Source organism: Phyllostomus hastatus, unplaced genomic scaffold (assembly GCF_019186645.2).
Source record: "Phyllostomus hastatus isolate PE091 unplaced genomic scaffold, TTU_PhHast_1.1 phas_contig_81, whole genome shotgun sequence".
Lineage (NCBI taxonomy): Eukaryota > Metazoa > Chordata > Mammalia > Chiroptera > Phyllostomidae > Phyllostomus > Phyllostomus hastatus.
Window position 1 is genome coordinate 2,050,675 of NW_025333962.1, and position 72,089 is coordinate 2,122,763.

General features: G+C 40.0%; 1 protein-coding gene across 1 annotated transcript; it reads left to right on the forward strand.

The window, feature by feature from the left end:
• The first annotated feature begins 6,640 nt into the window (after positions 1 to 6,640).
• On the forward strand, positions 6,641 to 40,741 carry PRSS38 (serine protease 38). The gene is made up of 5 exons (XM_045850519.1): positions 6,641 to 6,984; positions 7,126 to 7,347; positions 8,006 to 8,277; positions 39,888 to 40,030; positions 40,487 to 40,741. Exons 1-5 carry the CDS (start codon positions 6,641 to 6,643, stop codon positions 40,739 to 40,741), a joined length of 1,236 nt encoding a protein of 411 aa, XP_045706475.1.
• Positions 40,742 to 72,089: the final 31,348 nt, after the last annotated feature.

The window sequence follows — 72,089 nt, forward strand, 5'->3', positions numbered from 1 at the left end:
GTGAGGCGGCGGACTGTGGAGGGGCTTGGTGTGCAAGATGGCTTGTAGAACCAGGTGGTCCCACATTCACGTGCAGATAAACCAGGAGAAACTGGGCAGCAAGACAGATTGCACAACCCAGGGTCCCAGAGTGGGGAAATAAAGCCTCATACACCAATTGAAAACAACTGTGGTGGTTGAGGTGCCAGGAGATACTCCCAGCCTCACAGGAGAGTTCGTTGGAGAGACCCACAGGGTCCTAGAACATACACAAGCCCACCCAAACGGGAATCAGCACTAGAAGGGCCCAGTTTGCTTGGGGAAAGTGGTGGAAGGTACTGAAATGCGACAGAGAGCAGAGCAAGCACCATTGTTCCTTCTCGGACCCCTGCCCCACATACAGCATCACAACCCAGCAACTGGGTTTCCCCGCCCTGGTGAACACCTAAGACTCCACCCTTCATACATAACAGGCATGTCAATACAAAAAAAAATGGCCCAAACAAAAGAACAGATCAAAGCTCCACGGCAAATACAACTAAGTGACCAAGAGATAGCCAACCTATCAGATGCACAGTTCAAAGCACTGGTGATCAGGATGCTCATAGAATTGGTTGAATTTGGTCGCAAATTAGATGAAAAAATGAAGGCTATGCTACGTGAAAATAAGGAAACTGAACAGGGAACCAACAGTGATGGGAAGGAAACTGGGACTCAAATCAATGGTGTAGACCAGAAAAAAGAAAGAAACAACCAAACAGAAAAGAATGGAGAAATAAGAATTCAAAAAAAATGAGGAGAGGCTTAGGAATCTCCAGGACATCTTTAAATGTTCCAACATCCGAATTATAGGGGTACCAGAAGGAGAAGAGGAAGAGCAACAAGTGAGAAAGTTATCTGAACAAACAATAAAGGAGAACTTCCCCGATCTGACAAAGGAAATAGACTTCCAGGAAGTCCAGGAAGTTCAGAGAGTCTCAAAGAAGTTGGACCCAAAGAGGAACACACCAAGGAATATCATAATTACATTAGCCAAGGTAAAAATGAAGGAGAGAATCCTAGAAGCAGGAAGAGATAAGGAGACAGTAACCTACAAAGGAGTTCCCATCAGACTGTCAGCTGATTTCTCAAAAGAGACCTTACAGTCAAGGAGGGGTTGGAAAGAAGTATTCCAAGTCATGAAAGGCAAGGACCTACATCCCAGATTGCTCTATCCAGTAAAGCTATCATTTAGAATGGAAGGGCAGATAAAGTGCTTCCCAGATAAGATCTTCAAGTTACAGGAGTTCCTCATCACCAAGCCCCTATTATATGAAATGTTAAAGGGACTTATCTAAGAAAAAGAAGATAAAAAAAAACATATACAGTAAAATGACAGCAAACTCACAATTATTAACAACCACACCAAAACCAAAACAAAAACAAACTAAGCAAACAACTAGAACAGGAACAGAACCACAGAAATAGAGATCACATGGAGGGTTATCAACAGGGGAGTGGGAGGAGGAGAGAGGGGGAAAAGATACAGAGAATAAGTAGCATAGATGGAAGGTGGAAAATAGACAGGGGGAGGGTAAGAATAGTATGTGAAATGGAGAAGCCAAAGAACTTATATGTATGACACATGGACATGAACTAAAGGGGGGGACTGTGGGTGGGAGGGAGTGTGCAGGTTGGAGGGGAGTGAAAGGGGGAAAATGGGAAAACTGTAATAGCATAATCAATGAAATATATTTAAAAAAGTAAAAAATTATAAACATCTTACAACTCAATAGCAAAAAGAGAATCAATGTGAAAGAATCAATCTTATCACAAATTGAAAGAAAATCCAGTAAAGCGGTATACAAAAACAAAGAAACAATAGCCTTCATACATGTATATAAAGCAATAATCAGAAGCCACCAATATCAGAAATGAAGGAGGGTCATTACTACAGGCATATAAAGGACAAAAAGGTAATATTTACTAATAACTTTATGCCCATAAATTCAACAACTCAAGTGAAAAGGATAATATTCTTGAAAGACACAAAGTACTGAAACTCAGTAAAGAAGAAACGAATTACCTGGGCAGTCCTGTATGTATTACAGAAGTCAAATTCGTAGTTAAAAACCTTTTAGAAAATAACATCTGAGGCCAAGTTGGTTTTACTGGCCATCCTATGGATGAATCTCAAATGTGTTATGCTAAGTAGAGGCAACCAGACTCTAAAGATGATATAAATGATGTTCTAGAAAAGGCAAAACTACGTGGATGGAAAAGTAGATTCATTATTTCAGGGGGCTGGGGGTAGGAGGGTTTGACTATAAGAGGGCACAGGGGACTGGGGACAGTGATACTCTTCTATTGCTTGACTGTGCTGGTGGTATAGCTGTCAAAACTTGTATAATTAGATTAATTTTACTGTGTGTAAGTTACACCTTAACAGAAAAGGTTTTGATGGCTGGATGGCATATCTAGAAATAGTAATTGACCTAACAGAATTGAGTGAGCTATAAAGAAAGCTGAAAACCTCAGGATCTATAGCATAGACTTCTCAAAAAGAACCAGTATGTCTAGATCTGACAATGGGAGGGAATGCTAACCCTAGGAGTCTTTGGGGCAGGAACTATTTGATCGCAATTACTATAGCCCTAAGTCTTCTCCCCACACCATACTTCTGGACTAGTCTACCTTCCTATTGCAGAAATCTGGAGTTTCATTTTCTGCAAAGAGTGAAACAAGTGATCCCTCGTGGGGAGTCCCAGACACAGTTTAAGGCCTGGGTGCCAACATTGGATGGTTAGGAGATGGTGAACATACTTAATGCAAAATGTTTAGGCATAGACACCTTCCACTTAAGCTGCTAGAGCACTGCAGTGAGACCCCAGATGTGCAGGAAAGGTCTTTTGATCATCTGTGATGCTGACACGCCCAAGAGAGGTGTCACAGAGATACTGATATCAGCAGCTCCAATGACTCACCCACTTCTCTCACTAGGGAGCTCCAAGTAAATAAGCAATGTCCACAGCGCAGAGCTTCCAATTCCTTTTTATTCTAACAGTTGTGATTTCCAACAGAAGACAAAGGAATGTCAGATCTCAAGAAGGGCCTCTAACATGAAAAATAAATACCAGCTCAATTAAGAGGAAAAATGGCAGTTTCTGAGAAACAAACTCAGCTGGGAAAAGAAAAAATTTAAAGCTACAAAGTACTTCCAGTTTTTTAAGATTTAAGACAAGAACAATGAATACATTCCATCTTACTACTGCCACTAATCACACCACCACAAGTCACCTACTGAAAGATTCTGAAAGGTGAACAAAAGAAGGTAGACTAGCTTTGGGACTTCTGGACCAGAAGATCCCAGTGGGGAGTTCTTGGGGTGTTTCTTCTCCCCGTGGCTCCAACTCAGGATTACAGAAGTCTGCAACCTGGAAATGCCAACAGATTCAACGCCCCCCCGACCCACCCACACACACACACTGGCCAGAAGAAAAGCCAAAGTCCAGGAAAGGGTGGCCCAACCTGAAAGAAACCTGCTCTGTTCTTGAGGCAAACACGAGGAAAGCTGCATCCCTCTGTCCTCTGAAAGGCACTGAAGAGATGGTGGAAGGCAAGCCCTTCCCCTGCAGCAAGGTGGCCCCAGTCAAGCCTGCAGGCCAAGATATCTCAACCTCAGCTTTACTGACATTTGGGGCTGGAAAAGTTTTTTCTCTTGAATATGTCCTGTGCACTATAGAATGCTTAGCAACAGCCCCCTGCAGAACTTTATAAACAAAACTGCCATTGGAACCACAGTCCACTACAGTGAGCCAGGATATGCATTCTGAACTTAACAGGTTGACTGCCTGCTAAAATAGACTTAAGTGGAAACCACAGCATCATGAAATTATACTCAAAATGCATATGATATAGTCCACAACTATTTGTCACATTGATAACTAGAAAAACCTCAACTGCAATAAGAAAAGGCAATCAACAGAATTATTGGACAAAGATTTTAAAGCAGCCATCATAAAAATTCTCCATTGAGCAATTATGAACACACTTTAAACATATCAAAGTGCAAGTAACAATGAACAAAGAGAAATTATTAGCATTACAGATGTTCCTCTACTTATGATGATGTTACATCCCAATAAACCCATCATAAGTTGAAAATCTCATAAATCAAAAATGCATTTAATACAACTAACCTACCAAACATCATTGCTTAGCCTAGCCCAGTGATTTTCAATCAGTATGCTACATGAATTTTTAAAATATGCAATACCTGGATTGTCAAATTAAAAAATGGCAATAGCCAACACAATGATAGCTGTTTGGTGTGAATGAATCAAAATTATGCCTATTTTTTTAATCAAATAAGCAAAACATATTTTTTAGTGGGATGCAAAATTTGAGTAATTAGTGTGTGTGTTGTGAATTTAAAATCACTGGTCTAACCTAACTTGAACATACTCAACACTTACATTAGCCTACAATTGGGCAAAATCACCTAACACAAAGGCTCTTTTATATTAAAGTATTGAATATCTCATGCATTTATTGAATACTGTACTGAAAGAGAAAAGAAGAATGGTTTTATGGGTATCACTTTTACACTGTTGTAAAGTCAAATAAATCCTTGTCAAATCATTGTAAGTCAGGGAACATCTGTAAAAGACAAGGGATGAATATCAAGAAATATAAGGTACAGAGATTTCCCAATACCCTCTGGTCCCACACATGTATAGCCTCCCCCATTATTGACCTCTGTATCTTATTAATTTTGCTGTGAACCCAAAACTCCTATAAAAAATAAAATATATTTAAATAAATACGTGAGTGTGTGTGTGTGTGTGTGTGTGTGTGTAATCTGTCCAGAAGGTATCCAGCCACATATATAAAAAATAGAGACATTTACTGAAGAAGATACAATGTACAAAAAGCATTGTACATAGGACAATGATGCCTCAGCCACCTTCAAAGCTGGCACCTTGGGACCTCAAACAGTTCTCCCAATCACCATCAGCTGCCTCCTCATATTTTCCTGAAATTTATCCATGGTCTGAAATCTCTTCCCTTTCAAAGGCGATTTTAGTTTTGGGAAAACCTAGAAGTCTCAGGGTGTCCAATCTGGGCTGTGGAGGGGCTGAATCACCCAGTTGATTTGATGTTTCACAAAAAAAATTCTACAGGAGATGTGATGCATGAGCAGGCACATTGTTATGATGAAGTTGCCAATCACCATTTGTCCATAGCTGTGGCCTTACGAATCATCGCAGTAGTTTCCATGTAGGAACATTCAAAATTAACCCAAAGTTTGATTCAGATTCATTGCTCTATTCAGTCATTTTAAATGTTATGGCCACACAGTACACATGCTCACTCAATGGCATCTACTGCTCCCACTACTAGTATAGTGAAGTCATTATTGTTCATGTATGTGCATTCCTGTCCACTCTCCTTGGCTGCCAGGTTACATCAGTGTTGTACAATCCATAACAATGGCTGGTTTTCTTCTAGACAGTCCTTGTGGGGAACCCGAAAAACCAGGATTATCTCCTGTAGTGCAGACTCCTTTGTAGTACAGGCTTCCCCTGCTTGAGTGTCTTAGGAACCTATCTATACCAGTGTACCAGCTGGTGTTGTGAGAGGCTGTGTTTGACTTGAGTTAAATTTTTTTAAGACTCTTTCAATGTGTTTGCACATTTCCTGATGGGGGATTTACGAGCACACCTACCCACACCATGCTCAGCAGTTTTTGACCGAACACCACACAACTCACCCTGTGCCCCACCCTCCCTATTAACCCAGTCTCACCCCAAGTGACTTTTTTATTTGTTTGTTTCCCAGGATGCAAAAACTCCTCAAAGGGAAACATTTCGCCAATGTAGAAGAGGTGAAACAAAAAACAGCAGAAGCACTAAAAGGCATCAAAATCAATGAATTCAAAAACGTTCTGAGCAGTGGAAAAACATCTTGATAGGTGTATTGCATCAGATGGAGAGTACTTTGAAGGTGACTAAAGTTTAAACATGTAATAATAAATACATACTTTTTTATAAATAAATTCCATTTTTTGAGGGGTCCCCCCTCATATGAAACACCCAGAGGCAGGCAAACTATTTCTGTAAAACTCATGAACCAAGAAAGGTTTTTACATTTTTTTAATGATTGGGGAAAAACAAAAGAATATTTTATGAAATACAAAAATCAAATGAAATTCAAATTTTGGTGTCTGTAAATGAGGTCTTAATCAGAACACAGTCCTGTTCATTTGTGTACCTACTGTCACAAAAGAAAGAGCTCTGAAGTTTTCACAGGGTTCAGTGGTATCATGTACTTTCCTTTGATGATCGTATAACTTGCTTTGTTCAATGTCGCATTAGCACATACAATCAACATGAGCAATTGCGCTTGCACATTTCTGTTATACAGCAACATATGACCAAACCCGGTCTTGCTGGCTGCATGTTGGAAGACACTGTGGGAAGTTATCCCTATTGTATCAGCCAAGAGCTAGCCAGCTCACCAGAGCGAAACCATTGGAGAACACAGACCACAGCCTTTTCGGCACGTGTTCCTAGGTCACTAGAGACCCCTGACCACTGTTCTAGTGGGTGCCCTAACACATAAAGACTAAAGGGCAGGGGAACACGTGCGGGCAGTTCCAGCTTGTGCGGGCGGTTCCTGCATGTGCGCATGCGGACGCATCCGTGTGGTCAGGTGCTTGCGCGTGCGCCAGCCCTTACGCCTCTCCTGCTCAAGCTCTGGCGCCAACAGGCGTCAAGTGCCGGTAGCCATTGCGAGAGCAGTGGCTCCGCCCTTGTACCGGGTCCTCTACCGCATGGCTTCCCTGCTCTTCTGCTCTTATGCTGGGCCTGAACCTTCGCACACAGTCTCCACCCTCCTCTTGCAGCTGCTGCTGCAACTACTTCTACCCTCCTCTTGGGACGCAGCCACGTTGCGCAGGCCCCCTAACGGCGAGGGTCTCACCTTGAGCCGTGACATGGGTAGGCAGTGGTTGAGGGCAGTATGGTGCTTCCCTCCTCCACCCCACCACATCAGAGGCCCTTTCCCTCACCCTCTCTTACCACCTCGCCACCCCGCTCTCCTACACTCCTCTCTCCTCTGCTCCCTGACACCCCCCTCCCCCCCTCCCCCCTCCACTTGCCTTAGCGGAGGCCGGCCAGCCCCCGCGGAGCTGCCCCTCATGCACACCACTCTGCTCCACGCAGCCTGTGGCCAGCGTTATGTGCAGGGAAAGGTCCTGGGCGGTATGGACGCCCCGGAGAAAAAGTGGCCATGGCAGGTCAGCGTGCACTACAGGGGCTTCCACATCTGCGGTGGGTCCATCATCGATGAGTACTGGGTCCTGTCGGCAGCCCACTGCTTCGGCAGGTGAGTGAGTGGTGCCAGGGCTGTTCCAGGGAGGCCCAGTGCGGGAGGCTTGCTCTGGAGACACATGGAGCAAGACTTCTTAGCTTTAGAGAGAGACTGGGGCCCACAAAGCTCAGCGCGCTGTAGCTCCTGCCTGCCCCGGGCAGTGGAGGGATCCTCAGGGCCGTCTGCGTCTTTAGACGGGTGTGGAACCAAGTCACAGGATGAGAGGGGAGGTGAGGAGACCCATCAGAGGATTAAGAGGTAAGGAGACCCATCAGAGGAGGGGAGACTCACTACAGGATGACAAGCTAGGAGACAAATGTGGTGGGCGCAGGCGGGGAGTGGTACAACGGGATGAGAGCTGAGCAGAGGCCTCTAAACAGTCCTCTGTACACCTGACAAGCTCACCATCCTGGGCTGCTGGTGGCCAGTAGGTCCTGATGTTTTCCCCCACCACCCATGGGCCCAGGTCAGGACTTCGTTGGGGGCAACTCTGCAGACAACCAAGTCCCCACTGTCTTGCAAGGAATTGCTTTTCCCCATCCTGGCTGAGAGCTGGGACACCAGGCTGCCTGCCTCCAGAGCTCCAGACCTGCCTGTGTCTGTGAGCTAATGGTGGCGCTTCCCTAGGTTCAAGGTACTTGAGCCACAGTGCCTTTGTTCTCTGTCCCCACAGGAACAGGGATATGGAGGCCTATGATATGTATGTGGGCCTTGTGGACCTCATGGTTGCAAGCAGTCACACCCAGTGGTTTGAGGTGAATAAGGTGATCCTGCATGACACATATGAAGCACACCACCCTATCGGAGGTGACGTTGCTCTAGTGCAACTGAAAACTCGCATTGTGTTTTCTGATGCTGTACTCCCCATCTGCATTGCCACCCCAGACGTGAGCCTTCAGAACCTTACCTGCTGGGCTACAGGATGGGGATTCATCTCCCAAAAAGGTAAGAGAACAAAGTGCAGCATCAGTACCTGCTCTATGGCACTACAGGAAAGAAAGTGTTTTGTCAGTTACAGGGTTGCAGGCACCTGGGGACTGGAATTCCGATCTGTTAATCACTATTTTTTTTTCTGCCAGTGTGGAGTTTTTTTTATCCTTGGCTGGCTTTGTTGCATACAGAGAAGTAGTCACTTCTGCTTTGAGTGTGGAAATAATATTTAGTATATCAAAACCACTAGTTTCACATTAAAGTTTCTTAAGATTGTAAACTTCCCTGGCTGGTGTAGCTCAGTGGATTGAGCGCGGGCTGCCAACCAAAACATCGCAGGTTCGATTCCCAGCCAGGGTACATGCCTGGGTTGCAGGTCATAACCCCCAGCAACCACACATTGATGTTTCTCTCTCTTTCTCTCTCTATCTCCCTCCCTTCCCTCTCTAAAAATAAATAAATAAAATCTTTAAAAATATATATCATAAAAAAGATTGTAAACTTAACTTAGAAGTAACCTTTTCAGCTTATTAAAACTATTAGTTATTCTCATTTTCTGCATAAAAGTTTTGTTTTTCTTTCTAGGTTTGTACCTGGGTACTTCAGAATTTTTATGCCTAAGTAAAAGATTCTTTTATTTTTTGTTTTTTAAAAAATATTTATTTATTTATTTATAATTTTAATTGTATTTTTTCCATTACCATTTACCCACCTTATATACTCCTCCTCGCCCTGCAATCACCACACTGTTTGTTGTCCATATCCATGAGTCTTTTTTCCTTTTTGCTCCATCTCTTTACTCCTTAAATCCCCCCGCCAAAGCTGTCAGCGTGCTCTCTATGAGTCTGTGTCTATTTTGCTTGTTATCAATCAACAAACAACAAGTACTGGTGAGGATGTGGAGAAAGGGGAATCCTTGTGCATTGTTGGTGGGAATGCAGATTGGTGCAGCCACTGTGGAAAGCAGTATGGAGGTACCTCCAAAAACTAAAAACGGAACTGCCTTGTGACCCAGTGATTCCACTTCTGGGAATTAATCCAAATAAACCAGAACACTAATTTGAAAGAACATAAGCACCCCTGTGTTCATTGCAGCATTATTTATAATCGCCAAGATATGGAAGCAGCCCAAGTGTCCATCAGTAGATGAGTAGATAAAACAACTATGGGATATTTACACAATGGTATACTACTCTGCTGTAAAGAAGAAAATTTTACCCTTTGTGACAGCATGGTTGGACCTGGAAAGATACTTTTAAATTGCATTTGCTAATCAGTCATAGCAATTGATTTTTGTACATTGACCTTCTTTCCAGCCACCTTATCGAACTAATTTTTAATAGCTTGTGAATTGATTATTTGACTATTCTAAATATTTTAAAATCATGTTTTTCTTCAAATAAGATTGTTTCATCACTTCCTTTACTATATTTTATCTCATTTCTTTTTCTTATTGCATTGGTTGGCAACTCCAGTAGAAATTACATTAGATCTCTTTTTATTTTATTTCATTTTCATGGAAACATTCCTAATGGTTTACTATTAAGTTTGTGGTTTGGTCCAGAGATTTTAGATTGGTATCTCATTCCAGGTTAAGAAAGTTAAAAATCTTGTTTACTTAATTTTAGAAAATGTTATTGAAGGTAAGCTGCTACAAGTTAAAATTTAGGCTGGTAAATGTAATCCCCATGGTAACCACAAAAAGTAGCTACAGAATATATACAAAAGGATAATTTAAGGGAATTTAAACACTTCACTACAAAAAAAATCAACTAAACACAATGTAAGACAGAATGCCGGAAATGGGGGACAAACAAATTGTATAGCTGCTGTGGAAAATAGTATGGAAATTCATACAAAATTAAAAATAGAATCATCTCTTGACCCAGTAGTTCCACTTCTGGGCATATACCTAAAATATTTGAAAGCAGGGTCTTGAAGCAGTTATTTGCACAACCATGCACATAGCAGCATTATTCACAATAGCAAACCAAGCACCCACTGACCAGTGATGGATTATCAAAATATGGCATACACATACAATGGAATATTATTTAGCCTACAAAAGGGAAGAAATTCTAACATGGATGAACCTTGAGGACATTGTGTTAAGTACAATAAGCCAGTCACAAAAAGTCATATACTGTATGAGTCCACTTATATGATATCCTTAGGGTGTATTATTCTAAATAAGTTTAAATTGTTCTCTACTAAAAAGGACAATTTAAAGTTTATATTTAGAGATTTTCTACCTATAATGGTAAGATGGATCTAGAATTTTGATAGCTGACCTTGACTTTTTTGACATCTGACTTTGCACAATGAGTTGTCTGCTCTGGAGTAGTTCCTTTGAAGTGGAAGTTAGCTGCTCCTTAACGGTATAATATGATTTACCCATAAACCACTGTGACCCTGGTACTTCTTGTGGGTATAAATTATTACTACTATCTTTAATTTATATTATTGTTACTGGTTTATTCCATTTAAAAATTTATTCTTAGGCCAATTTTTATGAATTACATTTTTCTAGAAAGTTATCCATTTCAGTCCAGGTTTTTAATGTAATGGTATTATATAATAATGTAATTCCTACATTCTCCTCTTATTTGTTTTTCCTATTCTCTTTTTTGCTGTCAAAATTTATCTATTCCATTGTCTTTTCAAAAACTACCTGCCAGAGATTTTATTTGTGTTCAAGTTACAGTGGTGGGTGGTATTTCATGGATTGGTTGCTTTGCTGTTTGGTCAGCTAGCCTCCTCTTCATTTTTCTACATTAAACCTTGAGTTTGCTGAGCCAGCCTTTTCTAACTTTTTGAATTGAAAGTTTGGGTGATATACCTTCAGTCTTTTATACTTGTTCTATGAATGAATAAGATTATCGATTGTCCTGGCCCAAGGACTCCTTTGTTCATTTAACATATTACAGATGTATTTGAACAGCCTTTTGACACTTCCAAAATTTTTTTCTACTTTCTTCCTCCTACAAATTATCTCACATCTTCAATATTATGTTTAATATTACCATGCATGCTTTCATACATTTTGTCTTAGAAATGACCCATTAACTTCTGGTAAAGATGGCAGTGTAGATAAACACGGCTTGCTCGCTCATACAACCACATCAAAATTACAACTAAAATATAGAACAACCATCACACAGAACTGTCAAAATCAAGTTGAATGAAAGTATCACAACTATGGAATTTAGGAAACCACATCCATTCAAACTGGTAGGAGGAGTGGAGATGTGGAACTGGCTGTCCCGCATCCATGGGTGGTGGCTAAAAATTCGGGAGGGATACCTTGGGAGCAAGGAGTCCCAGACCCACCATCCTAGGGTTCCAGTGCCAGGAAGATAAGTCCCCATAAGTTCTGGCTACAAAAACCAGCAGGGATTGAGTTGGTGGAAGAAACTTATAGAGTCCCAAGCAGTTCCTCTTGAACCCACACACGGACTTACTCACACTTACTCCCTCTGAGCTTCAGCACTGGGAGAGCAGCTTGAAATGCACCAGTGGCATACAGGGAGGAACAGAAGTATCTGGCAGCAAGGCAGGAGTTGGAGGACAGCTTTCTCCCACACAGAAAGTCAGGCAGAGTCCACTGTCCCTTTTCTGAGCCCTCCCCCAACACAGAGCCAGAAGGCAAGTGCCATATATGAGACTCCATCAATCTAGCTAACACTGTTTGCCCTGCCCTGGTGATCCCCTGAGACTCTATCCCATCCAATTTATGGGCCCACCCAAACTGTTAACTCTGACTTTTCCATATGAATAGCTGGTCTTGCCTCATTGTGCACAACTTCTCTAAACCCTATCAAAGAAGCAACAGCCAGCTTCAGTGAACACCCAGCCCCTCCACCACTTGCTTAGTGGCCCCAGGCCCAGCACTAGTGGCTGCCAGCCTAGATTAACAGCTTGGCTTCACCTGGGAATCTCCAACCCCAGCACAAGTAGCTGCCATCACAGATTGCTTTATAGCGCTTTCAGGGTGGCCCTGGGCAGAACACAGGAGGGGTTGACCTTGGCCAGTGCCACCTGGGAAACTTCAGAGCCTGTGTACCCAGTGAACAGTTAAAGACCATGTAGGAGCACCATCACCCTGCCCCTGCACAGCTTATCCTCCGCAGAGGGCAGAAGTTGGTCATCAGTGATCACAGCTACTCCTCGTAGCTGACTGGCTTGGTTAAATCCATCCCATTGACCTTTCAACAGCAATCAAAGCTCAACTACAAGAAGAGGGTGTACTCAGCCAACATTGAGGGCGCACCTCAAGTACCCACCTTGGGTGATAGGGGAGGCTGTGCTACTGGACCCTACAAGACACCTGCTACATTAGGCCACACTACCAAGTGTGGGTCGTAGCAGCTCTACCTAATACATAGAACAAGCACAGGGAGGCTGCTAAAATGAGAAGACAAACATGGCTCAAATGAAAGGACAGATCAAAACTCCAGAAAAAGAACTAAACAAAACGGAGAGAAGCAATCTATCAGATGCAGAGTTCAAAACACTGCTTATAAGGATGTTCAAGGAGGTTAGGATTTCAACAACCTTAAAAAGATCCAGTCAAAAACAAAGGATACACTCATTGAAATAGAACAATTTAGAGGGGAAACAACAGTAGAGTGGATGAAGCTGAGAATCAAATCAGTTATTTGGAACATAATGAAGCAAAAAACAACCAATCAGAACAAGAAGAAAAAAGAATCCAACCCCCCCGCCCCCCGCCAAGAATAGCATAAACAGCCTCTGGGACAACTTCAAGAGGCCCAACATTCACATCATAGGGGTGCCAGGAGAAGAGAAAGAGCAAGAAATTGGAAATCTATTTGGCAAAAATAGTGAAAGAAAACTACCTTAATTTTGTAAAGGAAATAGACATGTAAGTCTAGGAAGCATAGAGAGTCCCAAACAAGATGGATACAAAGAGAAACACACCAAGATACATCATAATTAAAATGCCAAAGGTTAGAGATAAAGAGAGAATCTTAAAAGCAGCAAGAGAAAAGAAGTTAGTTACCTGAAAAGGAGTTCCCATAGACTGTCAGTTGATTTCTCAAAAGAAACTTTGCAGGTTAGAAGGGATTGGCAAGGAATATTCAAAGTCATGAAAAGCAGGGACCTACAGCCAAGATTCTGCCCAGAAAAGCTATAATTTAGAATTAAAGGGCAGATAAAGAGCTTCCCAGACAAGAAAAGCTAAAGGGGTTCATCAACACCAAACCATTATTATATGAAATGTTAAAGGGACTTAAGAAAAGAATATCAAAACTATGAACAATAAAATGGCAATGAATATATACCTGTCAGCAACTGAGTGTAAAAATCAAACTCAGCAAACAGGATCAGAGAGAGAATAATGGATACAGAGAGCATTTTGATGGTTGCTAGATGGGAGGGGAGTGTGTAGCAGCATGGGTGAGGAGGTGAGGGGATTAAGAAGTACAAATAGGCAGTTACAGAATAGCCATGGGGATATAAAGTACAGTGCAGGAAATGGAGTAGCCAAAGAACTTATATGCATGACCCATGGATATGAACAATGGTGTGGGGATTGCCTGGGGGAGTGGGGGTGCTGGGTGGAGGGGGCAAAGGGGAAAAATTGGGACAACTATAATAGCATAATCAGTAAAATATAATTTAAAATGAAATGACCCATTAAAATATTGTTTTGCATATAAAGTTATTTAAGTCATATTATGCTTTTTCCTCTCAGAATTATGTTTCTGAGATTAATATCTGTAGTTCTAGTTAATGCTTCTTAAATGCTATCTGAATGGTTCACTGTGTGAATACGTTAGGATTTATCCAACATTATTGAGGGAGGTTGTGTTGGTTTCTTTTTTGCCATTATACATTATGCTGCAGTGAACTTTAATAAATGTTTCTCCTTATTTCCATCTGTGAGGGTACCTTTAATGCATTGACTCTCTATGGGCAGACAATAGACAGGATAATTAACAGTTGAGTGGGACATTTCTGGGTTTTTAGATCGTTTAGTACCCCAGGTCCCCGCCATCAAATTCCAGTCATTGTCACAACCCAAATATATCATCATGCATTCGAAAACACACCCTGACATTCCTTTCTTACCTTCAAGGTTCTGAGGGATATTTCTGCATAGATTACATATCTAGGAGTAGAATATTTAGATTGTACAAAACTGGCATATATGAATTTAGTAAATTTTAAAATTGTTATTCAGTGTTCACTAATTTGTATTACTAACTTGTACCACCAATTTATAATCCCATCAACAGGTATGAGTATTCCCATTAACACTATAAACACTTGGTGTTAGCATACTGTTAAATTTGACCATTTGATGTATATAAAATGATTTTAATTTGTAGGTCCACAGTTACTAGAACATTTTGGCATCTTTTCATGTATTTATTGGCCATTTGGGACTCTAGTTCAGTGAATTTACTATTTATATTCTTTATTATTTGATAGTTAGTATTTCTTGTCATTTTCTGATCATTCTAGTTAGGGTAAAGGCTAAACTGTTATAACAAAGAAACCCAAGTACACTGGCTTGACCAGGATGAAGGTTTATTTCTTATGAAACTGTTGAAAAGAAGGCTCAGCTATCCATGGCCAGCTTTTCAATTTCTGTTTTAAAAAGCTGAGACTTTTTATTGTGGGGATTAGATTTTGATCTGGATATAGATACATACTTTGCCATTTTAACCATTTTAAGTGTATAACTCAGTGGCATTAATTTCATTTGTAATCTTGTACAACCATCATCACCTGTCATTAATATGTTTTCATCATTCAGACAGAAACTCTGTAGTCATTAGGCAATAACATTCCTCTTTCCCCCAGCCCCATTATTCTTCTTTACATTGATGTGAATTTGCCTGTTCTAGATATTTCATCTAAGTCGAATCAAAATTGTCACTTTGTGTCTGGCTTATTTTAATTGGCATAATGTTTTCAGACTTCAATGATGTTGTAGCATGTATCCTTTCAATGGCTAAATATTACAATATAGATGCATCATATTTTGTTTATACACTCATTCATTGAGGGACACTTCAATTCTGCCAATTGCTGAGTTTTGATTAGAGAGTTTAACCCATTTCATTTAAAGTAATTACTTATGGGAAGAACTACCATTTTGCCATTTGTTTTCTTTTTTAAATTTTAGTATCTTTTATTGATTATGCTATTACATTGGTCCTATATTTTTCTCCCCCTTATTCCCCTCTGCCCTGTACCCAGCCTCCCACCATCATTCCTCTACCTTAGTTCATGTCCATGGGTTGTACATATAAGTTCTTTGGCTTCTCCACTTCCTATACTATTCTTACCCTACCCCTGTCTATTTTGTACCTACCATTTATGCTTCTTATTCCCTGTACCGTGTCCCCCATTCTCCCCCTTCCCACTCCCTGCTGATGACCCCCCATGTGATCTCTATTTCTGTGAATCTGTTCCTGTTCTAGTTGTTTGCTTCATTTTTGGTTTTGGTTTTGGGTGTTTTTAGGTTCAGCTATTGATAGTTGTGGGTTTGTTGTCATTTTAATGTTCATATTTCTGATCTTCTATTTCTTAGTCCCTTTAACATTTCATATATTAAGGGCTTGGCGATGATGAACTCCTTTAACTTGATCTTATCTGGGAAGCACTTTGTCTGCCCTTCCATTCTAAATAATAGCTTTGCTGGATAGAGTAATCTTGTATGTAGGTCCTTGTCTTTCACGGCTTCAAATACTTCTTTCTAGCCCTTTCTTGCCTGCAAGGTCTCTTTTGAGAAATCAGCTGACAGTCTGATGGGAACTCCATGGTAGGTAACTGTCTCCTTTTCTCTTGCTGCTTTTAAGATTCTCTCCTTATCTTTAATCTTGGGGAATGTACTTATGATGTGCCTTGGTGTGTGCTTCCTTGGGTCCAAATTCTTTGGGACTCTCTGAGCTTCCTGGACTTCCTGGAAGTCTGTTTCCTTTGCCAGATTAAGGAAGTTCTTTATTATGTTTTTAAATAAGTTTTCAGCTTCTTGTTCTTCCTCTTTTCCTTCTGGCGCCCCTATGATTTGGATGTTGGAATGTTTAAAGTTGTCCTGGAGGTTCCTAAGCCTCTCCTCACTTTTTTGAATTTTGTTTCTTCATTCTATTCTGGTTGGAGGTTTATTTCTTCCTTCTGCTCCAAACCATCAATTTGAGTCTGGTTTCCTTGCCTTCACTGTTGGTTTCCTGTACACTTTCCTTTATTCCACTTTTCATAGCCTTCACTTTTTTCTTCATTTTGCAACCAAACTCAGTCATTTCTGTGAGCATCAAGATTACCAGTGTTTTGAACTGTGCATTGATAGATTGGCTATCTCTTCCTCACTTAGTTGTATTTTTTTCTGGAGCTTTGATCTGTTGTTTCATTTGGGCTGGGTTTTTTTTTTTTTGTCTTGGCATGCCTGTAACATAATAAGGGGTGGCACTTTAAGTATTCAACAGGGTAAGGCAACTCACGTTGTTACATTGTGGTACTGTTTGTGGGAGAGGCATCCCAGAGGGAATAGTGCCACTTGCTCAGCTCTCGGCAGGCTTTCAGTCACTTCCTCCACTACTCACAAGCAAAACCGGCCCTTCTGGTGCTGATTCCTGGGTGGGTGGGCTTGTGTATGTTTCTGTGACCCTGTAGGTCTCTCCAGTGATCTCTCCTGTGAAGCGGGAGTTTCTCCTGCCACCTCAACCTTCACGGGTTTTTTCAGTCAGAGGTTTTGAGGCTTTTTTTTCCTGCTCTGGAACCCTGGGTTTCAAGATCTGTCTTATTCCCCAGTTGTTCCTCCTGGTTTATCTGCATGCAGATGTGGGACTACCTGCTCCACCAGCTGCCACCTTGCTGCAAGTCCTCTCCCCAACCCCCAGCTGCCCGTCTCCTGCCCTTCATACCAGTCTGGATGAATATTTCTTCTTTAACTCCTTGATTGTTGGACTTCCGTACAGTTCAATTTTCTGGCAGTTCTGGTTGGTTTTTTTTTGTTTTTAAATTTGTTGTTGTCCTTCTTTTGGTTGTGCAAGGAAGCAAAGTGTATCTACCTATGCCTCCATCTTGGCTAGAAGTCTGTTTTCTGTATAATGTAATGTTTTGTGCTTTATTTCCTTCAATATGGGTTTCTTTTGTGTTCACTTAACTTTTTGTAATAATCTGTTATAATCCCCTTCACAATTTCTATTTTTCATTTCATTTTATTATTTATTTACTCTTAGAAAGAGGGAGTGGGAGGGAGAAAGATAGGAAGATAAACATTGATTAGTTGCTTCTTGCACATCCCCAACCAGTGATCTGGCCCACAACCCAGGCATGTGCTCTGACCAGGAATAGAACTGGCGACCTTTCAGTTTTCAGGTCAGTGCCAAAACCACTCAGCCACGCCAGTCAGGGCCTCTTCACAATTTCTTATGCATATATTTTAGATATTTTCTTCGTTGTAACCATGGGGATAACATTTAACATCCAACATTTATGACAATCTAGTCTGATTTGGTACCAGCTGAACTTTAATAGTGTACAAAAACTACAAAGCACATTTTTGTACATTGTGTGTTCTAAACCTATATGTAGAATTGTTTTATGCATTTTCTTTTAAATTTTGTAGAAAATAAAAGCTGGAATTACAAGCCAAAAAGACAAATGAAGATTTATATATTTGCTCATGTATTTACTTTACCAGAGTTCTTTATTTCTTCATACATCTCTCAGTTACTATCTTATGTACTTCCATCTTAACCTGAAGAACATCCTTTAGCATTTTTCTAAGCTCTTTCTTATCTTAAAATATCTAATTTTTCTTTTTGAAGAGCAATGTTGCCATATATAGAATTCTCAGTGGACAGTGTTTTTTTGTGTTTTGTGTTTTTTTTGTTTTGTTTTGTTTTTTGAGAATCAGCTATTGATCTTAATGAGGATATCTTATAAATGACAAATCACTTTTTGCTGCTTTCAAAATTCTCTGTTTGCCTTCAGTTTTTGACAGTTTGATTATAATGAGGCTCATTGAGGACTCTTGTCTGAGTTTCTTCTACTGGAAGTTTGTTGAACTTCTTGGATTAGTAAATTTATGTCTTTCACCAAATTGGGAAGTTTGGGGCCATTATTTCTTGAAATAATTTTTCTGACACTTTCTCCTTTCTCTTCTCCTTCTAGGACTCCCATAATATTTGTGGTGGCTCATTTGATGCTTTTCCACATGTCTCATATGCTCTACTCACTTTTTCTTTTTCCCTTTCAGTTTCTTAGTTTTCTTGTAATATCAGTTGTCCTATCTTCCAGTTGACTGATTCTGTCTTCTGCCTGCTAAGACATGCTGTCGGCCCTTCTAGTGCAGTTTCACTTCAATTATAAGACTTTTCAGTGCCATATTTTCTATTGGGTTAATTTTGATTACTTATGTTTATTGATAGCCTTATTTTGTTCATGTATCATTTTCCAGATTTACTTTGTCCATGTTTTTATTCAGCTCTTGGAGAATATTTAAGACAGTTGTAAAATCCTCAGGGACAGTTTTTACCAATTTATTTTTGTTCCCTTGAATAAGACATACTTCTCTACTTTTTATGTGACAGAATTTTTGTTGTTGATAACTAGCATTCTGAGTTTCATGCCCTTGAATATATGAGTATTGTGTGTGGTTGGGTTTTGAGTATTATAGTGTTTTAACTCTGGAAATCCAATTCTCTTCCTCCTTGTGGTTTTTTTTTTAATTTAACTGTTGAAAGCTCTAGTAGTGTGTTTAATCACTTTCCCTAACTCTTTTTGCAAAGGTTCTGTTTCTTGTCATATATGATCACTGAAGTAATTGAGCTAAAACACCATAGGTGTTTTTTTAAATGACAGAAGCTAAAAGCAAACAAAACAAGCAAATGTCTTCTCCTAGTCTTTGCAGATGGGTTCTGTGCCATAGCACTTCTTCAGCCCAAGGTAAAACCTTAGGGCCTTTCTCATGTCTTTTCTGAGTATTTGTCTTAGTTTGGACACATATATGACCTTCTCAATTCCCCCAGTACAGGGGTACTTTTGAATATCCTAATTTCCCTAAGAAATTCTCCTGCTTTTCTCCTGGGCCTTAGGCAGTCCATGGTGTGGTTTGACAGTAACCTTTTGCCCTGGACTTCTGTGCCTGGCCAGCTTGGCTTGCAGAGTTTTTGAGAAGTACCCACTGTTTTTCCAGCCTACGTTCCAAAGTAGGCAAAACAGAGATGAGAGCCTGTGTCTTTCAGGTAGCCCTTAGACTAATGAAAGCAGGAAGGCAGTCATTTCCAAACAATGTCTGCTTTGTGCCTTCTGGAAGAGGGTCCCATACTGAGAACATGGGCTTCCCCTTTCAAACCTGCCACTTCACTAGGGAGGAAAGGGCAGGTCAAAATGCCATGAAGCTTTCCTGCAAGCTTTAGGATGCCTTTTTCTTGAGGTAATGTTTGCTTGACTCCTGGGAACCTTTGACTGGTTTTTCAGAGTTCTGAGAAAGTTGATTTTGATACTTTCTACTGGTTTATCAATGTTTCTGTGGGGAACAAAAGCTTGAGGCTGCCTACTGCTGTTTTGCTTACCTGCTGAGAGTTTGATAGGGAAGATAATGAATATAAGTGAATTGTGGAATATTGCTATACTACAAACATTGGGTCTTCTAATCCATGAGCATTGAATAGGTCTCCATTTATTAGATCATGCTAATCTCAGTAATATTTTAAAGTGTTTGATTGCATAGATTTTGTAAATCTTTTGTTAGATATATTTCTAAATATTTTATTCTTTTTAACCTACCAAGAATGAAATTGTTCTAATAATTTCCTTTTTAATTTTTCATTGTTAGTATATTGAAATACACTTGATTTTGTATATTTGTCTCATATTCTGCAACCTAGTTTTAATAGATTTTTCATATTTTCATAGGTTCATTATTATTTTCTTCATACAATATTATGTTGTCTGAACAAAGATAGTTTTACTTCTCACTTTCCAGTCTGATTTGCTTTCTCTTTCTTGCCTCATTGTACTGACTGTAACCTCTGGTGCAATGTCAAATAAACATGGTAAAACTGAGTATCTGCCTTGTTTCCAATCTGAAGGGGAAAACATTTAGTCTTGCATATTAAAACTGATGTTAGGTGTGGGATTTTTGTAGATTCTCTTTAATAGATTGAGTAAGGTTCCTTTTATTACTGGTTTATTGAATTTTTATCATGAGTAGGTGTCAGACTTTTCTCCTGTGCTTGTTATGTATGTATGAGATGTCTGTGTGGCTCTTTTGACTTCTATTTTATTAATAAGATATATTACATTTATTGATTTTGAGATGCTAAAAGAATCTTGCATTTCTATGATGAATTCTTCTTGGTCTTTGCATATAATCCTTTTATAGGTTGCTGGGATAAGTTTGCTAATAATTCTGTAAACATTTTTTTGATTTCTATTTATGAGACATATTGGCTGAATTTTTCTTGTGATTTTGTCTGGCTTTGGTACCAGGGTAATACTGGATTTTATAGTATAGTATTATTTCTTCCTTAAATATTTGATAGAATTAACTAGTGAAGCCATCTGCACCTAGGCTTTCCTTTGTGGAAGAATATATATCTACTTATTGCTTCAATATTTATTAATTTTTTGTTCTTATACAAGTGTATTCAAATTTCATTTCTTCTTGAATATGGGTAAGGTGTCAAATTTAATGACACACACTTGTTCATAATATTTTCTTATAATCCTTTCAATTTCTAAAAAGTCAGTAGTAATGTCTCCTCTTTCTCCTGGTTTTGGTAATTAGTTTCACACCTATCCCCCGCTCGCCGTCATTGTAACTAACAGTTTATTAATGTGGAGCTTCTTTTCAAAGAACTAACTTTTGCTTATTGATTTTCCAGTTTAGGTTTTATATTTCATTGATTCCCATTTTTATATTTATTATTTCTTTCTTTCTAAAGGATTGCATTGAGTTTAGTTGCTTTTTTCTACTTCCATAAGCTGGGAAATTAGAGGTTTTTGGTACCTTTTTCTTTCAGTATCAGCATTTAAAGATATAAATTACCCTCTAAGCACAGCTCTGAATGTATCCCACAAGTTTTGGTATGTTGTGTTTTTGCATTCATTCAGTTAAAGATGCTGTCTTACTCCTTTTCTGATTTCCTCTTTAAAGTGTAGTGTTTAATTCTTAAGTATCTAGTGAAATGTAAAATATATTTCTATTGTGAATTTCAACTTTAAGTGTGCTCAGAGAATATACTAGGTATGATTTCACACTTTTTAACATATTGAGGTGTGTTTTATGGCCTATTATATAATCTATCCTGGAGAATGTTTCATGTGTGTTTGAAAAAATGTGTCTTGCTGTCATTGGTATAGAATTTTTTAATAAATCCCGGGTTATGTTTGCTGATAATGTTTTCAGGTCTTCTATATTCTTACCGATTTTCCATGTCACTTAGAGGGGAGTATTGAAATCTATAGCTATGATTGGTGAATTGTCTATTTCTTTTCAGTTCTGTCAGGTTTGGTTCATGTGTATTCAGACTCTGACTGGGTGCATATACATTCATAATTATGTCTTATGTTGTTTTTGGCTCTTTTATCTTTATGGAATACCTGCTTTTATCCCTAATAATATCATTTGTTTTAATGTCTGCTTTCTCTGATATTGGTCTATCCACAGTATCTAATTGGCACTCTTACAGTTACTATCTGCATGGCATGTCTTTTTCTACCTTTTTACTTTCTATCTGTATGTGTCTTTAAATCTAATATGTGTCTTTTGCACACAGTATGTAGATGGGTCTCCTTTTTCATTCCAGCTGTCTTTTCATTCAGTTCATCTTATGACTGAAATGTTAGTTCATTTATATTTAATGTAATTAATATGGTTGGATTCATAAATGTCAGTTTCCTAAATGTTTTCTATATATCTCATGTATTTTTTATCCTCTACTTTTTTCTTTCCTGTTTTATTTTGTGTTAATAAGCAAATGTTTCTTAGCATATCATTTAAATTATCTTTAGTTTTAAATTATATTTTAAAGGGTATTTTCTGAGTGTTTGCCCTAGTGATTACTTAGGTTATCACAATCCACTCAGATTAATACTATCTTAATTTTGATAAAATATAGGAGCTTTGTTTTATATAGTTCCATTCTCCCTTTGCACTAATATTGTATATATGCTTCATCTACATGTAATCAAAACTAAAAAAAAATTATAACTATAGCTTTATAAAATTTAGTTTTTTAAATAAATTAAGAGATGAGAAAAAATATATCAAAATTATTTCTAGTACTCTTCATTTTTCCTGTGTATTACAGTTAGCATCTTATGTCATTTCATTTCAGCATGGAGGACTTATACTATTTCATAAAAGATAATGTGTTAATGTTTTCTCAGTTTTGATTTATCTGGGAATGTCTTTATTTTTCTTTTTAGAAGGGTAGTTTTGTTGACTATAGAATTCTTCTCTGAACAGTTTTTTTTTTTCTTTCAGCACATGGAATCTGCTGCACAGTAGATTCTTTCTACTAAGATTCTTTCTACAAAGTAGAATCTTTCAGCACATTCTACTGCCTCTGGCTTTCATTGTTTCTTGTGGGATGTCAGCTGCTTACCTATGTAACTGTTTTTTTTCTCTTTTATTTTTTAAGTGTATTTTATTGGTCATACTGTTACAGTTGTCCCAATTTCTTTATCTGCTTTACTGCCCTCCACCCTGTACCCACCCACCCTCCAGCATCCCCCCACCCTTACTTCATGTCCATGGGTTGTACATACAAGTTCTTTGGCTTTTCTATTTCCTATACTATCCTTAACCTCCCCCTATATTTTGTGCCTAACAATTATGCTTCTTACTCCTTGTACCTTTTCCCCCCATTCTCTTCCACCCCTCCCCCACTGATAACCCTCCATGTGATCTCCATTTGTGTGGTTCTGCCTCTGTTCTAGTTGTTTGCTTAGTTTTTGTTTTTGTTTTTTAGGTTCAGTTGTTGATAGTTAAAAATTTGTTGTCATTTTAATGTTCATAGTTTTTCATCATCTTCTATTTCTTAGATAAGTCCCTTTAACATTTCATAAAATAAGGGCTTAGTGATGATGAACTCCTATTAGCTTTACCTTATCTGGAAAGCACTTTATCTGCCCTTCTATTCTAAATGATAGCTTTGCTGGATAGAATAACCTTGGATGTAGGTCCTTGCCTTTCATGACTTGAAATGCTTCGTTCCATCCCCTTCTTGACTGTGTGATTTCTTTTGAGAAATCAGCTGATAGCCTTATGGGCACTCCTTTGTAGGTAACTGTCTCCTTATCTCTTGTTGCTCTTAAGATTCATTCATCTTTAATTGGGTAACTTAATTATGATGTGTCTTGGTGTGTTTCCTCTTGGCTCCAACTTCTTTGGGACTCTCTGAGCTTCCTGGACTTTCTGGAAGTCTTATTTCCTTTACTAGATTGTGGAAGTTCTCTTTTATTATTTTTTCAAATAAGTTTTCAATTTCATGCTCTTCTCCTTTTGGCACCTGTATGATTTGGATGTTGCAGTATTTAAAGTTGTCCCAGAAGTTCCTCAGCCTCTTTTCATTTTTTTTTAATTCTTATTTCTTCATTCTGGTCTGCTTGAATGTTTATTTTTTCCTTCTGGTCCAAACGGTTGATTTGAGACCCTTCACTGTTGGTGGCCTGTATATTTTCCTTTATTTTCACTTTGTATAACCTTCATTTCTTACTTCATTTTGTGACCAAACTCAGTCATTTTTGTGAGCATCCTGATTACCAGTGTTTTGAACTCTGCATCTGATAGGTTGTGTATCTCTGTGTCACTTAGTTCTTTTTCTGGAGTTTTTTTAAAATATATTTTATTGATTATGCTATTACAGTTATCCCATTAACCCCCCTTCATTCCCCTCCACCCTGCACACCCTCTCCCACCCACATTCTACCCCTTTAGTTCATGTCCATGTGTCATAAGTTCTGTAGCTTCTACATTTCCCATACTATTCTTGCCCTCCCCCTGTCTATTTTCTACCTACCATCTATGCTACTTATTCTATGTACCTTTTCCCCCTCTCTCCTCCTCCCACTCCCCTGTTGCTAACCCTCCATGTGACCTCCATTTCTGTGGTTCTGTTCCTGTTCTAGTTGATTGCATAGTTTGTTTTTGTTTTGGTGTGGTTGTTAATAATTGTGACTTTGCTGTCATTTTATTATACATGTTTTTTATCTTCTTTTTCTTAGATAAGTCCCTTTAACATTTCATATAATAAGGGCATGGTGATGATGAACTCCTTTAACTTGACCTTATCTGAGAAGCACTTTATCTGCCCTTCCATTCTAAATGATAGCTTTGCTGGATAGAGCAATCTTGGATATAGGTCCTTGCCTTTCATGACTTGGAGTACTTCTTTCCAGCCCCTTCTTGACTGTAAGGTCTCTTTTGAGAAATCACCTGACAATCTGATGGGAACTCCTTTGTAGGTTACTGTCTCCTTATCTCTTGCTGCTTCTAGGATTCTCTCCTTCATTTTTACCTTGGCTAATGTAATTATGATGTGCCTTGGTGTTTTCCTTTTTGGGTCCAACTTCTTTGGGACTTCTTCCTGGAAGTCTATTTCCTTTGCCAGATCGGGGAAGTTCTCCTTTATTATTTGTTCAAATAACTTTCTCACTTGTTGCTCTTCCTCTTCTCCTTCTGGTACCCCTATAATTCGGATGCTGGAACATTTAAAGATGTCCTGGAGGTTCCTAAGCCTCTCCTCATTTTTTTAAATTCTTATTTCTCCATTCTTTTCTGTTTGGTTGTTTCTTTCTTCCTTTTGGTCCACTCCATTGATTTCAGTCCCAGTTTTCTTCCAAGCACTATTGGTTCCTGGTGCATTTTCCTTCATTTCACTTAGCATAGCCTTCAATTTTCATCTAATTTGTGACCAAAATCAACCAATTCTGTGAGCATCCTGATCACCAGTGGTTTGAACTGTGCACCTGATAGGTTGGCTATCTCTGGGTCACTTAAAAGTACTGCTTGTGAGGTTTACATTTGTTCTTCTGTTTGAGCCATCTTTTTTTTTTCTTTCCTTTGGTCTGGTTGGGCCTGTTACGTGTGAGGGGCAGAGCCTTAGGTGTTCACCAGGGTGGGGCAACCCACTTCACTGGATTGTGGCACTGTATGTGGGGGTGGAGGCCCAGAGGGAATAATGGTGCTTGCTCTGCTCTCTGTCAGATTTCAGTCCCTTCTGCTGTTTCCCCTGAGCAAACTGGGCCTCTCTGGTGCCATTTCCAGTGTGGGTGGGTGTGTGCACCCCATGGGACTTTCCAACAACCTCTCCTGTGAGGCTGGGAGTCTCTCCCTGCGCCTTAACCCCCACAGGTGTTTTCAGTGGGTATTTTGAGGCTTATTTTCCCGACACTGGGATCCTGGGTTTTACGCAGTGCCTTGTTTCACAAGCACCACCTCACTGGGTCTGCCAGTTGCCACTCCTTGGCCGGGGTCTGCCAGCTGCTGCTTGCATGCCCAGGGTCTGCTTGCTGTGGTTTTGTGTGCCTCAGATGCCTTACATGCCCGGTCCCAACGCTCTGTGCTCTCTGTGCAGCAGCCCGCTCGCAGCTGCCTGACTTCGTCCCTCCTACCGGTCTTGATGAACACGTCTATTTTAACTTCTTGGTTGTCTGACTGCCATACAGTTCAATTTTCTGTCAGTTCTGGTTATTATCCTGCTTCTAAATTGTTGTTGTCCCTATCTTGGTTGTGTAAGGAGGCACAGTGTGTCTACCTATGCCTCCATCTTGGCTGGAAGTCCATTCTCTGGAGTTTTGATATATTCTTTCATTTGAGCTGTATTTCTTTGTCACTATGCCCCTGTTACATTGTAACGGGTGGAGCCTTAGGTTTTTGTCAAGACTGGGTAATCCTCTTCGCTGCATTGTGGCACTGTCTGTGGGGCAGCCATCAGAGAGGGAACAATGCCACTTGCTGGGCTCTCGCCCTACTTTCAGTCACCTCCCTTGCTTCCCACAAACTGATTGTGCCCTTTCAGGTGCTGATTCCCAGGTGATTGGGTTTATTTCCAGGACCCCATGGTCCTCTCCAATAGACTCTCCTGTGAGGCTGGGACTTTCTCCTGCCACTGCAACCCTCACAGAGTTTTACAGCCAGAGGTTTTGAGTCTTTAGTTTCCCATGAGGAAACTCTGGATTTTGTGGTCTGTCTCACTCCCCAGTTGTTCCTCCCAGCTTATCCATGAGTGAATGTGGGACCCTTTAGTCAGCCAGCACCCATCTCATTGGCATGGTCTGATGCCTTGCCATGTGTCTTATCCACCCCCTACCTGTCTGGATGAATGTTTCTTTAACTCCTTCATTGTTGGACTTCCATGCAGTTTGATTTTCTGGAAGTTCTGGTTGTTTTTTGTTTTTAAATTGATTGTTATCCTTCTTTTGGTTGTTCAAGGAAGTGAAGCGTTTCTGCCTACACGCCCATCTTGGCCAAAACTTCTTTTTATCTTTTATAGTTTTCTGGATTTTTCTTTGTATTTGGCTTCAACAGTTTAGTCATGATTTGTCTAGGTGTGCATCTCTTTGTGTTTGTCCTTTCTGAGCATCAGTGAGCTCCTTAGATATAAAGATTCTTTTTCCTCAAATTCAAGAAGATGTGAATCACAATTCCTTCCATTTTTTCTTGTCTCTTCACTCTTCTCTCCCCTCCTGTTTCTGGGAGTCCTGCTAGTATATGTATGTTGGTGTGCTTCATGTTGTCAAAAGGCATAGGCTGTTATCTTTTCTTCATTTTTTTTGCTTAGTCATTAAACTTGATAACTTATATTAATCTGTCTCTAATTTTACTGATTCTGTTTTCTGCTGTCTCATGTCTTCTGTTGATCTAACCTGTTGAATTTTTAGTGTTGGTTACTGTACTTTTCAAGTCTATGATTTTTATTTTATTTTTTTATTTATTGTTTTTCTACTGAGATTCCCTGTATAGTTGACTCAATATATGACATTTTTATTTAACTTACATGTGGTTTAAAAATAATTTTTTGAGCTTTATAACAGTTGTATTGAAGTCTTTATCAACCCTTGGGTTCAGTTTTGGTAATTTGTTTTTATAAATGTTTCCATTTCATGTGAGTTATCTAATTTGTTGACATAGAATTATTTGTAGAATTCTTTGGTAATCCTTTTCATTTCTGTTAGGTTGGTCATGATATTCCCTTTACATTTCTGATTTTTGTCTTTATTTTTGCCTTTTCATTTTTTATAGTGTTTATCTAAAAGTTTATTAATTCTTTTTATCTATTCTAATAACTAACACTTGTTTCATTGGTTCTACTTTTTTCAGTTATGTAATTCATTTTTTCTGCTCTAATGGATTCTTTCATTTTTCTTGGTAGCTTTGGATTTACTTTACTCTTCCTTATTCCTTAAATCATAAAGTAATTTTTTGAGATCTTTCCTCTTTATTAAATGTAGACATTTACAAGCTATAAATTCTCCTCTGAGTGCCATTTTCACTGCATTCCATAAGTTTTGGTAATGTATTTTTGTTTTAATTCATCAGAATATTTTCCAATATAATTTGTTATTTCTATTGATTATTTAGAAGTTGTAGCATATTCTTTGAAATAAGGAAAATAACTCTAACTGAAAGAAGCATAAAGTTGGGAGTAAGTGGATTGGGTCAACATGTGCATGTTCCCAAATGAGCATGTCATCTATAAACTAACAGTAGAATGGTTGAGGTTGTAGGAAAGCAACAAGATAGAATTCAAATACTGGGAAACAGTAATGTATAAAATGAAAGGGACATAAAACATGTAAATCAGGGTTTTTTAAAAGTTTAAGAGGGAAGATTAAAATTAGATATTTAACTTACCGAACAGTAGAGAGTAAATAAGTAATATAAAATATCAGTCTCTTGGGAATGCAGAAAGGCAGGAAAATAGTTTTTAAAAGCAGTAAATAGTAAAAAATAATAATTTAGAAATAAATCTGTACCTGGGTCTTCTGGCTCTGGTGAAGTGAGGATGTCAGCAAATCCTTTGCCAAATAAACAAGTATAAAATGGGACAGAATAGTTTAAAAAATGTTTTAGGGCTCCAAAGATCAATTGAATGCAAAGAAAATTAGAAAAATGTTTATTTATGAAAAATTGGTAGAACTTTGGTCAGTAATGGCAGAAGTCTTGACCTCTTCACTGAGGCTTCACCACCCTGACCCCCTATCCCTTGTTCTGTCAAACTGGTGAGTTTACTGTGGTTGGGCTGGCTGGGGAGACAGCCAGCCTCTCCACCTGAGGGAGAGAACTTGATTTGGAGAAGATGCTAAAACCCACACTTGGTACCGTAAGTTAAAGTATCAAACTCTGTAAGAAATGAGTGAGGAAAACATAGCACTGTTTGTCTGAGGTTGTGGTTCTGGGTGGGGTTAACAATGGCCCTAACAAATTTTATGGGCACACTGGAAATAAGAGAGCTATAGAAGAATTGGATGAATCTTCCATTCATCTTAGCTCTGACTGGGAAACTGTATGTATACACATGGAAGACAGAGTGGGCTGAGTGAAAATAAAAGCTGAAGCAGATATGGGAATCGTATAGACTCAAAATGTGCCCATCAGCCCCTATGTATGGTGTGCTGACAGGCAGAAGCCTTAGCAGTTTAGGTGTTTGAGCACAATTTCTGCCCAAATTGTTGGGTAACCAGGGAGCTATTAAGAATAGGGTAACCCTCAGGGAGCCAGAATGAAAAATAAATACAATAATTAAGAAAAAAACATGAAAGATAAATATCATGTGATCTCACTTACATGTGGAATCTAATGAACAAAATAAACCGACAAAGTAGAAACAGACCTGAACACATGGAACAGACTGACAGCTGTCAGACAGGAGGGGAGTGGGGAGACTGGATGAAAGAAGGTGAAGAGATTAGCCAAAGATCATACATGGGTGACCCATAGACATGGACAATAGTGTGGTGATGGCTGGAGGGAAAGGAGGGTAAGGACAGAGGGGCAAAGGGGAAATGGGGACAACTGTTAATAGTGTAAACAAATAGTATAGTAATAACAAATAATGTAGTATAGTATACTGTAACAATATTATAACAAATAGTATAACAATAGTATAGTACTATAACAAATAGTAAACAAATAGTATAAAAATAAAGTTAAAAAACAAATTAAGAAAACAGCACAGACATCAGGAGCTGCATACTACAGGAGAGTTCTGCAGATTAATTCCTAACAAACTACTAAAAATGAAATGAATCAAAACTTTCAGGAAAAAAATCAGAATCCAAAATTATTACAATGTATTATTTTAAAATTTATTACAGTTAACATTCAATATTATAGTAGTTTCATGCTTACAGCATAGTGGTTAGACACAACCTATGAGGTGATCTCACAGATAGTCTAGTACCCACCTGGCCCCAACATTGTTATTATAGTATTACTGACTATACTCCCTAAGCTGTTCTTTACATCCTCCTGACTATTCTGTAACTACCAATTTGTACTTCTCAATTCCTTGATCTTTTGCATCCAGTCCCCCAACCCCCCTCCCATCCGGCAACCATGAATTTGTTCTCTGTATCCATGAGTCTGTTTATTTATTTTGTTTTTTAGATTCCACATATAAGTGAAATTATATGGTATTTCTTTCTCTGGTTGACTTATTTCACTTAGAATAATACCCTTTAGGTCCATCCATATTGTCACAAATGGTAACATTTCATTCTTTTTATGGCTGGGTAGTATTGCATTGTATACAGGTAACACTTCTTCTTTACCCAGTCATCTGTTGATGGGCACTTAGGTTGCTTCCATATTTTGGTTATTGTGAATAAGTTGCAATAAACATAGGGGTGTATATATCTTCTCAATTTAGTGTTTCGGATTTCTTTGGATAAATATCCAGAAGTGAAATTACTGGGTCATATGGTAGTTCCATTTTTAATTGTTTTCATGAACCCCATACCATTATTGACAGTGGCTGCATCAATATTTGATCCCACCAACAGTGCACAAGGGTTTCCCTTTCTCCACATCCTCTCCAATACTTGTTATTTGTTGATTTATTGATGACAGACATTTTGCCAGATGTGAGATGGTATCTCAGTGTGGGTTTAATTTGCATCTCTCTGATGACTATTGACTTTCAGCTTATTTTCATATTTCTATTGGCCATCTATCTGTGTGTCCTCTGTGGAGTAATATCCATTCAGGTCCTCTGCCCATTTTTTAATCAAATTGTTTAGGGATTTTGGTGTTAAGTTGTCTGAGTTCTTTATGTATTTTGCATATTAACCCCTAACAGATGTACCATTGGTCAACATCGTCTTCCATTTTTCACTTTGTTGATAGTTTTCTGTGCTGTGCAAAAACTTTTTAGTTTGGTGTAATCCCATTTGTTTATTTCTTTTGTTTTCTGTCCCAAGAAATCAAAAACAATATTACTAAGGTTGTCAAAGAGTTTACTGCTTATGTTTCCTTCAAGGAGTTTTATGGCTTCAGTTCTTACATTTAAGTCTTTAATCCATTTTGAGTTTATTCTTGTATATGGTGTTAAGGAGGTGGTCTAGTCTTATTGTTTTGCATGTTATGTTCAGTTTTCTCAATACCATTTATTGAATAGGCTATATTTACCTGGTTTTATGTTCTCATTTTCATTTGTCTCAAAGTATCTTTTGGTTTCCTTTTTGATTGTTAACACATTCATTGTTCAGTACCATGCTGATTAGCCTCCATGTGTTTATGTGTTTTTCATTTTTCTTCTTTTTAAAAAAAATGTTTTAAAGATTTTATTTATTTTTATTTTTAGAGATAGGGGGAGGGAGGGAGGAAGAGAGGGAGAGACACATCAATGTGTGGTTGCCTCTTGTGCACCCCTTACTGGGGACCTGGCCCACAACTCAGTTGTGTGCCCTGACTGGGATTAGAACCAGTGACCCTTTGGTTCACAGGTCGGGACTCAGTCCACTGAGCCACACCAGCCAGGGCTCATTTTTCTTCTAATTGACTTCTACTTCCATACTATTGTGATCAGAGAAGATGTTTGATTGCAATCTTCTTAAATTTGTTGAGACTTGTTTTGTAACATAACGTGCTCTATCCTGGTAAATGTTCCATGTACACTTGAAAACAATGTATATTCTGTTGTTTATGGGTTAAATGTCCTAAAAATACTAATTAAATTCATCTGGTCTATGTGTCACATAAGGCCACTATTGACTTTTTGATTTCTTTGTCTAGGTGATCTATTCATTCATGTCAATGTGGTGTTCAAGTCCCCTACTATTACAGTATTAACTGTAAATCTCTGTCTTTATGTCAGTCAGTATTTGCTTTATATATTTAGGTGTTCCTCCATTGGGTGTGTAAATGTTTACAAAGGCTATATCTTCTTGTTGGATTGATCTCTTTATCATTATGGAATGTCCTTCTTTATCTCTTGTTAAAGCCTTTGTTTTAAAGTCTATTTTGTCTGATATAAGTATTGCCACCCCAGCTTTTTAAAAATTTCTATTCGTATAAAATATCTTTCCCCATTACTTTCAGTCTGCATGTGTCTTTCAATCTGAAGTGGGTCTCTTGTAGGCAGCATTTTTTGGGTCTTGTTATATTAACCAGTCAGCCATCCTGTGTCTTGATTAGAGTATTTAATCCATTTACATTTAAAGTGATTATTGGTGTGTATGCAGTCATTGCCATTGTGTTAGTCATATTTATGATCTTTTTTTCCTCTTCTTAAAGGTGTCCTGTTAATATTTCTTGTAATACTTGTTTGGTAGTGATGAACTCCTTTAACTTTTTCTTGCCTGGGGAGCTCTTTATCTCTCTTTTGATTCTAAATGACAGCCTTGTTAGGTAGAGTAGTCTTGATTGTATTCCTTGTTTTTCATCACTGAATATTTTATGCCAGTCCCTTCTGGCCTGAAAAGTTTTTGTTAAGAAATCAGCAGATTTCCAGGAGTTCCCTTGTATGTAACCAATTGCTTTACTTGCTGCTATTAAAATTTTGTCTTTAACCTTTGGCATTTTAATTATGATGTGTCTTGGTCTGGACCTCTTTGGGTTTATTTTGTTTGGGACTCTGCACTTTCTGGACCTGTGCATCTACTTCCTTCACCAGGTTGGGGATGTTTTTCAGTCATTATTTATTCAAATAGATTCTTTATCCCTTCTTCTCTCTCTTCTCCTTGTAGTACCTTTAGGATGTGAATATTGTTATACCTGATGTTGTTTCAGAGTTCCCTTAAGATATAATTTTATTGTTTTTTTCTTTTTGTTGTTCTGATTGGGTGTTTTTTACTACCTCATACTTTAAATTACTGGTTTGATCTTCTACTGTATATAATCTGCTGTTTATTTTACCTAATACAGTCTTCATTTCTGTTACTATATTCTTCATTTCTGACTGGTTCTTTTTTATGTTTCTATGTCCTTGTATGTTTACCATTGCTTTGTTGAAGTTCCCTCACTTACTAAGTTCATCTCTTCTTCCCTTGTGTTCACTGAGCATTCTCATAACCAGTATTTTGAACTCTGTATCTGGTAGATTGCTTCCTTCCATTTTATTTAGTTCTTTTCTGGAGTTTTTTTTCATTTTTTGTCCCCTCATTTTGGCTGCCTCTCTGTGTCTGCTTCTATATATTAGGCAAATCTGCTACATCTCCCAGTTTTGGCAAAGTGGTTGTACATAGTAGGTGTCCTATGGAGCCCAGTAGTGCAGTCTTCCTGGTCACCTGAGCCAGGTTACCTAAAAGTGTCCCCTAAGTGGATTGTGTGTACTCTCTTCTTGTATTTGAGCTTTGATTGCTATAGCAGAGGCCTATCAGTCAGTGGGGTTGACCTTCAGGCTGACTGGCTGTGAGAACTGGCCGTGAGGACTGGCCATGACCACAGTGCTGCAAAGGTAGGGCTGACCCCATGGAGCAAAATTTATTCCAGTGGAACTCTAGTGCCTGCCAAGACCATGTGGGTGTGCTGTTTATAAAGTTAATCAGATGATGCTCCGTTGTGGTCTGAAGCTGGCTACTGGGTGTGTTGGTTTTGGGGCCTCTTGGGAGGGGTTCTAGAGAAGTCCAAGTTCAGTCACTGCCTGTGCCCAGCACATGGGTGCCTGGTAGGAGATGTGAAGTGATTTGCAGCTTTAGCTGCCTACACAGGCCTAAAGGCACAAGGGAGAGGCTATGCTTCAAGCAGAGGCTGGCTGTTACAATTGTGAGTCTTGGGGCTGCTCAGCAAGAGACACAGGGCACTCGGAGACCAGACATCACCAGCCTAGGGCCTGCGGATCTTTGAGAATTTTTAGAAATGTCTGCAGCCTGGGCTGAGGCTGGTTGCCTGTGAGGAACAGCTACCTCACAGGCAACCAGCCTGTGAGGCTTGGTTGGTGCATAAGCTGGGTGAGGGGAGTCTTGGGAAGTCAGCAGAACAGGGGAAACAGTCAGGCTAATGAAGATTCAGATTTGGTAGCTGCTTGTACCAGGAGGCTGTGTAGGAAGAGGACTCTTCACAGAACCAATGGCAGTTTCCATTCCAGCCCTTACCCTGAAGCCACACAATTCAGTTCCTCCCTGTATGTCTCTGTTCTCTTTTGAGCTGCAATCCCTTTGCTGGAGCCCAAGGTGAGTTTTTGTGAGCTAGCGAGTCTGTGCAGAGGTCCTTGAAGAGGACACCTGGGTTTCCAGCAGCCCTCCATCTCATCTGGACAGAATCCCCACTGATTTTCACAGCCAGTTGTGGTGACTCCTCTTCCTGGTACTGATAGTCTGGACTGGGGAGCCCAGGGTGGGGCTGCAATGTTTGGTCCTGAGGGGGGAACCTCCATAGCTGAGATACCCCTCCCTATCCTCAACCACCACACATGGGTGTGGGGCAGCCCATTTCACATATCTACCCCTCTTATCACTCCCAGCATGGCTTCTTATTGATATCCTCAGATGTAGGGTTTCTGTTCAGCTAGTCCTCAGGTGGTTCTCATGGGGTGTTTTTTCTATAATTCAGTTGTAATTTTGTTTGGTTGTGGTGGGGGGTGAGCATAGCATTTACCTCCTCCACCATCTCGACCAAAATTTGAGTGGCTTCACTGGTATTCCATATTGTACCAGACCCTAGACAGATATATTAGACAATAAGAAGAAATAAAAGGTTTCCAAACTGGCATGAAGTAGATCTACGTCTTCACAGATGACAGGATCCTATATATAGAAAATCACAGTGGGTCTTCCAAAAAACTGTGGACAGTAATAAATTTAGCAAAGTTACAGGGCACAAAAATAAGTTGTGTTTCTATATACCTGACAATGAAAAAGTACATTAAGAAAACAGCACCATATCATCCAAAAGGAAAATTACCTATGGATCAGTTTATCCAAGGAGGTGAACAACTTGTATTCCAAAACCACAAAACATTGCTGAGAGGAATTTAAAAGACCTAAATAAGTGTAAAGACAGCTCATGTTCCTGGATTGGATGACTTCATGTTGTTAAGACATCAACACTACCCAAAGTGATTGAGATTGCATTTCATAGAGATTGCTTTAAGTGATATTTAATGCTATCTCTATCAAAATTCCAAAATTTTGTAGAAATGGGAAAGCTGATTCTCAAAATCTTATGCAATTGGAAGGGGCCCTGAATAGCCATAACGGTATTGAAAGAGAAGATCAAAATTAGAGTTTTCACACTTCTTGATTTCAAATTTTACTACAAAGCTACAAGGAGAACAGTGTGGTGCTGGCATGAGGACAGACACATAGACCAATGAAATAGAATGGGGGTCCAGAAATAAACTAGTACATCTATGGCCAGTTGATTTCTGACAAGTGTTCCTAGCTCACTCAGTGGGAAAAGAATAGCTTGTTTAGCAAATGGTGGTAGGACAACTATTTCCACATGCACAAGAGTGAAGCTAACCCTTACCTCACACCATATATACAATTTTAATTGGATCAACAACCTAAATATGAGTTAAAACTATAACATTCTTAGAATACACATGGGGTACCTTTGGAATTTGCAGTGGATTCTTAGATGTGGTTCACCTTAAACTTCATGTTTATGAAATCACACAGCATCGGTTCCTTTGTGTCTGCCTTCCTTTCCTCACCTACTATATTTGGGATTCATCCAAGTTGTTCATGTGGTAGTTTATCTTGTTTTTCTGTCACCTAGTGTTCCATTTTATAAACATGGCCAAATTTCTTCTCTCTATATTCCTGTAGATGGATAGCTGGGTTATCTCCAGTGTTTAGGTAATATGAGTAAATTGGCAACAGATAATATGGTGCAAGTCTTTTGGTGAACACACACTTGTGTATCTTGGGCATATACTTAGAAGTAGAATATGTTGGCTATAGGGTGGGAGTAAATTTAACTTTGTTAGAAAATCCAAACAGCTTTCTAAACTGACTGTGTATTGTACATTCCCAGTGTCAGTGTATGAGACCTCTGACTGGCCCACATCCTTGCCCAGTCTGACAGCATCAGTCTTTTTCACTGTAGCTGTACTGATTATTGTGTAGTGACAGCTTCTTGAGGTTTTATTATTTGTAGGAGTTCTTTAGATATTCTGGATACATGTACTTTACTAGATACACAGATATTCTCTGCTAGACTATGGCTTTCTAAATTTAATATATCTTTTATTGGAAAAAGGTTTTTTGACACTTCAATTTATTATGTTTTTTCCCTTTATATGTAGGACCTTTTGTGTCATGTTTATGATGATCCGCCTCTTATAAGGCCATGAAGATAAGTCTTTTCATTTATTCTAGAAACATTATGAATTAAATTTTTACATTTATCTATAGGATCAATCACAGTTAATTTTTGGCATGTGATGTGAGAGAAAGATTAAGAACTACTTTTTTCCACATCAATACCCACTTGCTCCAGTACCAGTCACCTAGAAGCCCTTCTTTCCCCACTGAATTGTATTAGCACCTTTGTCAAACTCTGTGTGACCATGTGTGGGGGATACTACAAGCTTCTCACTCTGCCTTGGGGGCCTCCGTAGAACACAGCTGTGTGATGAGTCTGATGGGACACATCATCCACATGACTCTCTTCTTTAGGAACACACAGCACTCGGGGTCCTTGGCATTTCCATATGAATTTTAGACTCAGCTCTCCAGTTTCTACAATAAACCTGCCAAGATTTCAGATAACTGTTTTCCGAGGCTCTTGGCTATAAGCCAGGGGTGTCAAACTCATTTTCACCGGGGGCCACATCAGCCTCATGGTTGCCTTCAAAGGGCTGAAAGTAATTTTAGCACTGTGTAAATGTAACTACTCCTTAACAGTTAAGTGAGAACTCAGCACTGCTGCCAGGTAGAAACATGGTGATGGGCCAGATAAAACAAGGTGGAGGGCTGTGTTTGCCACCTGTGCTCTAAGACGTCCAGCACTTCTTTGCTACTTCTAAAAAGAGCCTTGAAAAATGCCACATTGAACATCTTTCGCAGCCTCTCCTGGAGGCCAAGAAACCTTTTGACATTTTGAACATCTCATACCTTTTAGCCCAATCAGGCAGCACTGTAACTAACTAGTCTTCAGTGATTTCCTGAGCTGCCCAAGCCGTACCACCATTCTTTTGGAGATCTGCACCTCTGAGTTCAGTCCCAGCCTCTCTGGGCACATCAGTGTGCTATGGGATGGCCTACTTAGGATTTTTAGAGTCCTTTTTTCCAGCATAGAACATCTACTAGGCAAAATCTTAATTCTTCAAGCTTTCAATGAAAGTGCTGACAGCCAAGCTCTTGACTGAGACCAAAGCAGTTTCATTTCCAACCCAGAGGACGCAACCTGTGGGCCCAGTCATACCCATGGTTTTCTGTGTTGCTGGCAATCTTGGGATGGCTTTTACATTTTCACATAGCCCATATAAAACTGTAAGAAGAAGAATATTTCATCAAATATGAAAATTGTATAAACTCCAAAGTTCCATGTCCATAAGTACATTTGCATTTGAACACAAGCATGCTCATTCATGTGAGTGCTGTCTGGCTGCACCGTGCTCCAGTGACCGAGTTTAACACCCTTACAGAGGTGGTCTGGCCTACAAAGCCTATGGTCATGGGTAGCCTGTGACAGGCAAGTTGGAGCACTGGACTCAGGCATCATTTGCTGTTGAGAATGTTTAAAACATGCAATAGCTGACTGTTTAGTCAGGGGCACTGACTTCTTTTCCCTTCAATTGTCAGATAAAAACATGACGACAGCCAACACAGCAATAGCCATTCAGTGTGAATGAACCAAAATTATACCTGTGTTTTTTGTCAGATTGGCAAAAAGTATATATTTTTTGTGTTGCAGGATTTTAATGATTAGTTTATGTGTGCCATGATATGAGAAAGGTTGAAGTCGGCACTCTAGCAGGCTTTGCCCATTTTTGAATCAAGTTGGTCTTTTTATTGTTGAATAGTTCTTCATATATTCTGGATATGAACTCCTGATCAGATATTAGCTGCAAATATTTTCTGCCATTATGTGTAGGGGGGTTGCCTTTATACCTACTAAATAGTGTCTTTTCCCATACATCTGGAATTTTTCGTGAAGTCCAGTTTGTCTTGTCTTCTTTTGTTGCCTGTGCCTTTGATGTCCTAATGAGGAGATCACCGCCAAGCCCAATGTTACTAAGCTTTTATCCTATCTATCTTTTAAAATCTATAGATACTTAACTTATGGCCTAACATACAGTTTGCCTGGGAAATGCCCCCATGCACATGAGATAACATAAGCGCTATTGTCCTTGGGTGGAGTGCTCTGCATGTATCCGCAGTACTGGCCAGTTAGCTGTGTTACTTAGGTCTCTGCCTCCTTCCTTGCCTTTGGTCTGCTTGTTCTTTCCATCACTGGGGTGAGGGGTATCAAAGTCTCCAGCTGTTAGTACGGAACTGACTACTTTCCCTTTGAGTGCCACTAGGTGAGTAAATGTCACACCACCCTGGCCACAGAGCCCTGTGCCTGTGGCAGCAATGGGAGCAGGCTGACCTCTGGTGTCACTGCTGTAGTTCTTGAGTCCAGAAGCTTTTCAGGAATATGAGCCTGATTTCTGCCCTTTCTCCAGAGGGATGCACCTGTCAAGGCCCTGGGTGCAAGAGTGTAATGATTTCCCCTCTGGTGGAAGGCTTCTGCTCTGTGTGGAAGAAGGGAAGCAAGCTGTGTTTTCTGGGTCCTCCAGTGGCAGCTGTCTGTCTCCTGAACACCTGCACCAAGGAACCCTCTCTCTGGTCCTTGCCCTGCACCCTATATTTCTCACGAGCTCCCACTGGATACCCAGGGAAAACCTACCCTGTGCGTAAACCTTTCTCCCCTGGTTTCCCATTTCCTGAGCTGGCACACTGCCAGCATTGAAAAACTCATGGAAATGATAGCCGACTTCTTCCCATCTATGTCTGTGCCTCATGGCTGCCTCTGTGCCCTGCCACAGGTGGAGCGGTGTGTTCTGCATTCATCATTGTGGCCCTCTGTCTGCCCACATCTGTGTGGCCTCAGTGTCCATGTGAACACAACAGGATGTTTCCCCCACCTCAACACTGTCTTCCCATAAGACTCTTCACTCTTGACTCATTGGAAGTCAGCCTCCTATCCCGACAGAGCCCCAGGCACTGGGCAGTCCCACCTGGCCACTGTCTGCTGTCACCATGGAAGCATGCCCTGTGCATGGGGCTTCTGGCCCAGCAGTGGACCACGGTCCACCGGGGTGCTGTATGCCACGCCCCCCCAGGGCTGTTTCTCTCTGGAGCACCCTCCTCCTGACATCTCTCCACCTTGTAGATTCCAGCTGCCTTGCCCCTTGCATGTCCCAGCCCAGAAAGTGCTCCCGGCAGGAGGAGTGCCCTTGGAGGCCTTGCCCGCCCCCCCCACCGCAACCCCAGCATTCTCAGTGGCATCGTGGAAGGCCTCAGGGACACTGGTAGCTGGCTGGATAGTTTCAAAGTAGTTTCCTAACCGCCCTTTCTTGGATGGCCTCTCCCAACCCTGCACCCCAAGTCTTCGGACTCTCTGTTGCTCTGCATTCCTATGTGCACCAGCCAGAGCCTGTGTCTTGTTCCCTGGTGTTAATTGACTACCTCACCAGCACAGCCAGAAGCCACCACAGACATTGCTGACATTCCATTTACTGTCTCTTCCCTGCAGGGTACATATGCATCAGCCCTCTTGGTCCCCTGGTCACAGGGTCCCAAGCCTATGAGAGTGTCTCCTTCCTGTCAGACTAGGGCCTTAGGACCCCCTCACACAGTGGTCAGGGAAGCTCATGGTTCCTGGGGCCAATTACTGTATCCATCAGCATAGAGGGGATACAGGGGTGACAGCCCACAAAACTTGAGGGTTCCTTTCTTGTGCACATACTGTCAGCCCCACAGTCACCCAGGGACAGAGCTGATGAAGCTGTTTGCACTCAAGCTACAGCAGTGGGAAGGGGATGGGCTCTTACATTTCTCTTAGAAAGTTCCATGTGGCGTTTCCAGTTCCACGTCATTGACCAAAACCTGAGACCCGGTGCAGGGAAGGGAAGCATGTGACGGCAGGAGCGAGAAAAGCCACTGGTGGAGCACACTGGGTTGGGGGTGGGGCTGGGTATGTCCTGAGGAACAGGACTGGGAGGCCCTGTCCCTGAAGCTGTGCTGCTTTCTGACAGGTGACTCCTCAGACCACCTGCAGGAGGTACAGGTGCCTCTGATCCCGTTGATCCTGTGCCAACTGCTCTATGGACAACCATCACTAATTCAGCCAGACATGATGTGTGCCGGGGACCTCATGAACATGAAGACTGTGTGTGAGGTGCATCCCACTGCAGGGACAGGCCCCAAGCCCATGGCTTTCAACTGTTAATCTGCTTGGAGCCATTGGGAACACTTGTTCTGAGTGGGTGGTCCCTGAAGGCCTGGCCCTTTCGGGGCTTGGAGCATATCACCATGTAGCCACGGGCTGGGTAGAACCATAAGGTGGCCTAGGTGTACATGGGACACAGGCTCAGTCAGTGCCCAGTGCCCTGTGGACCCCAGTGCTGACCAGAGCAACCCAGGGCTATGCACCCACCTGGGGACCTTGCCTGCCACCTGTCGTCCTGGAGCACCTGCTCTGTCTCTCACAGCAGGACATGGCACTGGCAAGGTGTGGCTGTGGAGTGAAGGGGCTCTGGCCCTGGTTCTGCAGCGTTGGGCTCTGGGCCATCCTCCTGCAGGAGGCAGCAGGTGCCAGTCACCAGGTTCACAGGAAATCCCTCTTTCCTTCCAGGGTGACTCTGGGGGCCCACTCGTCTGTGAACTCAACCGTATCTGGGTGCAAATTGGAATAGTGAGCTGGGGCCGTGGCTGCTTGTTCCCCATGTATCCTACAGTATATGCCCGAGTCTCCCATTTCTCAACATGGATCCACCATCAGATAGCACATACACCCCCACCTCTTCAGCCATTCTCCATACTCTCCTGCACTTTGGGGACCTCTGTCAGTGTCCTTGTGGCCATGATGGCCTTCCTGCCAATGTTGTGAGTACAAGGCCCCTACCCTGGCTTCCTCATGCTGCATGCCACTGTCTCTACCCAGCTCAGCCCCTCAGGTCTCTGGATACCTGAGTGAGATGAGGGCTGCCAGCCAGGCCAATTCTGGGTCAGGGAGGGGCTGAGCAAGGGCCATACCTGAGAGGCAGACCTAGTTACCACAGAAGGGCCAGGTGCCCAGGGAGAGCAAGGTGCCTTGGCTGAGTGCTGTGGCACCTAAGGTTCAGTGAGATATTAAATATTTAAAATGCGAGCATCCTAGAAGTCCTGTGTCTTTGTTTCCACCTGGAATGCTGGCTCCCTCATGCAGACAGAGCGGCACTGTCAGGATGCCAGGTGGCAGGGAAGATGAGAAGTACAAAGCAGGCGCAGTGTCTCTGGAAAGAAAGGATGGCCACACTGACACATGCCTGGGTCTTGAGTCCAGCTCCCAGGGAAAGGCACCATTTTAAATATAACTATTGGTGTCACAGTATGTTAAATACTTAAAATTCCAGTTTGAAAATTGGAAATGTGAGCTGAGAGCAAGCACATTGAAGGAGCTGAGTAAAAGCAGGAATCAGTTAACCAAATACCAGAAAACACTAAGACTGACATTTTAAAAATCAACAAGTAGGAAAAGAAATCACTAACCATATTTTTTAGACCATAAGATGCACCTAGGTTTTAGAGGAGAAAAATAGGGAAAAAATTTGAAGCAAAAAATGTGGTAAAATATTTAATAACATAAATAACAATATTTTACCAATGTAAATGTAAATGGAACTCAACAGCAGCATTAACAACCATTATTCCTCCCAAATTTGGGGGGGGGGTGCATCTTATAGCCTGAAAATGTGGTAATCAAGATATAAAATGAGACCGAAAATACCTAAAACAAGAAATAGCAGGAGGGAAATAGCCATTAAACACAAATTTTAAAAAATCATAAGAGATATTGTACAACTCTACAAAAAAGAATTTGAAGTGAAAAGTATCACTTTGTAGGAAAAATATAATTTGCTGCTGCTAACCCTAGTAAAGCTAGAAGGTTTAACTAGACCAAATTTCGTGGAAGAAATGGAGAAATTTAAGAAAGAGCTTCCCTGTCCCAGTAAAAGGTCTTGGCTGAGGTGGTTTCCCTGGGAATCACACCAAACCTCCCACTGCAGGGTCATCCAGTGCTGTCCCACTGCTCCAACGTGGACGGGGAGGAGCATGAGCATCCAGATGTGCCTTGGCAGCACATGGCTATAAGGACATAAATCTGATCACACAGAAAGAGAAGGCTGAGACAGTCCAACTTATGAATTCAAAGACCCTAGTGAGAGTTTCGCAAACAGAACCCAACTTTATTTTTTAAATAGTACATTGTAATCAGGTAGGATTTATCCCAGTGATGCAAGGATGATTAAATATTAGGAAACTGACTGATATAGTTCACCAAATCTTTGCTTTGTTAAAGATAGTAATATTAATGAAGTCTTTTAAGAAATTCAAAACTCATTTCCAATTTAAAAAAAGAGATAGAAGTCAATGGGTATTGAGATATATGTACTGCAGCCTGAAAGCTAGCTTTTCCTAGTGGGTAACACTGAGTTTATTCCTGCTAACATCAGGTTCAAGTCAGGCTGCCTCTTTCTGTCCTGCTCCTTCCCACAGGAGATAAGCCACTACAGCTTTACAAGAGAACCATCCAGGGAAATGGAAATCAGCCATTGAAACTGTCTTGTAAACAACACTTAGAGCATATCCAGAATCCCCAAGAGAAAAATGTGAAACTGCCACAAATAGTAAGAAAATTGAGTAGTCACAAAATAAAACATGACACAATCACTCTATTCCAGTTAAAAGGCATACATCTGAAGAGAAGACACCAATTATAATAGCAACAAAAAAGATAAGGTACCTATGGCCTTAAAAAGAGATGTGAAAATATAGGAAATTTTTAAAATATTCATGGGGAAAAAAGCATTGAGTGAATGATAAGAGAGCTTATATTCTTGAATAGATCAGGTCAAAATGTGTTTTGTTTCCCTGGATCTAGATAAATTGATTTCAAAGTTTATATCAAAACACAAGAAAACCCAGGAGTAAAACTAAATGTGGTGGGAAATAATCCAACAGAGATTCAAAACTCCCATAAAGATTCTATAATTGCAACAGGCCACAAGGACTGGACAAGTTGTGTCTGTGCAGACACAGCAGTAGGTAAAACCCTAGAACTTGGCCCAAGTACATATGGAAAGTTTGTGGACAATAACTGTATCCATTTAAATCAGTAGTGTAGACCTGGCCTGTCGGTTCAGTTGGTTAGAGCCTGCTCCTGAAACAGCAAGGTTGTGGGTTCATCCTGGTCCAGGGCATGCAAGAAGCAACTAATGAACACATCAGTAAGCATAACAACAAAACTGTGTCTCTCTTTGCGGTTCTCATCAGTCAATCAATCAATAAATCAGAAGTGCAATTTAGCATGGTCAAACAGAGTTAGACCCAGAAGCAGTATTCACTGTGACTAAAACTTTATTGAACCCCATTCAGTACTGCAAAACATGACTGAAGTCACCCACGCACGGAGCTGTGACCAGCAGTAGCACATCTGGAGTGAAGGCCCTGGAGTGGTGTGCTGGCACAAGCAGGTGCTTTAAACAGCAATCAGACCAACTTTAATGCATTTGGTGTCTTCACCCTTCCTTCCCAGCCTGGTTCAGCCAGCTAAGGGGAAGTCAGTGTGGCATGTGTCTTCCTTCCTCACTCATGTTGCGGTGATGCATCCTCAGCCAGCAGGTGAAGAACTGCTGGGTGTGCAGGGCACAGAGCACAAAGCCAAGAGGCGCGGGGCAACATGGGGTGCCACCACCTTGAGCCAGGGGCAAGTCCGCAGGCGAGGGTTTTGTCCTCAATTTGCAGGTCAAGACGGGGCCCTCTGCTACCAGCAGCACTGCGGGCCATGCCGCGTGTGCTCATGAGTGTCCTTGCGGGGATGGAGTCACGTGGCAGACTGCACAGGCAGAAGAGTGTCAGAGTGCTGACCGTCTGGACCGGTCGCGCCATGAAAACCTGCGGCCTTCCTAGCCCAGCTAGCTGCCCAGCTCCGCCCCGTGGGTCTGCCAGCTCCTGCGGACACACCTTGCAGAATTTCTGCACGGACAGCCAGCCGATTCGGGGAAAGACTAGTGAAGTAGACCCACACCGGGTAGTGAGACTGGAGCAGCAGTTCATGGAAGGAAGCAGCGACTTGGAGCACATGTGAACTGTTCCAGTGGGTGCCTTGACGTCAGGTTCATCTGTACATTTTTTCAGTTTTACTGATCACACTAAAATTCAGATAATATTGATAACAGCCAGGGAGTAGCCTCCTCAAACAACCAATACAAAGAAGCCAAAAATGTAAACTGGGAAAAAAAACTTCGAAGAGACAAAACCTGTCATTATATCACAATGGAAACTAACCCTCTGTTGGTAAAGCCATGGGGAAAATCAGGGCAGTTTGTCAGGAGAACGACAGAGAGGTGCAAATGACAGCAGAAGGGCTGAGGCAGGTGTGAGGTCAGGACACTCCATGGAGGAGACCAAGGGCCACCAGGAATGTATGCAGGTTGCCCCGATGGTGTTGTCCACCTTTGTGAGTTTATGCTCTTCCACTGTGACTGTTAACTGTGAACGAGTTTATCAGATGCAATTCCAGTAATTATCTGGAGAATCAAACAGAACGTTCCTTGAGAAGCTTCTCCAAAAGATGTTTAAAAATTGTTTAAGTACTCAAACTTTAAGATGCCTTGGTTGCATTCTCCAAAATTAAAGTTTTTCACTTACTGTTTTGTTTAAACTATTTTTATGGTGGTAAATATATATAACAAAATTTACCATTCCAATCATTTTGAAGTATACACTTAGTTCTGTGGCGTTAAGTACATTCACATTGCTATGCAGCTGTCGCTGCTATTCCAGAGCATTTTCTTCTTCCCAAGCTGAAACTCTGTGCCTACTAAACATTCAGTCATGTTCCCTCCTCCCTCAGGCCCCTGTATTCCACCTCCTGTCTCTATGAATCTGATTCCTCTACAAGCCTCATAGAAGGGGATAATGCAACATTCATCCTATGGTGACTGGCATATTTTACTCAGCATGATTTGAAAGTTCATCCGTGTTGTATCAGAATGTACTTCTTTTTTCAGAGTGAATAATGTTTTATTATATGCACATGCTCATTTCATTATTCATTTACCCATTGATGGATTTGTGAGTTGTTTCCACCTTTTGTCAGTTGTGGATATGCTACTGTGTACATTTGTGTAAAGTATATGCTTCATCGTACCTCCTTTCAATTCTTTTACATCTCTACCCAGAAGTAGAATTACTGGACAAATGGGAATTCTGTATTTAATTTTTGAAAAAACACCAAACTGTTTTGATGCAGCTGCACCAATTTATATTCTCAACAGCAAAGCACATGGGGTCCAGTTTCTCTATATCATTACCAACATTTGCCTGGTTATTCTTGTTTTATTTATTTATTTTTTATTGTTGTTCATGTACAGTCATCTCCATTTTCCTGCCACCACTTCCTCCTGCACCTTCCCACCTCAGTCCTTTCCCCGCTTTGGCTTTGTCGGTGAGTTCTTTATATATGCTCCTTGATGACCCTTTCCTTTCTTTCCCCCATTACTCCCCTCCCCACTCCCCTCTGGTTACTGTCAGTTTGTTCTTTTATTTCAATGTCTCTGGTTATATTTTACTTTCTTATTTGTTTTGTTGATTAGGTTCCACTTAAAGGTGAGACCATATGGTATTTGTTTTTCACTTTCTGGCTTATTTCACTTAGTAAATGCTCTCCAGCTCCATCCATGCCGTCACAAAGGGTAGGAGCTCCTTCTTTCTTTCTACTCTGTTGTATGCCATCTTGTAAGTGTACCACAGTTTTTTAATGCAGTCATTTACTGATGGGCACCTAAGTTGCTTCCAGAGCTTGGCTATTGTAAATTGTGCTGCTATGAACATTGGGGTGCAAAGGTTCTTTTGAATTGGTGATTCAGGATGTTGTTGTAATGTGTGTATTTTGATTTGAATTTTCTTAATGATTACCAATGTCGAACATCTTTGTGTGTGCTTATTTGAACATTTCTTTAGAGAAATATCTATTCAAATCCCTTGCCCATTTTTTATTTTTATATGATTTTTTATTTCAGAGTTATAGAGGCTCATTATATATTCTGGATATTAATCCATTATCAGATATGTGATTTGTAAATATTTTCTCCTATTTTATGGCTTGCCTTTTAATCATTTTTTGTTATTTTTTATTGTGGTAAAAAACATACAAAATGAAACATTCATAACCATTTTTAGTGCACGTTTCAGTGGCATTAAATATAGTCATATTGTTGTGCAACCATCACCACCGTTCGTCTCTAGAACTCTTTCATTTTTGAAAAACTGAAAATCAATACCAATTAAACAATAATTCCCAGTCCTCTTTTTCCCCAGTCTAGCAATCTCCATTCTACTTTCTGTGTCTATAATTTGACTGCTCTAGGCTCATTTAGGTGAAATCATTCAGTATTTGTCCTTTTGTGTCTGGCTTATTTCCCCAAACATGATGTCCTCAAGGTTCATCCATGTTGCAGCACGTGTCAGAATTTTCTTCCTTTTAAAGGCTAACATTCCATTGTATGGACAAACCACATTTGGTATATTCATTCGTCCACTGATGAACATTTGGGTTACTTCCACAGACCCTTGGTGATTGTAAATATTACTGCGATGAATGTGGGTATGACAATATCTTTTTTGAGACCCTACTTTAAAATCTTTTTGGTACATATCCATGGATTGCTAGTTCATTTGGCAGCTCTATTTTTGGTTATTTGAGGAGCCACTATACTGTTTTCACAGCAGCTACACCATTTTACCTGCCTTCCAAGAGTGCATACAGGTTCCAGTTTCTCTACATCCTTGCCCACTTTTGTAATTTTCTATTTAAAAAATTTTTATTATTTTTCAATTACAGTTTACATGCAATATTATATTAGTTTCAGGCATACAGCACAGTAGTTAGACATTTATATAACTTATGAACTGGTTCGCCCAGTAAGTTTAGTACCCACCTGATGCCATACATAGTTATTGCAATATTACTGTGTTCCCTATGCTGTACTTTCCATTCCTGAACTACTTTGCAACAACCAATTAGTACTTCTTAATCCCTACAGCTTTTGCACCCAGCCCTGTAACCCCCTTCCCATCTGGCAGTCATCAGTTTGTTCTTTGTATCTATGAGTTTGTTTCTGTTTGTTTATTTTGCTTTTCAAATTCCACAAGTAAAGGAGATCATATGGTATTTGTCTTTCTCTGCCTGAATTATTTTATTTACCATAATATCCTCTAGGTCCATCCATGTTGTTGCAAAAGGTAAGATTTCATTTTTTATGGCCAATAAATATTCCATTCTATATGTGTACCACTTATTTAACTATAAGTCTTCGAATGGACACTTAGGTTGCTTCCATATCGTACCTATTATAAATAGAGCTGCAGTGAAGATATAGGGGTAAATATATCTTTTCCAATTAGTGTTTTAGATTTCTTCAGATAAATACTCAGACATATAATTGCTGGGTCATACAGTAGTTTTATTTTTTATTTTTTTGAGGACCCTCCATGCTGTTTTCCATAGTGGATGCACCAGTTTGTAATCCCACCCACAGTGCACAAGGGTTCCATTTTATCCAAATTCTTCCCAGCACTTATTTGTTGTTTATTGATGATAGCCATTCTTACAGGTGTAAGATGATATCTCATTGTGGTTTTAACTTGCAATTCTCTGATTATTAGTGATGTTGAGCTCCTTTTTAGATCAATTGGCCAAAAAGGCATTCCTCTTTGGAGAAATATATATTCAGGACCTCTGCCAATTTTCCACTGTATTATTTGGGGTTTGGGGGTAACTTGTATGAGTTTGTTATATACTTTGGATATTAACCCCTTATTAGATATATCATTTGCAAATATCTTCTCCCATTCAGTAGATTATCCTTTTGTTTTGTTGATGGTTTCCTCTGCTGTGCAAAAACCTTTCAGTTTGGTGTAGTCCTATTTGTTTATTTCTTCTTTTATTCCCTTGCCTAAGGAGATGTATCCCCCCCAAAATATTACTAAGAATAATGTCAAAGAGTTTACTGCCTATGTGTTCTTTTGGGAGTTTTGTGATTTTGAGTGTTACATTTAATCTTTAATACATTTTGAGTTTATTTTTCTATAAGATGGTAGAAGGTAGTCTAGTTACACTTTTTCTGTGTACCTGTCCCATTTCCTCAACAAAATTTATTGAACAGACTGTAGTTATCCCACTGTATATCCTTGCTTCCTTCATTAAATATTAATTGACCATATTAGTTGTGGATTATTTCTGGGTTTTCTAGTCTGTTCCATTGATCTGTGTGTCTATTTTTTGCCAGTACCATGCTGTTACTATACCTTTGTAGTATAGTTTGATATCAGGTAGCATGCTACCTCCAACTTCATTCTTTTTTCTCAAGATTGCTGTGGCTATTTGGGGTATTTTGTGGTTTGTATAAATTTTACAATTATTTGTTATACTTCTGGGAAAAATATCATTAATATTTTAATTAGTTTTTATTGATTATGCTATTACAATGGTCCCAATTTTCACCTTTGCCCTCCTCTACCCAGCACCCCTCTCTGTCTCGGACCATCCCCACACCATTGTTCATGTTTATGGGTCATGTGTGTAAGTTCTTTGGCTACTTCATTTCCTCAACTGTACTTTATATCCCCATGGCTATTCTGTAACTACCTATTTCTGCTTCTTAATCCCCCTCACCTCTTGGCTGTTTCCCCAACACCCCCCTCCCACCTGACAACCATCAAAATGTTTTCCATATCCATTCTATCTCTGTTCTTCTTGTTTGCTTAGTTTGTTTTTTAGATTCAATTTTTGATAGATATGTGTTTATTGCCATTTTGTAGTTCATAGTTTTAATGTTCTTCTTTTTCTTCAGTAAGTCCCTTTAACATTTCATAGAATAATAGTTTAGTGATGATGAACTCCTTTAGTTTTTTCTTGTCTGGGAAGCTCTTATCTGCCCTTCAATTCTAAAAGATATTTTTGCTGAGTACAGCGTTCTTGGCAATAGGTCCCTGCTTTTCATGACTTGGAATATTCTTTTCCAATCCCTTCTAGCCTGCAAAGTTTTTTAGAGAAATCAGCTGACAGTCTATGGGAACTCCTTTGTAAGTAACTAACTAATTCTCTTCTCTTGCTGCTTTTAAGATTCTCTCTTTATCTCTAAACTCTGGTATTTTAATTATGGTGTATCTTGGTGTGTTCCTCTTTGTATCCATCTTGTTTGGGACTCTCTGTGCTTCCTGGACTTGCATATCTATTTCCTTCACCAAATTAGGGAAGTTTTCTTTCATTATATTTTCAAATATATTTCCAGTTTCTTTCTCTTTCTCCTTTTGGCACCCTATGATGCGAATGTTGGAATGCTTGAAGTTGTCCCAGAGGCTGCTTACACTATTCTCATTTTTTTGGATTCTTTTTTCTTCTTGTTGTTCTGATTGGTTGTTTTTTGCTTCATTATGTTCCAAATCATTGATTTGATTCTCAGTTTCATCCACTCTACTATTATTTCCCTCTAAATTGTTCTTTATTTCACTGAGTGTATCCTTCATTTCTGACTGGATCTTTTTTATGCTGTCGAGATCCTCAATAAGTTCCTTGAGCATCATTATACACAGTGTTTGGAACTCTGCATCTGACAGATTGCTTATCTTCATTCTGTTGAGTCCTTTTTCTGGAGTTTTGATCTGTTCTTTCATTTGAGTCATATTTCTTTGTCTCCTCATTTTGGCAGCTTCCCTATGTCTGTTTCTATGTATTAGGTAGAGCTCCTATGACTCCCTGTCTTGGTAGTGTGGCCTACTGTAGTAGACTTGCTGTAGGACCCCCATAGGGTCCAGTGGCACAGCCTCCCCCATCACCCAAGCTGGGTATTCAAGGTGCTCCCTCCATGTGGGCTGAGTACACCCTGCTCTTATAGTTGAGCCTTGATTGCTGTTGGCAAGTTAATGGGATGGATTTAGCTGAGCCAGTCAGCTGAAAGGAGTGGCTGTGACCACTGACCATCAACCTCTGTCCTCTGTGGAGGATCAACTGTGCAGGGGCAGGGTGGTGGTGCTCTGATGTGGTCTGTAGCTAACCACTGGCTGTGCAGGCTCCGGGATTTCCTGGGTAGTGTAGGCCAAGGTCAGCCCCCACCTGTGTATTTAGGAAGTTGTGCAGCATGAGCCAAGACCAGGTCATGTTAATATATGAATGGGTGGGCCAGTAAGTTAGTGGGACAGAGTCTCAGAAGAGATCCAGGTTGGGGCAAACCCAGTCTGCCAAGTTGATGGAGTTTCAATTATGGCACTGGGCTATGGGTTCTGTGGCTAATCACAGTGAGGGCTCAGAAAGGGTCAATGGCCTCTGCCTGCCTTTCTGTCTGAGAGAAAACTGTCTCCCAGCTCTTGCCTTGATGCCAAACACTTCAGTTCCTCCCCATATGCCACTAGTACCTTTCAAGTTGTTACCTTGGTGCCAGAGCTCAGGGAAAGTGAATCTGAGTAAATCTGAGATAAGGGGATCTGCTTGGGACTCCAGAATATTTTTCCATTGACTCAGTCCCTGCTGGTTTTTGCAACCAGAAGTTAATGGGGACTTACCTTCCTGGCACTGGAACCCTGAGCAGGGAGCCTAGTGTGGGGCTGGTACTCCTAGTCTAGAGATATCCTTCCTGAATTTTTATCTGCCAGACATGGATGTTGGACCAGCCTGTTCTGCATCTTTGCCCTTCCTGCCAGTTTGGATGGATGTGGTTTTTAATTCTGTAGTTGTCAGACTTCCATTCAGATAGATTTCTGATGTTCCTGAGTGATGGTTGTTCTGTATTTTAGTTGTAATTTTGATGTGGTTGTGCAGGGAGGCAAGCATGTTTACCTATGCTGCCATCTCAACCAGAAGCCTCATCTTTAATATTTTTATATTAATGCCATTGAATATGTAGATTGCTTTGGGCATTATTTCAAATGTTACTTCTTTCTATCAATAAGCACAGTATATGCTTCCATTTATTTGTATTTTCTTCAATTTCTTCCTTCACTGTCTTTTTTTTTAATTGAACTGAGGGAAAGTAAATCTTTTTTTTAAAGGATACCTTTTTTAAAAGATTTTATTTATTTATATATTTTTAGAGAGGGAAGGGAGGGAGATAGAGAGAGAGAGAAACATCAATGTGCGGCTGCTGGGGGCCATGGCCTGCAACCCAGGAATGTGCCCTGGCTGGGAATCGAACCTGCGACACTTTGGTTCGCAGCCTGCGCTCAATCCACTGAGCTACACCAGCCAGGGCTCTTCCCTGTCTTACTATTTTCTTTTCATGTGTGTGTGGACCCAGTATTTTATTTATTTATTTTATTTTAAATATTTTTTATTTTTCAATTGCAGTTGATGTACAATATTATATTAGTGTCAGATGTGCAACCCAGTGATAAAATATTTATATAACTCATGGAGTAATCACCCCAGTAAATCCATTATCCATCTGGTACCATACATTGTTATTACAATATTATTGACTACATGCCCTATGCTGTAATTTATATCATCAGGACCATTCTGAAACTATCAAGTTGTATTTCTCAACCCCTTCACCTTTTTTACCCACTCCCCCTAGCCTCTTCCCATCTGGCAACGATCAAAATATTCTCTATGAGTCTGTTTCTGTTCTGCTTGTTTATTTTGTTTTTTAGATTCCACATAAGTGAAATGATCTGGCATTTGTCTTTCTTTGTCTGACTTATTTCAGTCAATATAATACCCTAGGTCCATCCATGCTGAGGCAGATGACAGGAGTTCATTTTTTTATGGCTCAGTCATATTCCATTGTATATATGCACCACTTCTTCATCAGTAATGGAAATTTAGGTTGCTTCCATATTTTGGCTATTGTAAACAAATGCAATGAACAAGTGGTTACATATGTATTTTTAAATTAGTGTTTTGTGGGGGGGGGGGGTTTCACAGATACCCAGAAGTGGAATTTCTGGGTCCTTTTTTGTCTCTTGTTATAGCCTTTGTTCTAAAGTCTGTTTTGTCTGGTATAAGTATTGCCACCCCAGCTTTTTGGTTTGTTTCCATTTTTATGAAATATCTTTCAGTCTGTGAGTCTCTTGTAGACAGTGTATATAAAGTCCTGTTTTGTTAGCCATTCAACCACCATGTATCTTTGGATTAGAGTGTTTAATAAATTTACATTTAAAGTAGTTGTTTCCCTTGCTGGTATGGCTCAGCGGATAGAGTGCCAGCCTGTGAACCAAAGGGTGACCATTTCAATTCCTAGTCAGGGCACATGCCTGGGTTGTGGATTAGGTCCCCAGTAGGGGGCATGTGAGAGGCAACCACACATTGATGTTTCTCTACCTACCTTCCCTGCTCTCTAAAAAGAAATGAAATCTTTAAAAATAAATAAAGTACTTGTTGATAGGTATGTATTTATTGCCATTTTATTTATATTTGCCATATTTTTTCTTATTCTTTTTAACATTTCTTATAATACTGTTTTGCTGGTGATGAACTCCTTCAGCTTTTTACTGTCTGAGAAGCTCTTTTTCTAACCTTTGATTCTAAATGATAGCTTTGCTAGGTAATCTTTTTTATTGAATTTACTAGAGTTACATTGGTTAATAAATTTATATAGGTTTAAGGTGTACAGTCCTATAGTACAATATCTGTGTATTGTATTGTGTGTTCACCACCCCAAGTCATGTCTCTTTCCACCACAGCTGATTCCCCATTTACCCTCTCCTGCCTTCCCTACCCATTCCCCTCTGGTAATGAACATACTGTTGTCTGTCTATGAAGTTTTAGTTGTTACATGTTTTGTTTTGTTTTGTTTTGTTTTGTTTTGCATGATACCTTCCCTTTACCTTTTGTGACAGCATGGATGAATCTATTATGATAAGTGAAATAAACCAGTCAGAGAAAGACAAATACCATATGATTTCATTATAAATGAAATCACAATATAATGTGGAATCTAATGAATAAAAGAACAAACAAAATAAAAACTGACTCATTGCTGTCAGAGGAGAGGGGTGGAAGGCTGGGTTTTAAAGGTGAATAAAGTTGGTTGTAGGTCTTGCTTTTTATCACTTGGAATATTTCATGCTTATTGCTTCCGGCCTGAAATGTTTCTGTTGAGAAATAAGCTGACAGTCTTATGGGAGCTCCCTTGTAGGTAACTAACTGCTTTCTTCTTGCTGCCTTTAAGATTCTCTCTTTGTATTTAACCTTTGGCATTGTAATTATATATCAATGTGGGCCTCTTTGGGTTCATCTTGTTTGGGACTCTCTTTACTTCCTGTGCTTACTATATTGTTATTTCTATCACCAGGTTGGGGAAGGTTTTTATATTTTTCAAGTAGGTTTGCAATTGCTTGCTTTCTCTCTTCTTCTGGTACCACCATGATGTGAATGTTGGTATGCTTGATGTTGTCCTGGAAACTCCTTAAACTTTCCTAACTTTTTAGATTATTTTTTCTTTTTGGTGTTTTTTTAATTTTATTTTAATCATTGTTCAAGTACAGTTTTCTGCCCTTTATTCCCAATCCAGCCCTCCCACCCATCCCTCCCCACCTCCCTCCCATTTCCATCCCTCCTAGTTTTTGTCTATGTGTCCTTTGTATTTATTCCTGTAAACCCTTCCTATTCTCCCCTGAAATTTCCTCCCCTCTCCCCTCTGGTCACTGTCAGCCTGTCCTCTATTTCAGTGTCTTTGGTTATATTTTGCTTGTTTCTTTGTTTTGTTGTTTAGGTTCCTGTTAAAGGTGAGATCATATGGTATTTTTCTTTCACCACCTGGCTTATTTTGCTTAGCATAATGCTTTCCAGCTCCATCCATGCTGTTGCAAAGGGTAGGAGCTCCTTCTTTCTTTCTGCTGCATAGAATTCCATTGTGTAAATGTACCATAGTTTCTGATCCATTCATTTGCTGATGGGCACCTAGGTTGCTTCCAGAACTTAGCTATTGTAAATTGTACTGCTATGAACATTGGGGTGCATAGGTTCTTTTGGATTGGTGTTTCAGGGTTCTTAGGATATAGTCCCAGCAATGGAATTGCTGGGTCAAAAGGCAGATCCATTTTTAGTTTTCTGAGGAAGTTCCATACTGTTTTCCATAGTAGTTGTACCAGTCTGCAGTCCCACCAACAGTGCACTAGTGTCCCCTTTTCTCCACAACCTCTCCAACACTTGTGGTTTGTTGCTTTGTTTATGATGGCCATCCTGACCTGTGTGAAGTGGTATCTCATTGTGGTTTTAATTTGCATCTCTCTGATAGCTAGCGATCCTGAGCATCTTTTCATGTGTCTCTGGATCCTCTGTATGTCCTCCTTGGAGAAGTGTCTTTTCAAGTCCTTTGCCCATTTTTTAATTGGGTTACTTGTCTTCTTAGAGTGGAGTCGTGTAAGTTCTTTACATATTTTGCAGAATAAACCCTTGTCTGAGGTGTCATTGGCAAATATGTTTTCCCATACAGTAGGTTCTCTTTTTATTTTAATACTGTTTTCTTTAGCTGTGCAGAAGCTTTTTATTTTGATAAGAACCCATTTGTTTATTCTTTCCTTTATGTCCCTTGCTCTAGGGGACATGTCAGTAAAAATGTTTCTGCGTAAAATATCTGAGATTTTCCTGCCTATGTTCTTCTCTAGGACATTAATGGTGTCACAGTTTATATTTAAGTCTTTTGTCCACCTTGAATTTATTTTTGTATGAGGTGTAAGTTGGTGCTAGAGTTTCATTTTTTTGCACATAGCTGTCCAGTTCTCCCAGCACCATTTGTTGAAGAGGCTATTTTTACTCCATTTTATGTTGCTGCCCACTTTGTCAAATATTAATTGACTATAGAGACTTGGCTTTATTTCTGGGCTCTCTGTTCTGTTCTATTGGTCCATGTGCCTGTTTTTATGCCAGTACCAGCCTGTTTTGATTACAGTGGCCTTGTAATATAGTTTAGTATCAGGTATTGTGATACCTCCTACTTTGCTCTTCTTTCTCAAAATTGCAACAGCTATTTGGGTTCGTTTGTGGTTCCATATAAATTTTTGAAGTGTTTGTTCTATGTCCATGAAGTATGCCATTGGTACTTTAATAAGTATTGCATTGAATGTGTAAATTGCTTTGGGTAGTATGGACATTTTGATGACATTAATTCTTCCAATCCATGAACACGGTATATGTTTCCATTTGTTTGTGTCTTCCTTGATTTCTTTTTTCAGTGTTATACAGTTTTGTGAATACAGGTCTTTTACCACCTTGGATAGGTTCATTCCTAGGTATTTTATTTTTCTTTTTGCTGTATCAAATGGGATTTTTTTTTTATTTCTGCTTCTGCTGTTTCATTGTTGGTGTACAAAAATGCCTTTGATTTCTAGATATTGACTTTGTATCCCACTGTTTTGCCAAATTCATTTATTAGGTCAAGCAGTTTTTTGGCTGAGTCTATAAGATTTTCTGTGTACACTATCATGTCATCTGCAAAGAGTGACAGTTTTGTTTCCTCCTTTACAATTTGGATGCCTTTTATTTGCTTTTCTTGTCTGATCGCTGTGGCTAAAACTTCCAATACTATATTGAATAGAAGTGGTGAAAGTGGACAGCCTTGTCTTGTTCCTGATCTTAGCGAGAAAGATTTTAGTTTTTGCCCATTGAGTATGATGTTGGCTGAAAGTCTCTCATATATGGCCTTTATTAAGTTGAGGAATGTTCCCTCTATTCCCACTTTGCTGGGTGTTTTTATCATAAATGGGTGCTGTACCTTATCACATGCATTTTCTGCATCTATTGATATGATCATGAGATTTTTGTCTCTGCTTTTGTTTATGTGATGTATCACATTTACTGATTTGTGAATATTGTACCATCCTTGCATCCCTGGGATGAATCCCACTTGGTCATGGTGTATGACCTTTTTAATGTATTGTTGGATACAGTTTGCCAATATTTTGTTAAGGATTTTAGCATCTATGTTCATCAGTGATATTGGCCTGAAATTTCTTTCTTTGTTGTGTTTTTATCTGGTTTTGGGATTAGGATGATGCTGGCCTCATAGAAAGAGTATGGGAGTCTTCCATCTTTTTGGATTTTTTGGAATAGTCTGTGAAGGATAGGGGTTAGCTCTTCCTTAAATGCTTTGTAGAATTCTCCTGTGAAACCGTCTGGTCCAGGGCCTTTGTGTGTCAAGAGTTTTTTGATTACTGCTTCAATTTCATTTGCTATTATTGGCCTGTTCAGGCTTTCTGCTTCTTCTTCATTGAGTCTTGGAAGATTATATTTTTCTAGTAATTTGTCCATTTTACCTAGGTTTTCAAATTTCTTGGCATACAGTTCTTCATAGTAATTTCTTACAATCCTTTGTATTTCTGTGGTATCAGTTGTAATCTCTCCTCTTTCATTTCTGATTGTGTTTATTTGGGTCTTCTCTCTTTTTTTCTTGATGAGTCTGCTTAAAGGCTTGTCGATTTTGTTTATCTATTCAAAGAACCAGCTCCTGGAATCATTGATCCTTAGAATTGTGCTTTTAGTCTCTATGTCATTTAATTCTGCTTTGATCTTGGTTATTTCCTTCCTTCTGCTTGCTCTGGGTTGTCTTTGTTGTTGTTCCTCAAGTTCTTGTAGATGTAGAGTTAGGTTGTTTGAAATGTTTCTGTCTTTTTTAGGTAGGCCTGTATCACTATGAACTTCCCTCTCAGAACTGTTTTCACTGTGTCCCATAAGTTTTCAATTGCTGTGAGTTCATTTTCATTTGTTTCCAGAAACTTTTTGATTTCTTCCCTAATTTCATTCTTGACCCATCCATTGTTTAATAGCATGCTATTTAATCTCCATGATTTTGAGTGTTTTGGGTTTTTTTCCTTCGAGTTGGTTTCCAGTTTCAGTCCCTTGTGATCTGAGAAAATGCTTGGTATGATTTCAATTTTCTTGAATTTGTTGAGGCTTGTTTTGTGTTCTATCATGTCGTCTGTCTTTGAAAATGTTCCATGTGCATTTGAAAAGAATGTGTATTTAGCTTCTTTGGGATGGAGGGCTCCATATATATCAGTTAAGTCCATTTCATCAAGGGTATTGTTCAATGCCACAATATCTTTGTTGATATTTTGCAAGATCTGTCCATTTTGGACAGTGGGGTGTTAAAATCCCCTACTGTAATTGTGTTGCTGTCAATATCTTTCTTGAAGTCCTCCAAGATTTTCTTTCTCTATTTGGGTGCTCCTATGTTGGGTACATATATATTTACAATGTTTATGTCTTCTTGGTGGGTTCTTCCCTTGAGTATTATGAAGTAACCTTCTGGGTCTCTCTTTATGGCCCTTTTTTGGAAGTCTATTTTGTCTGATATGAGTATTGCTACCCTGGCTTTTTTTTTTCCTGTCTGTTTGCTTGGAAAATTTGTTTCCAGCCCTTCACTTTCAACCTGTGTAGGTCTTTTATCCTGAGGCAGGTCTCTTGTAGGCAGCATATGTGTGGGTCATGCTTTCTTATCCATTCAGCTATTCTATGTCTTTTGATTGGAGCATTTAGTCCATTTATGTTTAAGGTTATTATTGATAGGTACTTATTCATTGCCACTTATGTACGTGTGTTCCTCTCTCTCTCTTTTCCTTCCTTTCCTTAAAGCAGTCCCTTTAGCATCTCTTGCAGAGCTGGTTTGGTGGAGGTGTATTCTTTTAGACTTCTTTTGTCTGGGAAGCTTCTTATTTGGCCTTCTATCTTGATTGAGAGCCTTGCTGGGTAAAGTAGCCTTGGTTGCAGACCTCTGGTTCTCATTACTTGGAATATTTCTTGCCATTCTCTTCTGGCTTGGAGTGTTTCCATTGAGAAGTCAGCTGTTAGCCTTATTGGGGCTCCTTTGTATGTTACTTCCTGTTTCTCCCTTGCTGCCTTTAAGATTCTCCCTTTGTCTTGAAATTTTGCCATTTTAATTATGATGTGTCTTGAGGTGGGCCTCTTTGGGTTCCTCTTGATTGGGACTTTGTGTTTCCTGGATTTGTGTGACTTTTTCTCTCATCACATTAGGGAAGTTTTCCATCATTACTTTTTCAAATAGGTTTTCTATCCCTTGCTCTTCTTCTCCTTCTGCTATCCTTATTATACGGATATTATTGCATTTCATATTGTCTTGCATTCTCTTAACCCCTCTTCATTTTTTCTGAGCCTCTTTTCCTTTTCTTTCTCTTTCTGGGTGTTTTTTTCTACTTTGTCCTTCAATTCGCTGATCCGATCTTCTGCTTCACTGATCCTGCTTTTCATTCCTTCTACTGTGTTCTTCAGTTCACAAATTGTATTTTTCATTTCCTCTGGGAAATGATAGTTGCTGATAGTTTCTATTTCCTTTTTTATGTTGATATAGTTTGCAGTGAGTTCATTATAGTTTCCCTGTAGTTTCTGGTAGCTCATTGTGAGCTCATTGAGCTTCCTGATAATCATCTCTTTGAACTCAATATCTGATAGTTGAATTGCCTCTATTTCATTTAGCATTCTTTCTGAGGCTTTCTCCTTTCCCTTCATTTGGGGATTGTTTGTTTGTCTTATTGTTTGTGACTTTCTTCTTGTTAGCCTCTGTTTCTTAAATTGATGTGTTCCGGTTCCCTGGGTTTATAGTGTGAACTTCTTTGGTAAAATACTTGTGAGATTCAGTGGTGCAGTCTCCTTCGGGTATCCTGGTGTTCACAGCTTCTCTCTATTTTTTTGTTGTGATCAGTTCGAGGGGTAAGGCAAAATGGTTTAAGACAGCAAAAGAGTATTCTATGATATTTATAGTAGCAGCCAGTAGAGAAGAGATAGGAGATCCTTTGGCTATGTATAGTGTTAACCATGATCTTCTACCCCACTAACCACTTTCTGGAAAGGATGGAAAGAAGATAAAACTCTTGTTGGGGAGGAAAGGATTGTGAGTTGGATCTAGAAAGCAGTGAGGTTGTGGGAGGTCAGATTCTGAAGTAGGGTGAGAGTAAAGAATAGTAAAGAGGTGTAGTGTGTGAGAGAATAGAGTTAACCACTGAAGTAATAGAATTCAGAAAGTCATGAAGTGGGCTAAGATCTGGGAGGGGTGTTGTGGTATTTACAATCGTATGGAATAGCTATTATTTACAGTAATATTAGCACAGTAATCATATGACAGAATCTGTGAGATCTAGATAACAAGAATAGGGAGTATAGCCCTGGCTGGCATAGCTCAGTGGATTGAGCACGGGCTGTGAACCAAAGCATCGCAGGTTCGATTCCCAGTCAGGGTACATGCCTGGGTTGCAGGCCATGACCCCCAGCAACCGCACTTTGATGTTTCTCTCTGTCTCTCTGTCTCTCTTGCTCTCTTTTTCTCCCTCCCTTCTCTCTCTGAAAATAAATAAATAAAATCTTTAAAAAAAAGAATGGGATTATAGAACCTTGAGTAGTGTACTAATAGAACATAATTGAACGATAGTAAATTAGCAATGCACTATGAATGAGATGACAGGGGAAACCTATCAAACGATACAATATAACTAGCCAAGCAAATAAGACTATACAGAAAGAAGAGGAATACCAAAATACTATTAAAATAAAAAATGTAAGAATAATGAAAAAATGATAATACAGATATACAATAAAAGGAGGTTCAAAAAAAGAAGGAAAAAAAGCAGAAGATGGGAGGAAGAAGAGATAAATCTAGGAATAACACTAGAATGAAAGAAAGAAGTGCATAAGGAATTGAGAGATATAAAAATAATAAAAATTAAAAAATAAAAAGTTACTTAAAAAAAGATAAAATGAAACAAAAAAACCTCTTGTTGGTTTCAAACTTGCCAAACTGGTTTTTCTGGTCTTACTGGCTTCAGCAGGCTGAGGGGTGATTGGAATCACTTTTCTCCCTTCCCCTTCAGAATTCAGTCAGTCTCTTCAGTACTGTCCCCAGGGCTAGCTGTGTGTTCTCCCCAGAGCCGGTCTGGTGCCTCTTTGCAGGGCCCTGGGTGTGGTATCTGGGCCCTCCTAAGTACGCCCTCTGGAGCTCACCACCCCACGTTCAGGGATCCTGCAGATTGTGTGCACTTTGCCCGTGTTCACAGCCGCATGCTTTGGGGATCCTGCGGAGCACCCACGCCTGTTCCGGATTCACATCTATGGGCTGGCTCTGGGTCTTCCACAAAACCACACTCTCTCCAGGTTGGGGGTGTGGGCACACTGCCAGGCTGCCCTTATTCGCACAGGCTGGGGCGCACACTCTTCCCAGGGCTATGCATGGGTGCTCACAGCCCCTGTGTGATTGTCTCTCAGTCCTACAAGCAACCAGGCCTCCCCCGGTGCTGCTCAATCCTTGTTTGGCCAGGGAGGGTGTGGTTGACCCAGCTCTCTCCCAAGTGCCCTGAAGCAGACCAGGGAGCACAGGGCCTGGGACTGCATCCCTGGGCGCTTATACTGAAGCAGTCTCCTTACCGTCTGGTTTTTCAATGTCCGCTACAATTTTTTATTTCCAATTTTCATATATGTTGTGATATTGTTGGCTGTTTGTTCTGTTCCTCTGTAGATTGGCTAGGTTTTTCTCCCATGTGTAGGGGAAAGTGGAATCTGCTCCCTCCTACCATGCCGCCATTTTCCTCTCTCCTCTTTTTGGTGTTTTGATTGAGGATTTTCTGCTTTCTTATCTTCCAAATCACTGATATGATCCTCTGCTTCACCTACTTTACTATTCTCTGTATTTTTCTTTTCACTAATTGTATTCTTCATTTCTAACTGACTTTTTTGTTTTCTATCTCCATTTTCATATTTCCTATCTCTTTGTTCAAGTTCTCATTAAGTTCTTTTATTCTTCCCCTAAGTCAGCAATTTTCAACTGTTGTGCTATAAGGATTTTTAAAACACACAATACTTGCATTTAGTTAGGGGCATTGACCTCTTCTCCCTTAGATTGTCAAATAAAAAAAAATGACAACAGCCAACAGACTAATAGCCATTCAGTGTGAATGAATCAAAATTACACTTGTCAGATTGAGAAAACATTTTTTTGCCACAGAATTTTAGTAATTAGTTTATGTGTGCCATGAGATGGAAAAGGTTGAAAAATGCTGACCCAAGTTCACTGAGTTTTCTCATACTAGTGTTTTCAACTCTGCACTGTAGATTGCTTGTCTGCATTTTTTTAAAGATTTTATTTTTTTATTTTTAGAGAGAGAAGGGAGGGAGAAAGATAGAGAGAGAGAAACATCAATGTGCGGTTGCTGGGAACCATGGCCTGCAACCCAGGCATGTACCCTGACTGGGAATCGAACCTGCGATGCTTTGGTTCACAGCCCGTGCTCAATCCACTAAGCTACGCCAGCCAGGGCTTGCATTTTTTTTTTTTTTTAGTTCTTTTTGTGGTGTTTTGTTCTGTTCTTTCATTTGGGGCATGTTTCTTTATCTCCACATTTTAGCTTTCTCCCTGTGTTTGTTCTACCTATTGGGAAGAGCTGCTACACATCTCCTGCTCTTTGTCAAGTAGCCTAATGTAATAGGTGTCCTATTGGTAGGGCACAGCCTCCCAATCACCAGGTCTGGGCACTCTAGGTGTGTCACCTTAAGGAGGCGTGTAGCCTCCTGTTGTAGTTGAGCCTTAACTGCTGTTGGCACATTACTGAGAGGGACTTACCACCAGGCCAGTTGGCAGCAAGGAGTGGCCAAGACCACAGCAGAGGAACTGTTGTGCAGAGGCTGACACTATGGAGCAGGATTCACTTCTTCAGAACGCTGATGCCTGCTGAGTCTTCCCCTTGAGTGTTGCTCACAGGGGTGATTATGTGGTGCTCTTGTGTGGTCTAATGCTGTTCATCAGGTACACTAGCTCTGGAGTTTCCTGGGAGGTGCAGGTCTAGGTCAGCTATCACCTGTACCCTGCTCAGGGCCACTTGATATGAGCTATAAAGCAATCTGCAGGTGGCTGCTACTGAGCTGGTCTTTGAGGTGCCCAGGAGAGACCAAGCCACAAACCAAAGTCAGCTACCACTAGCTCCAGGCCTGGGTTCCTAGCAAGAGCTCTGGAACATGCTGAGGCCAGATATTGCTTGTTTAGGAGATTTTAGGAAAGTCTGCAGCATGAGCCAAGATAGGCCATTTTTATGGAAGAGCCACTGGAAACAGCTTGTGTGGGCCTGAACACTGGGTGGGACAAGGTCTCAGGGAATCACCAGGGCTAGAAGAACAGTGCTAGCCAGGATAATGGAGACTCAGATATGGCACCTGCCTGCCAGCTATGTGAGGGGTGGGCTCACAGAGAATAGTGATCTCTGCCAACAATTCTGACTGAGAGAGAGCTGCTCCTCCAGCCCCTGTCATGATGCTAGTCTGTTTACTTCCTCTCCATCTATCTCTGATGCCTTTCAAGGTTCTTCCCCAGTCCTTAAACTCAGAGAAACTCTAAGTCCAGCTGCAGGTCCTTGAAGAGGAGTGCCTGGGTCTCCAGATGTTCTCTGTCTCACTCAGCCACAATCTCCACTGGCTTTCACAGCCAGAAGTTATGGGAAATTCTCTTGATAGCACTGGAACACTGGGCTGGGGCACCTAGTGTGGACCTGGGACTCCTTGCTCCTCAGGGGTGGACCTTTGCAGCTGAGATATCCCTCCTGATGTTTAACCACCACATGTGTGAGTGGAACCATCCCATTCCCTGTCTCCTCCCTCCTGCCTCTCTTGATGTAGCTTCTTCTTTATATCCTTAGTTATAGGACTCTGTTTAGCTAGATTTCCAGCAGCTATAAATGATGGTTGTTTTGTAGTTAGTTGTAATGTGATATGGTTGTGGAAGGATATGAGTACTGCATTTACCTACTCTGCCATCTTGACCAGATCTCTCAGTGTCATAATTTTCTGAGTACAGGTCCTTTCCTTTCTTGGTTAAATTTATTCCTACATATTTCATTTTTTGACTCAATTGTAAATGGGAATGTTTCCTTAATTTCTCTTTCTGAAAGTTCATTATTGGTATATAAAAATACAGCCAATTTCCAAATATTAATATTGCATCCTGCTACATTACTGAATTCATTTAAAAGTTCTAATAGTTTTTTTGTGGAATCTTTAATATCATGTCATCTACAAATAATGAGAGCTGTCTTTCTTTCCAATTTGGATGACTTCTACATTTGTTTGTTGCATGACTGTTGTGGGTAGGACTTTCAATACTATGTTAAATAAAAGTGCTGAAAAGTGGACATCCTTGTCTTGTTCCTGATCTTAAGGAAAATGCTTCCAGTTTTTCCCTGTATGATATTACTTGTGGGTTTGTGATATATGCCCTTTATTATGGTGAGGTATGTTCCCTCTATTCCCACATTGCTGATAGTTTTTATACTAAGAGGAGGTTGGATTTTGTCAAATGGTTTTTCTGCATCTATTGATATGACCATGTGATTTTCATCCTTCATTTTGTTTATGTGGTGTGTCACATTAATTGATTTTTGGGTACTGAACCAACCTTACATCCCACAAATATATCCCACTTTACTACAATGGATGATATTTTTAATGGAGTGCTGATTTGGCATGCTAACATTTTTTTTGAGGTTTTTTGCATCTATGTTCATCATGGATGTTGGCCTATAATTTTATTTGTAATGTCTTCATCAGGTTTTAGAATCAATGTGTAATGCTGGACTTGTAAAATAAGCTCTTTGGAATAGATTGAGAAATGTTGGCGCTAACTCTTCTTTGAATGTTTGGTAAAATTTACCTGTGAAGATGGTCCAGGACTTTTGTTGTTGGGTTTTTTGATTACTCATTGGATTGTATTAGTAGTTATTGGTCAGTTCTGATTTTCTGTTTCCTCTTGATTCATTCTTGGAAGATTATATATTTCTAGGAATTTGTCCACTTTTCCCAAGTTGTCCAATTTGCTGGCATATAATTGTTCATAGTATTTTCTTATAAATTCTTTGTATTTCTTTGGTGTCAGTTGTTACCTGTCCTCTATTATTTCTGGTTTGTTTTATTTGGGTCCTCTCTCTTTTTTCCTTGATGAGTTTGGCCAAAAGTTTGTCAATTTTCTTTATCTTTTCAAAGAACAAGTTCTTGGTTTCAATGTTCTTCAGTATTTTTTGGCTCTACTTTATTTCCACCATGATCTTATTATTTTCTTCCTTCTACACACTTCAGGAATTGTTTATTCTTTTTCTGTTTCCTCTATGTGTAAAGTTAAATTGTTTATTTGAGACTTTTCTTGCTTCCTGAGGTAGGACTGTAATGCTATGATTTTTCCTCTTAGGACTGCTTTCAATGTGTCCCATAGATACTGGGTCATTGTGTGTTCATTTTCATTTGCCTAAATGTATCTTTTGATTTCCTCCTTGATCTCATTGTTAACATATTCATTATCTAATAGCATGTTATTTAGCCTCCATGTGTGTTTTTCACTGCTCTTCTTGTAATTGATTTTTACTTCATTGTGATCAGAGAAGTTGCTTGATATGACTTCAGGTTCTTAAATTTATTGAGACTTGTTTTGTGGCCTAATATGTGATCTGTCCTGGAAAGTGTTCCATGTGCATTTGAAAGGAATGTATATTCTGCTGCTTTTGGTGAAGTATTCTAGAAATACCAATTAAATCCATCTACTCTAATGTGTAACTTAAGGTCACTGTTTCCTTGTTTATTTTCTGACTGAATATCCTTTAACTGTATGGCTATTAGTCTCTCCCTTTATGTCTGTCATTTTTTTATATATATATTTAGGTGCTCCTATGTTGGAAGCTCATATCCTCTTGTTGGATTGCTCCCTTTATCATTATGTAGCGTCCTTCTTTATCTCTTTTCTTAAGCTCTGTTTTAAAGTCTATTTTTCTGATATAAGTATTGCTACCACAGCTATTTCTCATTTCCATTTTCATGAAATATCTTTTTCTATACCTTTACTTTCAGTCTCTGTGTGTTTTTTACTTTGAAGTGAGTGTCTTACAGGAGACCTCAGTAGGTATTATTTTCTTATCCATGCAGCCATCCTATGTCTTTTGATTGGAACATTTAATCCATTTACATTTAAATTAATTTTTGATAGATATGTAGTTACTGTCACTGTAGTATTCAGACTTTTGTCTTTACTTTTTTCTTCTTTAAGAATACTCATTAACATTCATTTCTTGTAGTACTGCTTTGTTAGTGATGAACTCCTTTAGCTTTTTCTTCTCTGCGCAGCTCCTTATTTCTCCTTTAATTTTAAATGATAGTCTTGCTGGGTAAAGTAGCCTTGGTTGTATAGGTCCTTGCTTTTTATCATTTTGAATATTTCATGCCACCCCCTTCTGGCCTAAAATGTTTCTCTTTTTTAAGTATATGTTATTGATTATGCTATTGTCCCAATTTGTCACAATTTCCAACAAAAGTTGTCCTAATTTTTTCTCCCATTTATCCCCTCTCCACTCTGCAACTCCCCTCCCCAACCTCCAGCAGTTGCCACCCCCCTTAGTTCATTTCCATGGGTTATACATATAAGTTCTTTGGCTTCTTTGTTTCCTATACTTTTCTTAACCTCCCCCCCATCTATTTTATGTCTACCATTTATGGTTCTTATTCCCTGTACCTTTTCCACATTCTCCCCCTCCCTCTCCCAGATGATAACTCTCCATGTGATCTCCTTTTCTTTGATTCTGTTCTGTTCTAGTTGTTTGCTTAGTTTTTTTTCTTAGGTTCAGTTGTTGATATTTATGAGTTGGCTATCATTTTACTGTTCATAGTTTTTTATATTCTTCCATTTCTTAGATAAGTCCCTTTAACATTTCATATAATAAGGGCTTAGTGATGATGAACTCCTTTAACTGACCTTATCTGAGATGTACTTTATCTGCCCTTCCATTCTAAATGATAGCTTTGCTGGATAGAGGCATCTTGGATATAGGTCCTTGCTTTTCATGACTTCAAATACTTCTTTCCATCCCCTTCTTGCCTGCAAGGTTTCTTTTGAGAAATTAGCTGATAGTCTTATGGGAACTCCTCTGTAGGTAACTCTTTCCTTTCCTCTTGCTGCTTTTAAGATTCTCTATCTTTAGACTTCCAGCCAAGATGGAGGCATAGGTAGACACACTGTGCCTCCTCACACAACAAAAAGAAGGACAAGAATAATTTAAAAACAGAAAACAACCAGAACTGACAAAAAATTGAACTGTATGAAAGTCTGACAACCAAGGAATTAAAGAAGACACATTTAGACAGAGACAGGCAGCCAGGTGGAGAGTGTTCATGGCAAGGCAGTGATTGGAGGACCCAGCAAGGTGGCAGCTGGTGGAGCAGACATGCAGATAAACCGGAAGGAACAATTGGGGAGCAAAGCAGACCACGCAACCCAGGGCTCCAGTGTGGGGAAATAAAGCCTCAAACCTCTGATAGAAAACACCTGTGGAGGTTGAGGCAGCAGTAGGAGAAACTCCCAGACACACAGGAGAGTTCATTGGAGAGACCCACAGGGTCCTAGAATGTACACAAACTCACCTACCTGGGAATCAGCACCAGAAGGGCCCACTTTGCTTATGGGTAGTGGGGGAAGTGACAGAAATCTGGCAGAGTGTAGTAAGCACCATTGTTCCTTCTCAGACCCCTTGCCCACACACAGCATCACAACTCAGCGGCATGGGTTATGCCACCCTGGTCAACACCTAAGGCTCCACCCCTTACTATGTAACAGGTGCACTGAAACAAAAAAAATGGCCCAAGACAAAGAACAGATCAAAGCTCCAGAAAAAAATACAACTGAGCAACGAAGAGATAGCCAGCCTATCAGGTGCACAGTTCAAAACACTGGTAATCAGGATGCTCACAGAATCTGTTGAATTTGGTCACAAATTAGATGAAAAAATGAGGGCTAAGTGAAATAAAGGAAAATGAAAAGGGAACCAATAGTGATGGGAAGGAAACTGAAACTCAAATCAATGGAGTGGACCAGAAGGAAGAAAGAAACATCCAACCAGAAAAGAATGAAGAAACAAGAATTCAAAAAAATGAGGAGAGGCTTAGGAACCTCCAGGACAACTTTAAATGTTCCAACATCCAAATTATAGAAGTACCAGAAGGAAAAGAGGAAGAACAACAAATTGAAAACTTATTTGAAAATTTAATGAAGGAGAACTCCCCCAATCTGGCAAAGGAAATAGACTTCCAGGAAGTCCAGGAAGCTCAGAGAGTCCCAAAAATGTTGGACCCAAGAAAGCACACACCAAGGCACATCATAGTTACATTACCAAAGATTAAAATGAAGGAGAGAATCTTAGAAGCAGCAAAAAAAAAAGGAGACAGTTACCTACAAAGGAGTTCCCATCAGACTGTCAGCTGATTTCTCAAAAGAGACCTAACAGGCAAGAAGGGGCTGGAAAGAAGTATTCCAAGTCATAAAAGGCAAGGACCTACATCCAAAATTACTCTATCCAGCAAAGCTTTCATTTAGAATGAAGGGGAGATAAAGTGCTTCTCAGATAAGGTCAGTTAAAGGAGTTCATCATCACAAAGCCCTTATTATATGAAATATTAAAGGTATTTATCTAAGAAAAATAAGATAGAAAATAGGAACAGTAAAATGACAGCAAACTCAGTTATTAATAACCCTGCCTAAAACAAAAAGGTAAACTAAGCAAACAACTGGAACAGGAACAGAACCACAGAAATGGAGATCACATGGAGGTTTATCAATAGGGTAGTGGAAGGGGGAGAAAGTGGGGGGAGGAAGAAAATAAGTAGCATAGATGGTAGGTAGAAAATAGACAGGGGGAGGGTAAGAATAGTATAGGAAATATAGAAGCCAAAGAACTTATATGTACAACCCATGGACATGGACTAAAGGAGGGGAATGTGGGTAGGAAGGGGTGTAAAGGTTGGAGGGGAGTGAAGGAGGAAAATGGGACAACTGTAATAGCATAATCAATAAAATATATTTTAAAAAAAGATTCTCTCTTTATCCTTAATCTTGTGTAATGTAATTATGATGTGCCTTGGTGTTTTCCTCCTTGGGTCCAATTTCTTTGGGACTCTCTGAGCTTCCTGGACTTCTTGGAAGTCTATTTTCTTTGCTGGATTGGAGAAATTTTCCCTCATTATTTGTTCAAGTAAGTTTTCAGTTTCTTGCTCTTGTTCTTCTCCTTCTGGCACCCATATGATTCACATGTTGGAGTGCCTAAAGTTGTCCCATAGGTTCCTAAGCCTCTCTTTTTTTGAATTCTTGTTTCTTCATTTTGTTCCGGTTGAATGTTTATTTCTTACTTTTATTCCAAATTGTTGATTTGAGTCCCAGTTTCTTCCCCTTCACTGTTGAATCCCTGTATATTTTGCTTTATTTCACTTTGGGTAGCCTTCATTTCTTCCTTCATTTTGGGAATGAGTTCAATCAATTCCATGAGCACCCCGATTACCAGTGTTTTGAACTCTGATTCAGATAGGTTGTCTATCTCCTCATCCCTTAGCTCTTTTTCTGGAGTTTTGATCTGTTCTTTAATTTAGGCTGTATTTCTTTGTCTTGGCACACCTGTTATATTGTAAGGGAATGGAGCCTTAGGTATTCACCAAGGTGGGGCAACCCTCTTAGCTGTGTTGTGGCTCTGTCTGTGGGGGAGAAGTGAGAGCGGGAACAATGCCACTTACTCACTCCACTTAGTCCCACTTTCCAGTGAACTCTCCTGTGAGACTGGGAGTTTCTCCCACTGTCACAACCCCCACAGTATTTTACAGCGAGAGGTTTTGAGTCTTTAGTTTCCCATTCTGCCAGCCCCACCTCACTGGTGTGGTCCGCCCCCGTGCTGTGTTTCTTTGCTTGGCTGCCCATTGCTGCCCCTCCTACCAGTCTGGATGAAAGTTTCTTTAACTCCATGTCAGATTTCCATGCAGTTTGATATTCTGGCACTTCTGGTTGCTTACCGTTTTTAAATTCATTGTTACCTTTCTTTTGGTTGTGTGAGAAAGTGAAGCATTTCTACCTGTGCCTCCATCTTAGTCCTAATTGGTGCTTTCTTGTTGGTAACTACCTGCTTTTCCCTTCTGCCTGTTAGGGTTCTCTCCTTGTCTTTGAGGTCTGTCATCTTGACTATAATATGTCTTGGTGTATGCCTCTTTGCATACAGTTTATTTGGCACTCTCTGAACTTCCTGGATTTATGTAACTTTTTCCTTCACCATATTAGGGAAGTTTTTGTTACTATTTTTCAAATAGATTCTCAATCCCTTTCTTACTCTCTTCTCCTGGTATTCCCATGATGCAGATATTGTTATGCTTCATGTGGTCCAAGATGTTTCCTAAGCTCTCCTTATTTCTATTAATTCTTTTTTCTTTTTGCTGCTCTGCCTGGAGTTTTTTTTTTCTGCCTTGTCTTCCAAAACACTAATTTGATCTCTGCCTCATCTAACCTAGTGTTATTCCTTCCAGTTTATTATTGATCTCAGATATTGCATTCTTTATTTCTGACTAATCCTTTATTATAGTGTCTGTGTCTTTTTTCATACTGTTGAGTGTACTTATTACTATAAACTATCTGATAAATTGGTTACTTCCATTTCATCTGGTTCTTCTGGAAAATTCTCTTATTCTTTTGTTTGGGGTCTGTTTCTTTGTCTTACCATTTTGGGTGCTTCTTTTAATTTTCTACTTTAGATGTTAAGCTAATCAGCTATTAAACTAATCGGCTGTTAATCTCATCAGTTTGTGGTCAGAAGTCAGGGTTAAGCACCACAGGGTGGGGCAGAGTATTTCCTGCAGGTGGGGCTATCACTTCCCCTCAGGCTGATGCCATTCAGAGAGGAGTGCTCTGCCTCAGAGAAATGGCGCCTGCAGTTTGGGGAATGACTCAGTACAGGGATCCTGGTGGCTATTCCCTCAGTTCTCTCTCCAAAGCCATTGGCCCCAGTCTCTCCTCAAGTGTCTCTAGTCCACAATATCCTCCCTTCCCTGTCACCCAGGGTAAGTGGCTGCAAACAAAATTTTGTGCTTTGGTCCTTTAAAAGGTTCTCTGCTTCTCCAGCCACCTCTTCCTGGCCAACAGAACCCCTGCTACTTCTCACAGCTGGGTGTTATCTGGGCTCCTCTCTGGCTCTGGTGCTATAGGCCAAGGAGCCCAGCTTGGGGTTTAGACCCAAGACTTCTCATGGCGAACTCCCGTCCTGGCCACTAAAATATCCCTTTGGAACTTCAGTTGTCACCCATGGGAGCCCAGCCATCCCTCTTTCGTCTCCTCCACACTCCCTACCAGTCTTGCTGTGCTGAAGTGTTTTCCTCTGTTGTCTGTGGTTGTAAGGCTTCTCTCTAACTAGTGTTCACTTGGCTATTCAAGATGATTTCTCTACAATTTTGTAATTCCAGATTGGCCCTGGATGGAGATTAGTGTAGCTTCTGCTTACTCCTCCGCCATCTTGAATAGATCTTTAAGCTTTAATTAAGAGTAAGTTAAGATCACAAGTTATAATCTTAAGAATAAAACTAAAATAATAGAAACAGTCTGTATAAATCTAAATAATAAATGGAAGTGAAGAACTTTTTAAAAATCAGCCAGTTCAGAAGAATGCAGGAAAAAGGGAAAGTGAACCAGAGAAAGGAAGAATAGACAGCATGAAAGTGTTGGAGAGTCCCCCTCAGACACATCAGCAATTACATGAAACATGAATGTACAAGACACTCCCATGAACACAGTGGTTTTCAGACTGGTGGAAAAAAATAAAAACCATATGCTATTATAGAGATATACCTCAAATAAAACATTAATTAAAATTAAGAGTAGAAACTAAGTGTACAATAGCATCAATAAAGTCAAAAGTGGGGAGACTTCTGGCCAAGATGGAAGTGTAGGTAGATAACACTTTGCCTCCTTGCACAACTAAAAGAAGGACAACAACAAATCTAAAAACAAAAAATAACCAGAACTTGATGCAGACTGTGGCCAACAGTGTCCACAGTGTTGTGGATGAGATGAAACAAATTCACATGGACTACTGAAGTCCTGTGGAGAAAAAGGGACAGCAAGGCCACTCTCTCAAGAGGAGAGCACCTTGACCCTTGCCTTGACAGGCTTTTATTGGCTTTCTAATAGCACACATCAAATATGATTCTCATTTATTGTGCTTAGGTTTGCTTTAGGTGATTACTTTTTACAGATAACAAAGGAAAGGATGTTACTCATTACTTCTTACAGATTAACAAGGAAAAAAATGTTGCAAATACAAGGGAACGATAAGAGTGATTGGTCTGGTTACACTCTGTCCTTGGGAGAATTAGCACAGACTTCAGGAAGTTACTTTAAAGGTATGCAGTAAGCGTTTGCTGCTTCAACTCAGGGTGCGGGAGTTTAAGCAAGAGCAAGCCTCAAAACAGCCTAGGTATAATGCAGGCCTGGTTTCCCATGGAAAAACCGATCCGTAGGTTTGGCTCCTGTGTGCCAACTTGCACCTGTCCGTTTTCTGATAGGGCTGGGCTACATTTGCCATTCCACACAGATAGGTTCCCTATAAAAACTACCAGAAAATTGAACTGTATGGAAGTCCAACAATCAAAGAGTTAAAGAAGAAACATTCATTCAGACTAGTAGAAGGAGTAGATGCAGGCAGCCTAGGTGGAGAGGACACATAGCAAGGTCCATATTCGCATGCAGATAAACTGGGAGAAACGAATGGGGAGCAAGACAGACCAAGCAACCCAGGGTTCCAGCACAGGAAAATAATGCCTCAAAACATCTGGCTGCAAAAACCAGTGGGAAATGCTCCCAGCCTCACAGGAGTGTCTGTTGGAGAGATCCACAGGATCCTAGAACATACACAAACCAACCAACCCAGGAATCAGCACCTGAGAAGGGCCCAATTTGCTTGTGGGAAGTGGAGGAAGTGACTGAAAGTCAGCCGAGAGCTGAGGAAGCTGCACTATTCCCTGTTCCCATTCAGACCCCTCCCCCACATACAGTGCCACAACACAGTGACATGGATTGACCCTCCTTAGGTGAATACCTAAGACTCCACTCCTTAGAACCTAACAGACACACCAAGACAAAACAATATGGCCCCCAAAAAGAAGAGATCAAAACTTCAAAAACAGAACTAAGTGATAGCCAACCTATCAGATGCAGAGTTCAAAACACTGGTAATCAGGATGCTCACAGAAATGACTGAGTTTGGTTGAAAAATGAAGGAACAAGTGAAGGCTATGAAAACTGAAATAAAGGAAAATGTACAGGGAACCAACAGTGAAGTGAAGGAAACCAGTACTCAAATCAATGGTTTGGAACAGAAGGAAGAAATAAACCTTCAACCAGAATAAAATAAAGGAAGAAGAATTCAGAAAAATG

What these genes read in the sequence shown, in the direction of transcription:
- PRSS38 (XM_045850519.1), top strand. Translation starts at nt 6,641, where the DNA reads ATGTGCGCATGCGGACGCATCCGTGTGGTCAGGTGCTTGCGCGTGCGC. An exon ending in GCAGCCCACTGCTTCGGCAG is followed by an intron (nt 7,348 to 8,005) that starts GTGAGTGAGTGG and finishes CTGTCCCCACAG; the next exon opens with GAACAGGGATATGGAGGCCT. An exon ending in ACATGAAGACTGTGTGTGAG is followed by an intron (nt 40,031 to 40,486) that starts GTGCATCCCACT and finishes CTTTCCTTCCAG; the next exon opens with GGTGACTCTGGGGGCCCACT.